The sequence below is a fragment of the Dermacentor silvarum genome, chromosome 6 (assembly GCF_013339745.2).
Source record: "Dermacentor silvarum isolate Dsil-2018 chromosome 6, BIME_Dsil_1.4, whole genome shotgun sequence".
Taxonomy (NCBI): Eukaryota; Metazoa; Arthropoda; class Arachnida; order Ixodida; family Ixodidae; genus Dermacentor; species Dermacentor silvarum.
The window spans coordinates 161,625,658-161,685,375 of NC_051159.1; the positions used below are offsets into that span (position 1 = coordinate 161,625,658).

Genomic DNA, 59,718 nt, shown 5'->3' on the forward strand with positions numbered 1-59,718 from the left:
TGGACACTGAGTACGGTCGACTGCACTAAAGCCCGCACGACACAGGTAACTCAGCAGCAAATATACACAGCGTTTCAAGCGGCCAGTGTTGGCTCACTGTACTAGGCTTCAAGCCAGAACCATAATTTGTGAACACGGATACCGAACAACGCAGCTAACAGAGATGACAAGTACACATAACCTGCAATGTAACATGTTACTTATACAAGCCTTAGTATTTTTATTTGTTGCTGCTTATTGAAGGCGGGCTTTATTTGTAAGCAATAAAAAATTAGGTAGCCAAATAGAAAGCTATCAGAGCAAAGACTGAAAGAACCATCATACTGCAGTTTTCTTCGTTACTACATTTTACAACACGTGAAGAAGACCGTCACTACTACATTTTTTGGAAGAAGCACCGAGTGGTCACATGACCACCCATCATTAATATGGGATGAAAGATGGTGAGTGTTATTAGGAAAGATACAATTCCTGATTTGAAAGGACAATGCAATTCTGGGCATCGTAAACACATTGCAAACCTGCACGCTTAATTAAAGAACTTGGTAGCACTGGGGTAAAAACTACGTGGTGGTATGGAGCACCGAAAGCAATAACTAACTTCCTCATAGACCTCTTCTTTTACTAAATTTCCTCGTGGCACCATCTGATCAAACAAAGCAATATTAGCAATACTTAAGTCTTCTATCTCTTATCTGTGTACATTTCCGCTGCGCGTCTCATAATGTGTGTACAAACATAGAAGACATGGTTGGGGGTGGTGTACAGTTCATGTGAAGATAGCTGGGAGCGTAATTTATTGTAGGGACACAATTGCGCCTACAGGATAGGGGCAAATCTTACCCGCCACACACAGGGATAAAAGGAGCACAATTCTTTAAAGAGACCATAGCGAAAATTGAGAAGCAATAAAATTATTCTTGAACGTTTGGTATACAGGGTGAACAGGGCAGTTACGAACGCAAGAAATGTATATCGGTCAGAGAAGCGAGCACTGTCCCAGGAAAAGGAGGGAATTCTCGGGTTCACTCAAATAGAAGACACCCGCCCACACCCGCCACACACACACACACACACACACACACACACACACACACACACACACACACACACACACACACACACACACACACACACACACACACCTGTCCCGACGGAGACAGCAATCATTGCCATATGTGCCAAACAGTTCCGTCATTAGTAAGTCGACAAGAGGCTATCTGAGGACAGAGAAAGGGCGAGGAAAGCCAGCTCTGCAAGACTAACCCCTTCTGTAGGACCCTCACCACCATCCTAACCTTTTTCGCGTGTACATAGTTTGAATCAAGCGCCCTGGTCGCAGCTTGCGTTCTAGGGTCGAGAGCATAGTCGAGAATGTGGGCAAGCCACCTCGGCGCGAGCGCCGGCTAGCGTCGTTTAATGGAAGTACGCATCGACGAGGTATGTAGGCGAAAGGAGCGCTGGCGACTACGACGACTGTGTGGGGAGCCTTTACGCAACGACTGCGTACGACTGCGGTCGTCGCAGCGACCTCTCGGGGCTTATCGGAAAACGAAGTAGGCAGTTTTTTGAAGAGGACGCTAGAGGCGGCACTTTTGATAACTCTAAATGCGAGGCAAGCGTCGCTTTTCCACGGTGCTTCCTTGAAGAAAGCCATGGACGCTTGGCGCTAATCAATTTTGGGAAGCATCATCTCATAGGAAGAACTGGAAGGCAACGCCACTGCCAGCGCACTCCTCTGTCCCTGTATAGGGCTGTGGCACCTAACGTAGCTTACTTCAGGTAGCATTCTTAAAGCTGTATGCACTCCGCGCTTACTTCTGTGCTCAGAAAACTCGTGCGTGTAATTAGGTGTCTCTGCCGCTGTTTACTTGTCTCTGTCTTCTGTCATGTACTATACTCAAAAGAATGAAAATTGGAGAAATATATTTCGGTAAATTACCTCTTAAAGAGCGAGAAGAGTCCGTACTGGGTACCGACCATGAATTTGTGGGTCAGGAAGTCCCACAGAGTAAAATATTTTTTGGCGGCTACGAGACTAAGACCCCGATTCTTTGGGTTTGCTTTGCGGAAGACTACTCCACAGCGCCATTGAAATGCGTGTGCGTCTGCAAATTTTATTCCTTTCCATGTCGTACCATGCAAAGGGGTAGCACCGCCTCGTTAAGTTCGATGCTGGTTGCAACAGGAATTTTTAAAATAAAAATGAACCGAATGTTTTCTCATCCTGGAAATTGGCAATATTATTCTGAACGACACCCAGCAGCGGTCAGACAGCGCGCTGCGGGTCCGGTCTCCTCGTTGTCGCAATGCGCTGGCTCCTCGCTTCTGGGTGACGTAAGCAGGACGTCGCCTCGAGGGGCGCGACTTTGCGCTCGCTGCCACCTTCCAGTTTCGGTTTCGAGCGCTCCTATAGCCGAATTTCGTTTTGCCACAGTTCCGCGGGTAATCGAACTTTTCCATATCCAAAAGTTGATATCGCTTTTACGGCGAGCTCGCTTCAATTTGCAAATTACAATGACCCTGCTGAAACTAGAGGTATAAAAGTTAATTATTGTATTTTTGTTAATTAGCGACTAACTGCCCTTATCACCCGTCACCCCGTGGTCGCCACCACTGACGGCATGTCTCCGAAGGAACTGCCCTTTTATTTCAAGACGGCTATTTTTAAATATTACTTAAGGTCTTCGTAGAAATACCCGGTATAAGGCTGTTATCTGGTACTTACGATCTGGTATCTAGGGCTCTTTTCCAATATCTACGATAACCTTCGTATATCTATCCACAAATATACCTGCCGAGACACCAACCAACCGACCAGCAGCAGCCACGACCAACCCGAACGGGTGAAGAATGCTTTCCTTTGAAACACACAGATAACGTTTGCTCCTAGAAGAGCGGTGGCCTTCTCAATGCGGTGCGATTACTCATAACATGTGCTATGGCCTTGGCAGGCAACCACCATAATTCGGCGTCGCCCAATCTAAGATCGTCAGCCAAGATGAAAATGGCTTGCAAAAATGGCTAAATGGTCCATCGTATCGCGCGGTCCTCTCGCATACGGCAAGTCAATTTAGACTCCCTGATATGAGACGTGCAATACTTTGCCTCATCTCCTCATAAGCCTCGAGGTTATCTCTGTAAATTAAAGATGTTTTCACCACCGCCACTTACTGTCCCAAACGTGCTTACCAGGCGATTAGAAAACGCATAGGTTTTGGCGGTAAGCGATATTCACGAAGCGTTAGGCTGCATTGTGACACTATACGACAAGACTCCCAGCTTTAGTGCAGAAAGTTGATCTGCATGCAGTACTGATTTTCACGTCAGTTATTAATGAACCAATCAATCAAAATTAATGAAAACACGCTACGCGTAATCTAAAATAGATCTTGAGTACGACATGACGTAGTTGTGGGACCTATCGCATGACATGCAATATTTAGCCATATATCTTCCACCCAGCCTGAGTCTGGTTATTAATACGAAAGTATTATATGGCTCATGAGGCGGAAAATCCGGCGCAATCGTCATTGGCGTGACCACACGATTCTCCAGGAAGTCAAGGCAGCACAAGTGAGCCAATCGAGGCAGTTGATGACGTCAATTAAGGCAAGGTTAGTTAAGGCAAAGTTAGTTTAGGCAGACTGAATTAAAGCAGAGTGAATTAAGGCGAAGTTAATTAAGCCGATGTTAATTAGGGCAGGCTTAATTAAGATAGAGTTCATTAAAGCACTCGAACCCACGACCATTGGTGGGAGTCGTACCAACGATATTATTTGTTAATTAAGGCGAAGTTAATTAAGACATAGTTAATTAAAGCAGAGTTAATTAAGGCACTCGAACCCACGACCTTTGGGGAGAGTAGAACCCACGACCAGGGGTGTTAATTAAGGCGAAGTTAATTAGGTACATGTTTAATTAAGGATATAGTTCATTACGCCATTCGAACCCACGACCTCCGGTGTCAATTATGGCGAAGTTAATTGAGGCACAGGTAATTAAGTAAAGTTAATTAAGGCACTCTAACCCACGACCTTTGGTGGGAGTCGAATCCTCGAACTATGGTGGTCGCAATGCTTTCACATTCATCCACGTAGGAATAACTAAGTGTCCCTCGAATTATTTTTTTTTCACGCATTGGAAAACGTGTAATCGCAAAGGCACAAACTATTTTATCTGGATTGGCTCGAGCTTGTGCAGTCCGTAAGTACAATGACACTGAACAGCTAGAAGACATGATGTTCGTGAGGTTACCTTGGCAATGCCATGATGTCCTCTATTCATGAACTGTATGGTTTGTGGTAATTTTGCCTTGTTGATTTATTTAACGAGTAGTTTGACTATAAACGATAAAAGCTTGTCTCTGCGCAATATGATAACGACTACATACCCACTCGTGAGCATTGTCTCTCAGCTGACTGTGTTTGCTTTGGCTCTTCAGCATCAGCTTCTTTCGGTTTACTTTGGCTAGATTTTACCACGGCGATAGTGCCTTTTCTTCAGCACAAGGTCTGCCAATAAGGTCTCGGTGATACCAAGTTATCCTCAACAGAGGCTGTCAGCAGTTGCGCTCTGGTATCGCCTGTTCGACACCAAGCCATGGAGGTCGCGCTAAAAATGAGATGCACACACACACACACACACACACACACACACACACACACACACACACACACACACACACACACACACACACACACACACACACATATATATATATATATATATATATATATATATATATATATATATATATATATATATATATATTCGGCTGCCACCGGTGGTACGTTAGCTTTTCGTCCACTTTCATTTCACTTTTTCTTCTTCATTAGTTTTCGTATTTCAATTTTAACCAGGGCTAAGTTCCCCGGTACTTTCATCGGCTTCATTGTCTCTTGGTTATATATATACAGTGAAATCTCGTTGATACGATTATGCATACTACGTTTCTTGGGATAATACGTTTCTTTTTCTTTTCCTGATACTTCGATTTGGCTGGATAATACATTGGACATTACGATTTTCGGATGATCCGCTTTATTTTCCGGTTCACGTGAAGATTGTATCTACAAGATTCCATTGTATATACCGTAATGCATCTATAGCGCGGCCTGGATTTTCTGGATTTCACTTGCAACCGCAGCTCATTTCCCAGTGCTTTCCTTGGGTTCATTGTCCGTTGGCTTTATATGATCATGATTAACAAAAAACCAAGCCCCTCGGTTTCCCTTGTTTTTTTTTTATATATATATATAATCAGCCTATTTTTTTATTTCCACTGCAGGACAAAGGCCTCTCTCAGCGATCTTCAATGACCCATGTCTCGCGCTAGCTGATTCCAACGCAATATATATATTATAGGGTTATATGTGCCAATACCACGATATATGATTATCAGGCATGCCGCAGTGGGGGACCAGGCATTAATTTTGACCCCCTGGGCTTATTTAACGTGCATCCAATGCAATGTACACGGGCGTTCTTGCATTTCGCCTCCAGAGGAATGCGGCTGGAGACGAGGGCGCGGAATTCGATCCCGCGCCCTCGGACTTCACAGCCCAACGCCAAAGCCACTACGTCACCACGGCGGTTAGGCCGCACTTAGACGGTAGAAAAATGCCCAATTGTTCGGGGAGAAAGATATCTGTGTTCCTAAAGTTAATGAACAGGGCCGGCTTCTCATAGCCAGAACTGTGACGTAAAGCCCTATTAGCAATCAGCAGCAACCTTGATATAGAATCGTCATACCCTGCGAAAGTCCGGTGCGGCATTTCATTGTCGTAAGTACAGCTCGCGAAGTTCGTTCGTCGCAGTTCAATCTGACGAAAGCTCCTCAGTCGAGCGACCGTGACAATGACCGTCGAAGCAATCTCTCTCGCCGTGCAAGGGCGCTGTGCGCACCTGGCCGATAGCAGACAGCGTTTAAAAACAGGCTATGTGCGTGCCCTCTGTATTATTATTTTTTCCCCTCTCGTTTTCACGATGCACGCCAGGAGACTTTCACTGGCTCCTCTGGATTCAGGTCATGCGTACTGACTAGGGAACGCGAGAGCCAATCTCTGAGTGGAGCGTGTATATATAGGAACTAACCTAGATAGCGACCTTTTCTTTTTTTCGGCCAGTCGCCGCTCGCACTGACGGCCGAAACGCGCGCGGCGCCCTTGAATGGAGCGGGTGGAATGCACCTTTCTGTCTAGAAGACCACAGGTGAGCATCGATGTATTCGTTGTATACGATGCGTATCTAGCTTAAACGGAACATTGCTTTACCGTCAACAATGCAGTGACGTAGCAGACCGACGATGAAGTCCGAGTTTCCCGCGCGAAACGGAGTTGGGATCACGGCGCAAGCGCAGAGATCTTGACAACAGCTCCGCGCATCTGTACGCCGTGGCACCGAGCCCACGCACGACACTGCAACAGTTTACAATAGCTATCCTTCCAAAGCATAAGGATAACTGCGTAGGATTAGATTCACGCGCGCAAAGAAAGGAGGCGTGGGCCTGATTCTCGAAGCACTTCACGAGCTAGCTACTCAGAGACAGTACATTGTTTGCTACTATTACTGACCTGCACTGATGCTCGCGTTCTGCAGTCATAAATTCACAACAAGCTGTAAAAGTTTTTTTTTAGAGATTTGTTAGCACTGACCTTGAACAATCGCTATTTGAACCTGTACAATATTTTGTTGCCTGTAATTCTTGTTTTCACTTTACCAACAATGCAGACGCATACGAAAAAAATGTTTGCCCAGCTATTGTACGTGGAAGCCGCGCACAGTTTTCGAGAAATCAGCCATTTTATATATCACATAAATGATACACTAAATTTGACTGTTTTTTAAGTTGTATTTTTTTTTACTTCAGGGTTGCCAGGCGAAATGGGCAAATCAGTTCTCATCTGTCTCCTCCTATGCCCACTCTCCGTGCTCTGCGTGCGACGGGAGCAGCCATCGAGCGACGCGTTGGCCTACACAAAGTCGGGCGTTCTACGCGGCAGCACGCAGATGGTCATGGGAAAACCCGTAGACACCTTCTTCGGCATACCATTCGCACAGCCACCAGTAGGGGACCTGCGTTTCAAGAAACCCGTCCCGGTCAAACCTTGGGGCGGAATTCGAAACGCAACCCGGCTTCCGCCGCCGTGCGTGCAAATAGAGCTCGAGCTTCCCATGACCTGGACCAAGAGCAAACAGCCCGCGTCCGAGGATTGTCTATACCTGAACGTGTGGGCGCCGCCATGCTCCCAGGAGGACTGCAACTGCTCGCTCAAGAACATCCTCGTCAACGTGTACGGAGGCGGCTACAGCGTGGGCTCGAGCGACTGGGACATCTACGACGGCGCTGCACTGGCGTCCATCGGAGACGTCGTCTACGCCAACATGAACTACAGAGTCGGTGCTTTCGGCTTCCTCAACGGCAAGGTTCCAGAGGCTCCTGGGAATCAGGGGCTTTTCGACACCCTTCTGGCCATAAAGTGGATCAAGGAGAACGCCGTGGCGTTCGGCGGCAATCCCGACAAGATCACGCTGTTCGGCGAAAGCGCCGGAGCGGTGACCGTTGGCTACTTCCTGGTGTCTCCCCTGGCCAGGGGCATCGTCAACCGGGTCATCATGCAGAGCGGCAGCCCGTACTGGAGAATTGGCGACAACACTGACAGCGGACCTCAGAAGCTCCTCGACGTGGCGAAGAAAGTCGGTTGCGCCGACGCCGCCGTGGACTTCCGCCGGAATCACGAGAGCGTCATGCACTGCATGCGAACCAAAGTTTCCGCAGAGGCGATCCTCGAAGCCGGTCGTCAGATGTACGGCAAGAAGCACTCGAGCGCTTTCTTCCCGAGCTACGGTGACGAGTTCCTACCCCAGGACCCCGTGAAGAGCTTCGAAAGCGGCGACTTCGATCATAAGACACCCGTGTTGTTGGGCACCAACCAGGACGAAGGTTCTGTCTTCCTCACCACGATCCTTCCAGAGATCTTCCCCCCCGACGGCGTCGTCGAGTTGTCGAAGGACGAAGCCGGATTCTACCTCATCTTGATGTTTCAGTATCTCATGGGCAAGACGACCACTGAAGTGAGAGATTTCTACTTCAAACACATGCACAATCCCAACACCTCCGCCGTACTCACGGCAGCGTCGGACGCCGTGGGTGACTACGCCTTCACGTGCCCTGTGAACTACTTCGCCAAGGCCGTGTCTCGTAGAGGCGGCGATGTCTATTACTACTATTATACGCACCGTTCAGCCCGCACCAACAGGTCGGAGTGGATGGGAGTGGCCCACTTCGAGGAGTTTCCGTTTGTCGTCGGCCTCCCGTTTTGGTGCGACCTCCACTACCCCGAGGAAGAGATACGGTTCAGCCGGCGTGTGATGGACATCTGGGTAACATTCGCCAAAAACGGGTGAGGACTTCAATGCTTTTCAATGACAAACTAAAGCTTGATTCGTGAGAGCTTGTCTCACATGGAGTAGGCGTTGCATTGTGGTTCGTTTTAGTGGTTTTCAAGCAATCTTACTCATATATAGCATGGCAGACTTCCCGGCCTGGGAAAAAATTTTGCTACGTTCGAATGCCTTGCACAAAATTTAGCAAGTGAGTATATTACTCCTGTACGACTGTTCTCAATACGAAACGCTTCCATAGTCAGCATTAGCCTGCCAAGTTTTTATGAGGCCTCGTAGTACATCTATACTTTGTAGTTAATCACGAAAAGTCGTCGTTCACTCTATTCAGACGAGAAACGGCTCCTAGACCCTTGCTTGGCAGCAAAGCTTACCGTCAAACATTCAATTTAGAGACTAGCACTTCAGCAAGTTATTCATGCGTCGACGTTTTATTTTATTGAATAGAAACAGCACAGATGAATAGCTGAAAGGTAACAATATGTGCTCCAAATCGGGTCACAGTCACATCAGTATAGACAAATTCGCAGCGACAAAAAAAAATAATTGAAAAAATAAAACGAAAGAAAACAGACAAGGAAAACTCAGAGCTCGGACAAAAAAGCACAAAGCTTCATTTTCATTCACCGGGACCCCCCCGCCCCCCCTTTCTTATCGTTTCCCAGAATGCTTTCCTTGAAGGACAAAGGTCGTCCACAGGTAAAAATATCATTTCTGTGCCAATACGCCTCCTCCGCACTGGCGAACCATCCTTCTTTTCCACCACAGTGCAACCTCTCATTCGGTGTTTTGCATGCTGCCCTGTTGTTCCTTGTGTGTCCTTGCCTTCAACGCTAAATATTTCAAGCTATCAATCCTGAACAACTCACCCAGCTTTATGTCGTTCTAAATGAAAACCGATTAACACATATGTAACAAAAACGACCTTCGTGATCTCTTCGAATGCGAAACACCATGCGCCTTTTGAGATGGTTATAAGTTCTTGATTTAATGCTTTATTACGGTGCAGCACAGAAATGTGCTGCAGTAATATATATATATATATATATATATATATATATATATATATATATATATATATATAGCACTGCGCTCAAAGGCGTCATCTTGGCGACGCACTTGAGAGGTTGCTACGCATGTTTTCACTGTTTAGCGTTCACGAACACAACATAAGATGATCAATCCAGCTTGCCCAGTACTTTGCCTTAGCAGGAGGCACACCCGTATTGCTGGCGTATGTATGACCACATCACCACCAGAACGTTATAATTACGGTGACTTATTCAGCGGTACATGGAAAATGAGGCTATTAGCTGGTGCAGCTGTAAGGGCTTTGTAGCCAACAGTAAAGAAGCCTTTATATCAATGTTGTTCCCGCCGTTGGTATCATGCACATGTTACAATTGCAGGAGCTAATGCTACTGGCGCCTGAGAGAATGCGTGAGGAATGTCTGGATTTTTGTGGACGACGCAAGACGCGTCCTGTGTGCACCATGCCTGTCTCCGCTATGTATCGGAGGATGATGAATTTGTTGTTTTTTGTGCCAATACAGTGTCACGGACAGGTAGCGGGGGTTCATGACGTATTAAAGGTACTCCGGCGATGAAGAGAAAAGAGACAGAAAGAAGTAAAGGAAAGGCAGGCAGTTCAACCAGACGCACGTCCGGTTTTCTACACTATATGCAAAGGAAAGATGACTAGGCAATGAAAAGAAAGAAAGAAAGAAAGAAAGAAAGAAAGAAGAAAGAAAGAAAGAAAGAAAGAAAGAAAGAAAGAAAGAAAGAAAGAAAGAAAGAAAGAAAGAAAGAAAGAAAGAAAGAAAAACACTGCGGGTGGCGCTCCGTCCGGAGGTGCACATCAAATCTACAGCAATTCACTGAGGTCCATATAATAATTGCTGTCTTTTTTTACGCCATGTTATTAAGTATTGCCTGTGGCAGATAGCACAATTGCAAACATTGAGCTAAATTACTCGATGAAGCGGTCATTACTTCTACGAGAAATGGAAATGCCTAATTGAATAATTAACACAGTTACATTAATTAACTTCTTAATTACTTTACGGCACTTATCTTAAGCTACGAACTTTAGCTGTTGAGTTCGCAGGGTGTATCAACTTAAGACGACTTCTCGGGACTACGCCAGTTTCGAGATACTAATTTTCGAAGTGTCCGACGAAATGAATTGGCGTTTCAGTTACTTTTCTGCTTCAGTGAAACAGCGTTTTCTTTAAAAAAAGTAAGACGCACAACCGTGCATTTTTACCACAAGTTTGACGGCGCATATCTCGCATCTTTCCAAGTCGAATGCCTTGCAAGCTCACCAGTTACAATTCGTAAATTGAGATATGTGCCGCAAATTAATTAATTAAAATGTAATTATTGTGATTACGTTAATTCTTCGATTACACATTTTGATTTTTCTAGCAGTAATTTAGCTCAAGAGTTAGAATTTGCCATCTGCCACAGGCAGCCTTTAAAAATCTGGTGCAGCTAAAAAAAGTACCCTACAAATGGTAAAAACTCGCGCATCACCAACAAAACTGAAAGCGCCATCCCCTGCCCCCCCCCCCCTTTTTTTTGTTTTCCAAAGAAAAAATGAACAAATAATACAAATACAAATCTGTAGAACACGATAAAGTGCCACGACCGACATTTATACGTAATTTATTAGCAAATAAGTTCCAGTCATGAGGCAGCACTCGTGTCCTGTCGTCCTCCCTCTGTGTCCAGTTTCTTTTGTTTGCGCTGTAGATAAATATGCATGCAATTGTACGGACTCGCCCAGTCAGCTGCGGTTCGTCTGTCTTCTTTCCAATCCAGATGATTTAACGCGTTGTGGAGTAGAGGGCGCTGGTTGGGGTTAGCGTAAACAGACCATGCAGAGGAAATTCTCGATAGGTTCCTCATACTCGCAGCTGTCGCAGACTAATAACTCTTCGTGAATGCTACACACAGCCACAACCGATGCAATAACGTTGCATCACAGCGGAGGAGGAAGCCTCGTGGTATCTGGGGCGTCATGAAAGCGCTGAAAGTTCGTATACGCGACAGTTGGCGAGTCGGATAGAGTTCCAGTCAGCTATAGCTTACGGGCCAATGACCCGAGTTTTCTTGCAGCGTACGTTCTAGAGACCTACAGATTGTCCGAGTATAGCGTTGTGAAGGTGAGCAAAGTGTGAAGTGATTGAAAACAACAAGCACTTTTATTCTGATTAGGTTAAGTTACTGTTAATCTCCATTGATTCTATATCACTCATTTAGCTTTTAGCCTTTTCTTTCCTTCCACTTAGGCCCACATTTTCATCAATCTCATACAGCGAGTCGGGGCCATGGCTTGGAAGCAGACAAACAAACAATGATTGGCTTTTTTTGTTTATTTATATTTTAGAGGATACAGTGCGATGGTGGAGTTGTTGTGGCGTTGCGCTGTTGAGCACAAGGCTGCGGATGCGACCTCGGCCGCGGCGACCGCATTCCGGTGGGGGTCTTGCACAACAATTATCGGGTACCGTGCATTAACTGAACGTTAAAGAGTCCCGGGTGGTCAGCAGCAATCCGAAGCCCTCCACTGCGGAGTCCATCGAAACCCACTGCATGGTTTCGAGACGTTAAACCCCATAATTTAATATTCCTTGACGCTCGAGCGCCTTCGTATTGCTCGTGGAAAGAACACCCACAGGGGCGTTGCATTAAAGAACAACGCAACTCTTACGTACTCATTCGATTCTGGTAATACACAAATGGTTGCAATAGGCTTTGCCACTGTAAAACAATGCTCCACAACACAGCGCGCCTTTATAAACTCAGAGAACGCGTAGGGCGAAGATGCGCGCACCAATCGAACTCGCGCATCGCTTTCCGTTGGGTTAGTTGCCTGCGTGAGGTCTGCATGCTCCAACCCCGCAAAGCACTTTCGACCTTGTGACGGACTCTTCTTTATCTCTACGTTCAGCAGCAGTGGAAACGGTCAGAATATTGACTAGATATAGAAAAGCAGGAATGTCAAGGAGGTTAACGAGATGATAATTTCCGGTTCGCTACCCTGGACTCAGGTGGGGAACAATATGGAAATTAGAGTAAAATGCATGGCGTCAGGGTTGACGTCACTGGCGTTGCAGTTTGTGCGTGAAATTCAAAATGCGAAGTTTCGCCGTCACTATCTCTTTAATTTTAATCCCTTTTCACTGAAATAAATGCAAATACCGATTTTAAAGAATATTCTATTAATCACAAATCACTCATTTTCATATTTAATGGGACGCCCTTATAAGGATTTCATGGCAGGGATGAAAAACACTAAAGGTGGGTAGTGTTGACGGCGTTGTGCGAGTTCGCTGAGTTCGTGACGGTTTCCCAGTGACGGCGATGCGCCATAGTTCACAAGGAATTAATGAAGGAGCTCCGACGCTGCATATTTAATGCCGCCTTGACGCCGCAACAAAGGGCTCCACGCGTGTGTGTGGTAGGTGGCGGACATCGTTAAAAAATTTTAGTAGGGCAAACAACTGAATGCAGTCTTTGGCTCACATAACTGCCGCAGCAGTAATCACTATACTTCGATCATTATTTATATTTGGATTGAACGCTATGTTTCGCTTGTAAACGTGTATATGCGAACCTATAGTGAAAGTGTAGGTTGTTGCTGTTATAATATTGCTGACACACTTCTTCAACAGAAAAAGGAAGCGATTTTCCGGGTTGAAGATGTACACCTTTTACGCCAGCCATCAAAAATGCATATACACATATCCAGCCAGCATTGACGTATAAGCGCATCGCTTCTATAGCAAGCGACGATGATGATGAAAATGACTGATACATTTCTTTACTCTCAAGCCTCTTTGTGGTAACGCGTTCCTGCTAAATTAATAAGCTGTTTTTTTTTTTGTGGGTGTGTGTTCTGCTATGTGTATAAGTATGAGACCGAACAGTAATATTCTCTTTCCCTAAATTGGTGCTTCGAGTCAAGCTCATTGCTCGACAAAGAACCCCAGTTACTTGTGTCTTGCGCTAGCAGCGTCCACCACGTGTCTGCGAATTCCCTCATCTCATCGCTCGATCTAATCAGCGGCAAGCCACCACTGTGTTTATCTTTTATCTTGTTCACGTCTATACTCGATCCCCTTGATTTCAGTTATATTACCAACAGCTCGCCTACGCTCTCTAAACCGTCGGTTGTTAAAGGGCCCACAGGTTTCTTCAAGCTCGTTTCCTGTACTCTGCAGCCTTTGGTACCCCAGGGCGTAAGCTCAGATTGCCTAGCTGATTGCGGCTTTCAGGTAATTATATAGGCACACGAGTAGGTTCTAAGCAGTTGCCCATGTTACAAGTATCGCAAATGAGGAAAAAGCTAACACCGCCTTCTAACGATTGCGCAAGTACGGCAGGTCAAAGTGAACGCAAGCGCCAATGTGGGGTCCTCGAGTACGCGTGTTTTGTAAACCTTCCTGGAGGAGATTATGACATGGGCTAGAGGCCATCCGCGTGAACGCTACGCGTGCCTAGGCGTCGATGACACGTGCAGTATATGCGACCGATCGCCTCCCATCTCCGGGCCTCCACTCTTACAACGCCTCGCCCGATACTTTTCCGTTCGATGTGTCGCATTGCCAGGTGACGCAAACAGAAAGCGTGTACGTCGTCTCGTGAGCGAGAGTTTCGACACGTAGCGAATTTGTAAGACCCGCTTGGCCGAGTGGGCGATCTCATTTTTTCCCCGTTTCCGACGCTTCGTGAAATCCTTGCAAGGCGTATCTCTACACGGATATAACGCAATGTTTGTTTTTTCAACGATTGCGGTATTGGCCAGGCAGCGAAAAGAGCAAGAACTGGATATCTTAAGAGATAATCAACTGAAGTACTGCGTCTGTTGTCCTATAGTATTTTTAATTATTATTTTATTGATTTATTTGTGTGTGTTTATGTGTGCGCGCGTGCGTGTGTTCTAGGAGACCAGCGCTGAAGCTTCGCGTGTGGCTTAACGGCTATGATGTTGTGCTGCTAAGCACGATGTCGCGGCATCAAATCCCGGCCGCGGCGGCCGCATTTCTACGGGGGCGAAATGCAACAACGCCCTTGTCCCGTGCATGGGGGGCACGTTAAAGATCCTCTGGTGGTCAAAAGTAATCCGGAGTCCCCCACTACGGCCTGACTCATAATCAAATCGCGGTTTTGGCACGTAAAACCCCGGAATTCAATTCAATTGAACCTTCGCCTACCCAGAGAAGCGCCGTAACACGTAGCGCAGCAAGCAAAGGAGGCAGTTTTCAGTAGCACGTGCTTCAACTTGGCGTACGCACATTCACTGCTCATTTTGAGGCACTTTTGAGTCCAGCTTCTGAACATGATTGGGCACAGTCGCGCTAGAACGTAGGAGCGCTTGCGCTCCTCAGAACGCTCATGACCTTGGACGGAGCATGGCTGGACGCATCGAGCGCGCATGTAAGCAAACGTTGATGCAGGCACGCGCCTTTTATCGCTCAAAATGTCGCGGTATTTTCGCAGACTCCCTACCAGTAGTGCGGCGTTAGCATATTTTAATCGCGCACTCAGACTGTCTTAGCGCCTTCTAGCAAACGCTGGGTCCCCACGTAAGGTTCGAAGTGGGCCCAATGCGACACTTTACTTCAATACGGCCGGTGTTGAGGACCATAGACAACCAGCCATTGAAATGTTACGGGTTACACGACCCCATCCTACAGGAAGCGAAGCAGCAGATAATGCTGTCTCGGATGATTGACATTAACCTTAAAGATATCAAGATCTTTAAAAAAAAAGACGAGAAAAGGGGGGAGGAAGACACCCCAACACATCACACAGTCACACGCAGAGTACGTCTCGTCCCGTGGTTGACAAGCATTCGAACGCAGTTTTGTGAGCCTCATATCGAGTTGAAGGACGAACAAACAAGATATTGTTACATTAAGCTCAGTTCGAGCAAGATTCAGTTGATGGAACTTTCTCAGCAGCACACATCGAAAACTTTGGAATCTTGGACATCCTAACAGCAAGGGCTCAATCATTTCGCTGTAGTCTACACAAGCAAGGCAAGAATGGCTCGGTACACGTCCTTGTCGGTGACGGCGATTTGCGACATTAACACACCCAATGCATAACTCGAGCCGTAGAGACCTGCTGCGGTGAGTTAAAGCGCGGTCATAGATTGGTGTGAGGTACAATCCCTTGGCTACACGTTCATCCGGGTGTGAGCGCTATAGGCTGGGGCGTATAAACACTCTAGCGTCGTCTAATTTGCATTGAATTTATTCGAGTCAACTGAAGAAGTCATGTCATACTTGTCATAGAAGAAAGGTAAATGATGAAGGTAGGTGAACAAAAAAAATTCCTGGTGATTTGTTTTTTTTTTTTTTTTTTTTTTTGCTAGAAGCTTGTGGTAATTGGTGTGCCAGCCTAATGAGAGGTGCAGAGCGATTCATTAATGGGGGGCTGGAGATGTTTGTCTCACCATAAACCTGGCACGCTAATTCAGATGATGAGTTCCATGGGTGAAATGAGCCACTCATGCATACATAGTATACACGCACCATAGTTCACATATCACCAAATTCCAACACATTCGTTTGATCTGCATAATTTCATGCATGTGTCATCGAATCTTTCAGATGTGCTCGTGGCGACGAGGTAAATTTGAGAACGTGTTTTGTGCGCGCGTCGTAACAAGCAACTAAAGCACCCACCACGGTAGCCCAGTGGCTACGGCGTTGTGATGCTGAGTTCGATGTCGTGAGTTCGATTCCCATGCCGTAGCGGCCGCATTTCGATGGGGGATAAATGCAATAACAGTCGTGTACGTAGATTTAACTGCACGTTAAGGAACCCCGGGTGTTCAAAGTTAATCCGGATCCACTCTCCACGGCGTGCCTTATAATCAGATCACGTTTTTTTTTTTTTTTTTTTTTTTTTCACGTAAAGTTCCAGAATTATCTTTCTTATTTTTCCCCAAAGCAACAAGGGCGTCTAGTTTAGTCCAGTTCAGTCTCCTGGAGGAAGACTATAGAAGAGCACCTTCATTGGCGCCCGAAGCACTAGCCGGGCTATTTCAACGTCCAAGAACACGGTGCAACTCAGAAGGGCTGCCAGGTAAATTGGATTTTGAAATAGGACTGGTGGCCAAAAAAAAAAAAAAACCGGTGGAGGATCACATGATATGTTATAGCACACATTGCACATGACACAGTATACATCGATCGCGTCAATCGCCAACCTAAGGAGCACGACGACTAAAACATGTGCTAACGGTGACGTGAGCTATATCACGAATAGCGTAAATAAATAGGACATGGAACCATGCAAAAATTATTCTAGGTTAAAAATATAAACAAGACGAGAGCAGTCACTAAGGAACTTCGGAGTGAATGATATTACCGGGCAACTATTACATTGTCTTTGAATATCACAGGTTGTATATCACGCTGTATGTGTGTAGCTCTCATCTGGCGTTGTTATAGGTTGTCATACGTCTTGTTGTGTACATATGTACTTAATTTATGCGCGTGCTGTCCGACTCTTTTGTACACATTCACTTATTTACAGAATGTGTATGTGTCATAGATACTCTTTTTTTTTACTTTCTTCTGTAAGTAGAACCTTGCAAATGTTCGTGCTATTTGACGGTCGCCTGTGTTTATGCCTTTTTGGTGCTTTTAGATTTGCTTGCCCTGAGAAAAGGAGTAGCTGGTGCCAATAATGGTGCTAGTCTCTTCTTTAATTTGATATTAATTATAAATACATTAATGCAAAGAAGAGAAATAAACACAAGGGACACGCAATTGCCAAATTTGTGCCTGACTTTATTGCAAGCGAAAGTAGCAAAGCTGGCACACTGTTTAGAAAGAGGTATAGATGGTGATCGGTCATCTAAATCTCTTCTTGTAACTGACCATGTTTGCGCTGTGGGCTTGCTGGTTCATTATTTCAAAACGAGTTATAAAGGGAAAAAAATTAAAAGCACCTTGAGAACACAAGAAGACACAGTGGACACTTCCAAATGTGACAAATTTTACATTGTGTATCCAGTCTGTCATTCTTGTGTGTGTGTCCTGTCTCGTGGTTTATTGCGCTGTAATTCGTATTGACATGGTTTTGTGATTGAACTGCGATAGAATTGTAAGTCGCGTTGGCTTACGAATTTTACCAAGAGGTATAAGCGGGAAAACCAGGCAAGAACGCTTCTACTTTATTATACATATTCGCTGACGTTCAGTTAGTACATGCCCCTCGAAGTGTTTTTTTTTTTTTTTTTTACGCATCATTGATGGTGGACAGCAACCAAATTCTTTATTGTGATTTCAACTTTAGAAGACAAAACGAAGCGAAAAAGAAGAAACTGTATGACTGTCTAACGTGATTCTTTTTCTTTTCTCTCCCTCTTTGTAATTTTTCTGCAGGAGTCCCCCAAGAGTGAACGGTACTGATTGGCCGAAGTACACAGAGGAGGCCCCGTACTACATGGAACTCAACCCGAAGCACTTCCACGTGGGCCGCGGGGTGCACGAGCACAGCTGCCGGTACTGGAGAAAGCACATCGTTCGAGACGCTTTATGAAAACGAAGGAAACGAGAGCCGCTTTTCATGCTCTCTATATGCAGAGTGTTAATTAGTTTCTATATAAAGTTTCTATATAAAGCACGTTTTGCACTTGTATGAACCATCTTGCAATATGTACACGTATATATAGGGCTCTATCGCAGGAAGCGGGGTGTTCTACGAATTAATCCAAAAGAACTAAACTGCAGAAGCTGAGGAACAAGGTTATTCAAGGGTGTACTTAACACCCCTAACCACCATACATACCACGCTAAGGTATGTATATGCTTTAGAGGTCTACAAGAGCCTAGACGTCTCTATAACTCTAGATCAGATCCACCCATTTGACGACAGCGCCACTAAACGCCCTGGCGCCCGGTCCGGTCTCGAGAGCTTTAAGCTGACGTTTTCGGCACAGAGTATCTACCGCCTGATTCTACGGACATGTTCTGCCGACAGTTGAGGCATTGCGAAACTATGTGGTTCATACAGGGTTAGTCTCACTCTGTCTCGCAAACGCCAGCATCCAATAATAAACAACTTGACGGCAGGGGTAGACTATACGACATATACAAATGTGCAAACATACCATGGCTTAAGTGCCCGGGCACATCGCTCAAGTTGAGAAAGACAGCTGCAAACGAAACCTGGAAATGAAAATCCTCTATGTCTACCCACCGTTCCGAATCGCTCAACCTTGTACTTGATTCTTTTTTTCACTTACGCATGCAACGCTCATTCTATTTCCCCATAGGTTTTTAAGTAATGTTCATCTTTCTATAAGGGCCTTCTTTACGACCGCAACCGAATTCACTCGTGTCATTCTTTGTAAAAGCAGCAGCAGCTAGCACTTTCATATCCGCCTCTCCAGAGTCATTACCGCCTCCTTGGCGCACGTTTCACTTGGTCATATATAAGGCACACTCCCCCCGAGGACAGCTTCAATATTCAAGCAAAACCCTTCATGTCGCTTCGTTTACTTTTTGATATTTCCACTCAGCACGCGATGCTTGCGCAACACAGGTTATAAAGCTGCCTGTTGGCGTTCGTCTCGAAGAAGCAACAAGGATGTAACTGCCTATATATAGCACCACAACAACGTATAGGACAAGTACATTTTTACGCTAATATAGCAAGCGCGGCATGGGTGTCTTACTCTTCTAACTTGATGGCCTCGCTGCACAAAAGGATATCAAGAAAGTAACAGTGTCATCAAGTTTGTACCGTATTTTCTCGTGGAATACTCCTATTTCTTTTTTCGGTGTCTTGGCAGGAAATGGGTTGTATACATCAGTCAAGCTTGTGGCAATATCCTGATACACGGGATGTCCCAGTAAACATGGACCGATTATTTTAAAAAGATGACACTTTTTATGCAAACAAAGCCAACTTTTGTGCTTCAATGCATAAACCGATGTTCTGTTAAAAAAAAAGCAACTCAATCGCCAATGCATTTCTCCGCGAAGTTCTGGAATCTCTCTAAACTGGTGTGATCCCGAGAATTCGTTCCAAGTGAATCCGCCTTGCGAACTCCACGGCTAGAATTTGTAAACTGCAGTATGGGCCATAAGGTAATTAGTTAAAAACTGAATTAGTGATTTTTTGTTAATCAGTCGATTATGCATTTCATTTTTTTGTGCAAGTAATGTCCGCATCTTTGAGTAGACCAGCTCGTGAAATAGAATTGTGCTATCTGCCACAGCAAACATTAAAAATGTTTGAAAGTGTTCGCTGCAGCACCCTGTATGTACTTAGTTGGTGCAAAATGATTCATCTATTTAAATATATATATCCATATTATCTGGGACACCCTGCATGGTGTCCAGTGGCTTTTAGACGGAATATACAACCACTATACCGTACAGCATGAAAACTGATATTAAATATCTTTCGTCACTATCGCCGGACACTATCTTCCAAGTAGGTGCAATGTCCTTTACGCAAAACTTTACGACGGTAACTGTCTTGGACTATTCTGCGCCCTGACGTATTCATTCACACATCTTGCCATTAAACTATGACCAACATTCCGCGAAGGTGGTGTTAACATAAAATAATACACAGAAGAGAGAAAGCGCAGTGTAGATTTACAGGGATGCCTTCCTCTCACTAAATCGTCGCTGCCGTGGTAACCGTCGTTGGGTCAGCTGTTTTTAAATTAACTTGATGGGCTAGTCGCTGCTCAGGCGGACTAGTTGAGTTAGCTTATGGGTAGTTGGTTATCTCTCTAAAATAAGCTCATATTATTTTGGGGTATCTCAAAAATTACCTTCACTGACAGGCTCGTAAACCTTTCTTCTCAGTTTAGAGCTCCAGTGTACCGGCTGGGGGGCTTGCGTATGGGAGGCCCTTAGGCGAGCAAATGCGGTATCTTGGCCTCTCACATTTCCTTTTTCGCTCTCGCCCTTTCACACGCCCAGTGTCTCTATCTAGTCTCGCCAGAGACGCAACGCTCATCGCGGCGCAGGAAGGGCCTTGCATGCGAGCGCGAGCTAGACAATGAGAACCAACCATCGCGTCTGATAGTAGACATAGCGAGATGCTTGGTCGTAGCGAAAACTCTGAACGCAAACAGAGGCTCATTCAGGCTGCGTCCGTTGTTTGCGAGAAGGCTGCGAACGGAACGACCTCCAACTTCTCCTTTCTTTCGGCGTGGATGTTTGTCGGCGTGCGAACACTATCTCTCTGCTTTGAGTTCTCTCGTTCTTGGCGTTTGGTTGTGCAAACGCCAAGTAAAGCTTTCCCCCACGGTCAGTTCCAAGACGATCAAGCCTCCAAGGTGGATAACTCTAAGCACCATGGTCAGAAGTTGGAAACTTAGACGGCTACGTTGTTTGCTGGTTAGACGTAACTATTATTTACATAATTAAGACCACACCTTTTGACCAATGTCGCCTGAGGTGGAAATGGCAAGAGCAGGTTGGAAGGTTACCTGTGCGCCAGAGAGCGTCAGTTCTTGAGAGAAAAAAAAACTTAGTCGAGTAAGTTTCGCATCAGGGCGAAGGAATGAATGCGATAGCAACATGTTACAATATTACACGTAGTGCAAGACTTGTAGCTTTAGTCGCAGCATGAATTGCAGTAAACGTAAGCAAAGTAAAAACGAGCTGTTGTGCTAGGGGTCCTCTGTTTGATTCCTGCCATAGGACAATTTTATTTATGTTTATTAATTAAAGCCAACGTCTTTATTAGCGACTTTACCACCACTCTTCCGTATCGGGTATGTTTCGAACTTCATTCCTGGGCCGATCCCGGAGGTAGTGCACAGCCGCGCCAATAAAATTACATCATTTTAAGGTTTAAACTTCTGTTATTGTTTCGCACTTTTAATATTTAATTCTGAGAAGATTTAACATAAAAGGCTGGCGCTGTCGATGTTCTGTTTCATGACATTTGTTTGTGGGCTGCCATTCTCAAAATTCTGAGGAATAATTTTGTCAAGTATTTTTAAGACCTGGTATCAGCAACTTTAGTGATAGAATGGTATTGCAATATAAGCCGCATATACTGCATGTAATATAGCATGGCGTGGCATATAGCATACATATACCTAAATATATTCGGAACCTCACGGCGACACGGACGGCAAAAATTGGCTTCGAGTGTCCATATGATTGCTTTCGCAATAAAATGAAAAGCGTTTGCTTGGAATAAGCGTGTTAACTTGCCGAATTACGCGCATGAATGGACATCAAAGGCATCTAATGATGAAACACCGGTTTATAATTGCATATCTTTATACAGTGGCAGATGTACGCTGTTCTCAAACTGTACGCAGAAATATGCATCACGAAAAAAAAAAAAACGTGGTTGAGGACCACTTCAAGAAAATACGCAAAGTGGCCCCGATTACGCCAGTAGTTGCCTGGAGACGATAAGTACAGTGCTAATGGCGCGATGATGACGATGGCATCATGAAGATTATCGCAGCAAGTACTGGTGATCGAATTGTGTATTGTAAAGGAAAACATTTATCCGTTTGGCGACTTCTTTCAGCTATAGACGTAGTCCCCTCAATAGGTAACAACAACAACACACACACAAACAAACAACGATGATGACGACGACAGCAAACGATTCATAGGTGCAGCGTGAGAAATATGAAGCAGACAAACTACGCGGGAACCCAAACCGTGCCGCATACTCATTACGGTAGAAGTGGTTAGCATTCAAAGGTAAGACGAATGTTCTCCTTACTCGAGTCGCTTTGCAGTCAGCAAGCTGGTCAAGCGCCTGTTGGAAAATTACCCCGTGCCTTTTCTTTGCCGTGGATTCCGCCTATTTCAGCCACCTACCTGAGACCTTGCACGTGGACCATAGACGAGCAAAATAAACGAGGTTACGACGTCCTTCCTTGCGGTGCGCACTACATTTCCCAGGCATTATACGCTGCAAGACAAACAGCGCAATTCACGTCGGCGGTTCCCAATTGCGAGCGCGCCACCTCCTGCTTGGTAGCGGTTTACTCAAGCTGTGGTTGTAGCCGTCTTTGCTATAAGCCGTTGTCGTGGTCAGTAATGCCCAGCTGTTCGTGATGACAAGAAATCTCATTGTATATCCATAAACGGCACTAGCAAAATTAACAGCACAGAATGAGACTTTCCCAATGTTCTCCTCGATAATAAATCGGAAATTCAGACACAAAATTAAAACATCTACCGCCTGAACTTTCTTTCAATTCAAGAGTTACAAAATACCATTTTATGCTGAACCTTCCAAACTGTCGTTCTAGCTTACTGTCAGCAACTGAGGAAAGATTACTGTTAATTACCTCACCTTTCCCACTTCTCCTGTATCGTAGCTGCCCCATACACTACGCTTTGTGGTGAACTTCAAGTTTCAATGTATTTCTTACAAATAAAAGCTGACGTAGCGAGAGAGCATGGTTATAGTCGTTTCAGAAGGAATGCCAGCCATTACCAGGTGATACGAGCACAACCCTTCTCCTAGAGATTTGTGAAGCAACAACCAATCGAATTAAATAAAGTAGACGCAATAGTAATCGCCACATGAAATCACCTTTGGTCTATGGATGTAAATCCTTCACCATTACAGCATAAAGAAAATAAAACTACTGATCCGACAAAATTTAGCAATGCATAGTGGTCCTAAAGTGAAGAAACAGCAGGGGAACACAAACACATTTCGCTCGCAGCTGTTTTCCCTGAATAATATTTGCGCTGCAATCTGTTTCGCTATTACAATTGGCCAACGTTTTGTTCGAATAGCTCTTCCGTATGCATAGACCAGGGTTCGTTATACAGCTCATGTTGCTTTTCTTTTTTTTTTTCTGAAGGAGTACGGGGGGGGGGGGGGGGGGGGGGTGATAGAGTCAATAAGTTGGCGAGGTTTCACATGTCGAACGAACACTGGGGCTATGCGACAATATTAGGAAGGGGACAGATGGTTAATTTGTAGCATCCCGGATTCTTCAACGTGAAGAAGGGTAAAAAGAAGGACACCGACCAATAAAAATACAAGAAAAGACGTGTCGGCTCCCCTGACGGGAGCCTTGTTCACAATTGTTGTGAACAAGAATCCCATCAGGGGGAGCTGAAACGTCTTTTGTTGTATTTTTATTGGTTGATGTCCTTCTTTTTACCATTCTTCATGATGCCTCCCGACCAAACGGGCTTCCGTCAAAACCTCGACTTCATTCTTCAGCGTGCACGTAAATCACAGTACACGACCGTTTTTACGTCGTGCCCTAATCGGCATGCGGTGGCAAACGCCGGGCACTGAACCCGCAACCTTGTGCTTAGTAGCAGGATGCCACAGGCACGGAGCCAGCGCCGCTCGTAACGGTTTCTCTAAGCACCTGACACTCATCACAAAAAGCAAATGTGACACCTTGGTTCAGGTGTGAAGCATGAAGGGAGTGTAGAAAATAAAAAAAAATAAAAACGAAACGTCACAAGGTAGATTTTTCTGGCCCATGGTTGCGTCTACGCCGTGCTTATTCTCTGAAGGGGCGGTACTTTCTTTTTTGTTACGGCCTGATCGACGCGTCACGCCCCTCTGCACCCTTACACTCTCTTTAAAAGCAGAGTGCATGTCTGTGCGGACACCGCCAAGTCAAGAAGCTGTTAACCCTGCCCCAATTAACTACTTTCTTTCTTCATTTTTTTTTTCTGTAAGAGAACCTTGCCGGTAGCGTGCTGTCGATTCCATCGTACCGGTCGATACAGCACAATGCTCAGATAGAACACCGTCAAGGGCAACCGGCTCCCTGGTACCGATAGGCAAGATGAAAATGCGCGGAGGGTCTCCGTCGTCAGACAAGAAGCGCTTGTTTTATTCAGACCCTTCTCTTTGCTCTCTCTCTCTCTTCTCGCATCCACCGACAGAACTGCAGAGGCAAATACCAGGCGGTTCGTCAAAAACACTCACCGCTTCAGCTCTCCTCTCGATTGGATCAACAAGGACGAAACGAGAACTATCTGCACGAGATTTCTGATGCGCATACAAACACAAAAAAAGTATGTATGTCGACAAAGAAGTGTTGCCGCTATGAATACCCAAATCTCACAACTGTCTATGAAAAAAGTGGGTCGCTCTGATACTCACTGGCAGTTTTATTTCACTGAAGCTGTGAGCAGTTATTTACACAATAATGTAAGAGGCAGTATCAAGCATCGCTTTCAGGTGAAGTGTTTCAACAGACGCACTCGCTCTTTAGAAGTTAACAACGAGCCGTTGCACTGCTGACGAATGTGGCACCCCAGATGGATAAACAGCGTCTGTCATTTATGCGCCTTTTTGCTTCGCCTGCGGAAAGTGCTGCATATCTCTGGTTGGGGAGCTTTGAGTGCTGCTAGCTTGACGGGTATTCCTTCCAATACATTCGATGTTTGATCTTTGCAGCTTGCAATTGTTAAAATTAAACTACTAGAGATGTGTCTCCGTTGTTCGGAGTAAGTCTCGGGGTTCGGGGTAACAGTGCATTGAGGCTGCATGGACGGGGCGTTTAGTCTCGTCGTAGTATAGCATTTACTCTATCGGTCTTTCCTGTTTGTTTTTTAGGGGCGAAGCTCCTTATAGCGGCACCCGTTCCGTCCCCGTCGTCGTAGTAGTAGTGTGTAACCAGTAGTGTGTAACCAGTCTGAGAAAAATGAGAAAAAAAAATTCCGAAGTTGTGTCCGTAGCGCGGAATCGAACCAAGGACCCCTCGCTTCCGAGCGCGCGGCGTTAGCCCACTACGCCACGAACCGGACATGGACACACGCACCACGATGGCAATAAATACCCAACATTAACGAAAGGCCGCGTTTCTAGCGCGTTTCTAACGCATTTGTGCTAGCGCGTTACGGCCCGTGTAAGAAGCTGGTGTAAGACGCTGTGGCCTCTCCGCCTTACCTTGAACGCGTTTCGAACGCGCTGCCCAAAGCGGTGGCAAGTCAAGTTCAAGTCGAGGAGCGTTTATGAATACGGGGGGTATACTCTCTCAGCAGTCATGTGATGGCGTCGGCAAACGCGGTGCACGTTCCGGCATGTGTAAATGGCTGCGTAAGACTACAGTGTACTAGTACACTGTAGTAAGACGCTGTGGCCGCTCCCCCTTACTAGAGAGTACTGCACGTTTCTAACGCGTTCGTGCTAGCGTCCCCTTAAGCGGGAGATCCGATGATTCCCTCCGGAGCTTCGCCCACTCATCATCATTCACCCCGTGGATATGCTGTGAATTTTTTTCACTTGCATATTACTTCTAGGTACTTTCTTAAAACCCCACATTTCAAGCGTTCTTGCTTTTTACGCGCTTCATATATATACTTCTAGGAGAAACTCATAGTTCGGTTGTTTATAAGCTGACAGTGAGGGCGCAGCCTTAAGTGAAGTTGCATTATATTTTCATTTTAATACGTGTCCTTGCACAGGAAGCCCACCACGTCGACCTAATGTGCCAACGTGCACTCCTTTTATATGTACGCGGCGGTAGAAAGAAAAAAAAAGCGCGTACAAATTACTAAGTATCTGAAAATACGCGGAAATGATCCTTACTACATTACTTGCGCAAGCTAATAATTCTCATCACCATGCTCCAGCTGGAAAAACGCGAGCTATTGCCTCGTTTTCCCTTGTGTGACGACATCACTTTCACCGCCGACACGTCATCTTTTGCTACCGCTCTCTTGAGTGAGTGAGTGAGTGAGTGAGTGAGTGAGTGAGTGAGTGAGTGAGTGAGTGAGTGAGTGAGTGAGTGAGTGAGTGAGTGAGTGAGTGAGTGAGTGAGTGAGTGAGTGAGTGAGTGAGTGAGTGAGTGAGTGAGTGAGTGAGTGAGTGAGTGAAATAACTTTATTGAGGTCCAGAGAAGCAGTCCCCTGCGTCTCTTGAGTGACGAATAAATCGTCACTCAAGAGTATAGAGGAAGTATAGAAGGGGAGAGCTCGCGTCGTCGCAGACATAGTTGAGGCCGCAGTATGGATGGTGAGAAGTCCGCCAGCCTGAAGGAGGCTAGGGATCGCCGTAGAAATGAAGTGAGGAGGAGACAGCGCGCTGTCTGTAGCTATCGCTACTCGACTAGGTTTAACCAGAGCTAAATCACAGCCAATTTTTTTTTCCTTCCGTGCGAGTGCGGGTGGGGAGAGGGGGAGGTCATAAATTATTGCAGATTCTCTGAATGGTGTCGAAAGACGTTAACGGATTGCAGAACCAGGAAGTCAGCCTCTTCAGTCACAATGCACGACGCAGATATAGAGCCAAGGCCACACCTGTCGCTCTTCAAAGTGAAATACGAAGTGTGAATGAAGCTTCCGTGTACATGACCTTGTCGTCTGTAGTTCTTGGCACGAAAGGTTTACGTTTTACGTTCAGAGCGCGGTGTCCGCATTGGCGTTCCGCGGTGTGAGGCTGTCGCGTTACACGCCGCGGCATCTATAAAAACTGCGTGACACGTGGTCTGGAAATGTCCCGAACATGTCGAGGTCACTTCCAATACTTTCGCTGCTAGGATCAGTCACTACCAGCCCTACATAGGAATTCCCGAAATCTGTCGCTTCTTAAGTTACATAATTAATTAAGCTTCTAAAACATAAAACGCCAGGTCACGATCCCTTTTCCCATCTTTTGGTTTCTCGAGTATCACAGAGTTTTCGATTTCAGAAAATACGCAATAATGCACAAATGTCACGATTGGAATTAACAATTTCATAACGCAGCTAAAATAGTCGGAGGACGCTGTATGATCTAGTAGCCAGTGATGTGGAAAGTATACCGACCTCGATCGCCGCGCAAGTGAAATCGGCGTGAAAACATGATGAGAAATGCTTTGTTAAGGATTTGTCACGATTCCCAGTCATCTATAGGCCAGGCAGTTCAAAGGCTGTTGGCCAGGCGCAAGAAAGAAACCTCATGGGTTGTTACTATAGGGGCTAGTTAGCGAAGCAACATATAGAAGTGAAAGCATGGCATGACGAAGCATTTTCCTCTCGCTTTCGTCAGTTCACAAACCTGCAGGGTTTGTCACGGCTACCCTTATCAGGGCCGCGACCCACAGTTTGAGGAATGCCTCCTTGTTGCAAGCAGACACTTGTAGTGCGATTTATGCTGAACAAGCTATGCATCCGTTTGCACTTGTTTGAAATTGAAGTTGCACGCGTTTGAACGCTATCTCCGTCAGCCCGCTACTCATTCCTCCTTCCTGTAATAGTACGAATGCAGATCAGTTTTGTTGTAGCCCCAAGGAAAGTGTTCTTAAACTCATCTAATCAAAAAATCAGGCAAGTTTGCACTCGGTTGCGCAAAGCTTAGGCACAGCGAAGCTTGCTGGCTCCTACTGCTAGGTATGAACTTGGTTGCTGCTAGGTCCTAACTTAGTCTAAGTTAACTACGCATGTAGGAAGGTATTCTCGAGCGATCATTTTCGGAGGTACCTTCCCTTTCGCGACATTTCGCGTGACTAGCGCTGGACGCGTCGGCGCCCTACGAGCGACAGCGTTTTTGGCATGCTACAAACGCAGGCAGGCTAACCATGGTTGGCACAGTGCCAAGAACGCTGCTGCTTGCCGACTCCGAACGCGTTGGAGGCTAGCCGCTTCGATATCAATCGACCAGCTTCGCTGTGTCTTGAGCTTTGCGGGGCCTAGTGCAAGCTTTCTCCTTTTTCTCTCTCTCTCTCTCTCTCTCTCTCCTGGCTCAGTGCGCCGCGGAGAGAAGAGAGGCAGGGGTCGGGAAGGCCGGGAGCTGGCGAGGAGGAGACTACGTGCGCATGCACGCGGTCTCCTCCTCCTCCTCCTCCTCCGGGTTGCCATGGCTACCACGGCTACGCACCACAAATTACGGCTGGCTTAAACAGCTTCGCTGTTAAAAGCACGCAGAGCACTGCTCCCGTCAAAACTTTTGCAGCAAAAATAGACGACCCCGGGCACGTACAGCCGCGTTCAATATTATCTGCAAGACGGTGTCCACGCCCGTGGTCGATGGTGCCCCCAAGATTGCATGGCGGTGCCGACATGATAAATATCATAGAAATAAGCAGCATTTCAATGACGTGTCAAAACAATGTCAACAGCGTGTCAACAGCGTCTACCAATCAGGTGTAAAACCAATTTTTCGCATGTCGGGACCGTCGTGCGGCCTTGGAGCTCATTTGATCACGGGCACCTTGTTGAAGGTCAAATTGACGATGACTGTGAGCGTTTTATCGCTGACTTGAGGTATACTGCAAGTTCTATATAAATCTACCGTGCCCAGGGTCCTATTACTTGTCTAGTTGACACGTATAACGCCAAGCAAAACGGTATATATGACAAGACGCAAGCTTATAGCGTTGGCTGCTCACCAAAGCAGCCCGCCATTCCGCACTGCATGTATCTTCTTTTTATTTCTACTTCCGGTCTTAGCCAAGACGACCCTTGCAGGAAGAATCATGGCGCTATAGAAACGCAGCAGTTTCTCATTTGCTAGGTCAACAAGGTGTGGGGAGATATTTTGCGTAGACAGAAGTTGGCGCAAAAAAAGCAGACTATGCTTGTACGCCATTCTGACTATACACGAGGTTGGGAGAAGAGATGCGTGGCACTGCGGTGCTGAGAAATATGTCACTTTTTTTTTCTCTCTCTCTTTACTTCAGAATTACTCCCTTTTCAAAACAGCGTCCCGCCTTACTTCAAGGCTTGAGACAGAAATAACTAGCTGCGGACATCGCATTAGACTTTGTTCTTCAAGGAGAACCTTGAATAACTAGACAAAAGGCGACATGTATGCCCGTTGTTCTTGCAGAACATATCACGTTTCTCACTTGGCGGGGGCGCCTTCAGCGTTTGTCAGCGTGACCTACACTCTAAAAACAGTTCCACCCTTTCGGGTGCATTTTTGCCACACAATAATAATCGTCATCTGTCTTGCTTGCGTTTCCTATCTTGAAAACTGTGCACTTGCTACTTTCCTGTCGTGAACGCTGTGTCACGCTGATAACGCTCTTGTCGTTCGTGACCTAGAAGTGCCGGGCGCACAGCGTTAAAGAAAGGAAAGCCACGCAAGTCAGATGACAATTATTGTTCTGTGGCAAAAATACGCCCCAAAGGGTGCAACTGTTTTTACAGTGTAGGCAGAGCAAATCCTCGCAACACCTCTCAATGCTACCGCAATCTGAATAGTTAACACTAACAATGAGATGACATACTCGGCACATGCTGCCTCGCGTCTTTCAATGTTACATTTTCACTTATGCACAGTGTTTCTACACTGCTTGAATGGCGTCGCCATTTTCGTATACGCACAGCTAGGGGTCACTCTTAGCACGCGCTTAAGCGCTCCGGTAACGTCACGGCCATAACAAATGAGGGCCACTGACTCAATTACCGTGATGGTATTCTTTTTCTCCATTCTCTACACGTTTCCTGCTTACAATCGCTGATGACGTCACTTCCCAGATTGCGTTGCGCTAGGAACGCCCATGCGCGTTCCCTTAGTAATTCACCGCAGTAGGAAACAAATTTGAAGACAATGTCATCCTTGGCGAGTTGCCTCCGCTTTTCCGTACCGCGTATGTCGGTTTCTAGCCTCTTCCATGGGCCGATCCCGAAGATAACGCAGCTTAGACATGTAGGTCGATCACGAAGATAAAGCAGTGTAATAATGTGGGCTGCTTCCGTTGGTATGTGCAGTCTAAATATGTAGACCGACCCCGAAGATAGCGCAGTAAAAAAAAAAATTCAAGCAGAAACTCCTCCGGGAGTTGTCTATGTATGCATAAGCATTGTGGCGCTTGCTCATCACCATGCAGCCCGGTGTCATTATCAGTGTCATGACACTTTATCCGGCCAGTACAAACGACAGCGTTGCGGCGACGCGAACTGGTGCGGACGGTGGCGCAAGGTGCCTTGATAACGCCAGCAAAGTACTGCAGGTGGCGGCGCCAGGTGCGCTGATGAAGTTCCGATCGTCAGCCGTTATAGTTCTTTAGCGTCTTGTCTATCCGTGTCGAACCATTATGAACCGTGATCAAAGGTACTCTGGCACTGCCGCGGGGACCGTATCTTCAAAGCGATCTGCGAAGCGGTCAGAGAGTGCAGACTGCTGATAGATCCGCGCGCTGTGTTTTTGCCGCTTCGTTCGCGTTGAAGCGACAGGCAGCACGGTCGCTCGCCGCTGCGGGCTCTATCTTGAAAAGGCTCATTCGCACCAGGCCGACACGACACCGATTTGGGTCTGCCGACTGTTGACAACAGCGTTTTCCTTCCTTTATAAACAGTTGGCCACCGCGTTTTCCATCCTGCAAAGTGCTGTCGCCAACAGTCGGCAGACCAAAATCGGTGTCGTGTCGGCTTAGTGTGAATGAGCCTAAAGCCATCGTCTTATACTGGTCGGACGGACGGACCGACGGACCGACCGACCGACCGACCGACGGACCGACCGACCGACCGACCGACCGACCGACCGACTGACCGACCGACCGACCGACCGATTGAATGACTGACTGGCTGACAGACCGTTTTCTCGTTGGGTAAGCATAGAAATGCTTACACATTTAAAAAACTAACAGCGCGACGTTCCTCCTACTCAACTCACGCGGGGAGTGACGCGGTGAAGTGCCGTGCACAGTGACTTCCCCTAATTCTCACTACCAACGCGCGCAGGAAGACTGTCTTTCATCGATTATAACTAGGGGCTGAATCTCTTCCAACGTTTATATATATATATATTGTAAGCACATTTAACGTACTTCATCGTTCTCATTTGTATATAGCCATCATCATCCCTGTTCTCGGATAATAGTGCGGATAAGGGCACGTAAATCACAATGAGGTGGCAGGGGAAGGTCGCTGTCATGGTGAAGGCGGAAGGCCTGAAGCTCGTCCAAGCGCTGGCACGTCGATGTAATATCTTCAACAGAGGTAGGATTTTGAACAGCTAAGGCGTTGAATGCGATGGAACCAATGCATTTAAGGATGTGGCGAATGCATTCGGCTTCCGTCATTCCAATCTTGGCGCGGCGGCATGGAGCCAGGACATTTCCGATGTACGATGTAAATGACTCTTGTGGAAGTTGAACACGCGCAGCGAGCTTCTGTTTGGCGACTTCTGAACGGCCAGATGAAGACGCGAAGATTTGCCGCAAGCTGGTAGTAAACGCTGACCATGTCGGCGAAGTCAGTTTCGTGGTTAAAATACCACGTCTTCGCAACGTGAGGCAGATATAACGCGACGTTAGTCAAGTTCTGTGTGTCGGTCCACCTATTGGCCGAACTCACGCGGTTGTAATTGTCGAGCCAGTCGTCGACGTCATCCCCGCGGAGACCCGCAAAGACTGGTGGATCACGTTGAGGGCTGGTAATGATGCACGACGTCAGTGCAGCCGATGTCGTGGGTGTGGGAGCGTTAGGGGTAGCGATAGTGCCAGCGGCCGACGCAGGGGTGGCCATAGCTGTAGGGGTGGCCGGGCGCAGGCGGCGACCGGAACGTAGCTCCAGGTAGGGTAGGAACGCAGGAGGACGTCGGGATCTTGACGCGCCTCCACCACTTTGAAAGACGGAAGACGACCAGGACAGGCAGCACTGGCAGACCCGTTCATTCCGCCGGCACGACCGAAACTCAAACACGAAGAAGAACAGGGATGATGATGGTTATATACAAATGAGAACGATGAAGTACGTTAAATGTGCTTACAATATATATATATATATATATATATATATATATATATATATATATATATATATATATATATATATATATATATATATATATATGTGTGTGTGTGTGTGTGTGTGTGTGTGTGTGTGTGTGTGTGTGTGTGTGTGTGTGTGTGTGTGTGTGTGTGTGTGTGTGTGTGTGTGTGTGTGTGTGTGTGTGTGTGTGTGTGTGTGTGTGTGTGTGTGTGTGTGTAACCCTGTTGCAGCGCGTGCTGGGCGGACAGAATGCATTGCGAACAAACAATTCATTTGGATTCCAACTACCGCTTTGCTGTGTGAATATACGTACTGCTCACAACAGCAATCTCGACAATAAAGAGTTCCACTGGTTCGACAAAAGCTTCTTCTACTTAAAATATAGGATTGTATATATCAGACCTACTTAATAACGAAATGATAAAATGTACGTTGCTTAATGGGTAAGAAAACATCGCTGAACGCATTGTACCTTGAAGATCCTTAATCTTCAAGCTAGCCCTATCGTATTCATTCTCAAGAATAACATACATGGAATCCTAAATAGACAGTATTAGTTGAGCGATCGCAAGCGAACTGAAAAGCAGGAACTTCAGGTTACGCGAAACAATATAAAGAGGAAGTAAGAGTGCTATTCTATACATTTTTTTTTCTTTTTATCGGAATGAAGCGGAAGCGATACCTTAAAGCTAAATGTTTGAAGGCACGTGTTCACAGCGGGCCTGAAAAATAAATGTAATCGGACGGACTCACACTTTGTGTAACCAGCCATCTAAACCGCGATTAACAACTTTTCTCAGCACTTCGTCTACCAACGCTAGCACGAATGGTATATTTACGTCGCCGACTGGCTTCAACGGAAACATTACGCTGTCTCCATCAGATACACATTACATATTTGAGCCGTTTCGTCGAACATCGCTGCGTTTATTATCTAACCATCCTTTTTCTTTCTTTTTTAATATTTCCTTGTTATTTTCTAATTAATTTTTTATGAAACAAGTCGAGGAAGTGCATTTTCGGGCGCTTTAATGCATAAGTGGTTCTTCATGGAAAGCATTGACCATCTCAGTGACGTGCACGAACGCCCCAGCTCTCAGCCAAGCCTAATACAAACTCTACTAAATCACTACATTATATGTCTAAGTGACAACGCCTCAATTGAAAGTCAGCACAGTTCACCGACTTCTCCAGCTCTGAACATATTTGCATCATGCAGGCTCACACAGAGGACAGCATCACCTCCCCAGGAGTTGGTTTGGTTTGTTTTAGTGCCTGGTGGTTATGGCTCAGCCCACTACGGAGGATAGGCCATGATTGTTGTTGTTTTTGTTGCTGTTCCTCAGTGACCTGGCGCAACCCACTCTGGGGGATCGGCCATGAATCAAGCGGTGGAAGAGCTAAAAAAATATAAATCGCGCGGTTCTTCGCAATTCATGTAACGTCTTCTTCGTCCGCTACATCATTGCCTGTTCTGGCCTCGAAAATATGTGCACAGTCTCACCATGTTAGGATTCTATGAGGCGCCCCAATAACGTCGCACAAAATCACGAAACTGCAAAGCTGCGCGAGGACGTGGTGCTTAGCGCATCGAGCCCTCAACTGCACTTTGCTCGCAGGGATGCGAGTTCGAATCCCAATGGCGGTGGTAGGCAAAGATCTGACTTTTTCTTCTTTTTTTTTCGCCGAAAGTGAAGCTGCGTTTAAGGAGGTGACTTGTATGAAGACTACTTCATGATGGCATTGACGTCGGCATAACGGAGTGGACGGACACAAGAAACTCATTTGTGAGCTGCTAACTGCTACCGCTGTACAACTTCAAAAGGGACTTCCACCTCAGCGCTCGCAGCCGGTGCTAAGTGATGGACTGATATGAAATAAACAAATAAAGATGTCGTATTCAAACAGTTATTGGTTAATTACCACCAGTTTACCTGCCGGGCTATACGCGATGAGCTTTCGCGCTTAACTGTATAGAAATAAAGAACGTCTGTTAATTTCATGTAAGAGGAAAACGCCATTAGACAAGAATTTGGCGCTCAATATACACTGGTTGGGGCAGAAACTTGGAGCTTAACAAAACTCGAGAACAAGTTAAGGACCGCGGAAAGAGCGATGGAACGAAAGAAAAAATCAGAGCCCTTCCACTACTGTGAAGATGGAAGCCAGCGAAGCTGTGACTATGGTAGGTCTGCAATAGGAATATTTATAGTGAATTTATATATTATCATTATTGACTATATTTAGCGCCTTCGGCATGTTCGTCAAAGAGCAAGGACACCGGTGTCTTGCTTTCGCCCGGCGCGATGGTCAAGTAGCGCGTTTGCTGTGCCAAGTCCGCCCCTTCGTCATAGACTAGCGTATGAGCCACAGCGTTCATAGCCGCGGCACACTACACGACATCATCAGTATCCTGACATCAGGATCCTGGAAGATGTGGTTAAACGATCGTCCGTCTCATAGTGAGTCCAAGGGGCAACTGCTGATAACAGCGCCAGCGCGATCTATACGTCACGAGACACAGGGGCACAACGATTGGTGGGACGTACCGCCGCCGAGTATGAACTTGTGAAAGAGGCATCGACTTGTGAAAGAGGCATCGGCGGTGGCGAGGGGTATAACAATTGGCCATCCATCATCTGTTTTGACACCTGTGCTAAGGCACAACTGGCGGGAAACCGCCACGCACCTGGAGCCAAAGCAAATGCCCATGATAGTTTTTTTCTACACGTGGACACGATCCTGGGTAACTTAGTCCTTAACTAAAATGGTAGGCGTAACGTTAGAAGAAAGAAAGAGAGCAGTGTGGATGAGAGCGCAAACGGGCATAGCAGACAGTGGCGCACCGATCGGGGGGGGGGGGGGGGGGGGGGGGTTCGGGTGTTGTAACCTACCCCCCCCCCCCCCCCTGAGGCCGAGTTATCTCCCCTCCCATGCATCCAGCCCCACCAGTCGAACGTGTACCTTCAGTGCTCTGTTCAAATTGTCATTACAATTCAGGAGGTGGCTTGAAGTCGAATTTTCCGGATTAACAAACCCACTCTTAAATTACTTTGAGTAAAACGCTGAAGAAAGAAACATCGTCATCATCCTTGGTGTCATTATTATAATCATTAGGCATTTTATTTGCTGTTGGATTCCCCTGGCTAAAGCAAGGAAATTGCATATTATGCAAAGTGCTTGTTCCCCCCCCCCCTACCCCAAAAATGCACCCCCCCCCCCCCCCCCTTGGCAGAGATCCTGGGTGCGCTACTGATAGCAGATATTCTAGTTGACATGAAGAGAAAGAAATGGAGCTGGGCAGTCCATGTAATGAGTAAGGTGGACCATTAGAGTTACAGAATGACTGCCAAGGGAAGCGCAGTCGAGGACGGCAGAAAACTAGGTGGGGTGATGAAATTAGGAAATTTGCAGGTGGAAATTGGAATTGGCTAGCGCAAGACAGAGGCAATTGGAGATCGCAGGGAGAGGCCTTCGTCCTGCAGTGGACATAAAAATAGGCTGATGATGATGATACACTGGTTATGATACATAGAGAGATAGATCGAGAGAGAGAGAGGCACCGTATTCGAGCAAATAACACGGAAGCAAAACACTTATGGCACACCTCACTAAAGTTTCCACAAGAGCTCCTCTCGAGGTCGTATATTCTCCCAACGTCCGGATAAGCCTTTCTGTAGTGTATCACACGATGGCTCTTCGCTAGGGAATAAAACAAAAAAGTTCACTTGAAGACTTTTGAGGGAATTCTGCACCCCCAATACAAACACACACACACACACACACACACACACACACACACACACACACACACACACACACACACACACACACACACACACACACACAGATATATATATATATATATATATATATATATATATAATAATATAGTTATTCGAAAAGAAAATGCCATCGTGACATCCGTAACGGACACTGACGTTATCAGGAATCCACTTGGGCGCGCAATACACAAAGCTCGGCCTTCACACTCTCCAAAAATGAACTTTATTTCTTCCTGAACAGGCCGTAGAGAGCTACGAAAAATGGTGCAGACGCCTGGAAGAATTTAATGCTTTTCTTATGTATTATTTTAATGGATAAGCAAGACAGCCATATTTTCGGGGCAACATGTACAAGAGAGAGCGGCGTATTATTCTTTCCCTTCATCTTGTGCGCATCTCTGCCACCCTGTCACACGCTGGCCCTACAGCGCACGACACGCCACTCTGTAGTCGTTTTCGTGCTGTCGGCAGCAACGAAGTGGGAACCGGAGAAGACAGAGTGAGCGAGCTGGGTACTCATTCGGTGTCGCAAGCCAGTTGCGTTGCAAGGCTGCCTGTTTCAAGACACACAAGAAAGAAGCGCATCGCGGCTACCGATAGCTCGTTACCTCGCATCGGCGAGGGCGCCAGCCTGCGCGCGCTTTCCTTCGGTTCTACAACCGCATCTCATCTCCGCGCGCTTTCATCGCATCGATGTAGCTGCGACTCGGAGGCTCCCGGTCGATCGCTCGGAGTGACGCAATTGACGGCGGGCGTGCACAGCGCGCACCGCGCCCACCGCATGTCCCCTCGCCACTCGCTAATCCACCCGAGGTGATAGAGCACACGTTGAGCCAGACGCACAAGGAATGGGAGAGGTAAGGGTGAGAGGGCTGTTGGTATACTGCTTCAGTGCCGGCATCGGTTGCAGCGACTGAGAAAGCGTTACACACACTCGAGTACACACACACACACGAATTTACAAGCATGCTTACTTCTAGTAGGAGAAAGGGGGCAAGAAGGGTGGCAGGCGTTCCACTTTCACCATCACTCGCGCGCGCCGTTGCCCCGACCGCTTTCGTTTACTCGGAGAAAAAAAAAAAAGCAGCGTCGCCGGTTTGGAGAAGAGAAAAGAAAGAGAAACGACAGAATCGAGGGCCGCGCGGCAATAAGGGAGCGACCGCAAACGCTCGCGCGTGCCGCGTGCTTTTCGAGGTTGCGTCGGAACAGTGCGACTCGGAAAAAAGCGCGCGCGAATCCGGAAGCGGCTACAGCTTGGCGCCGGGGCCCTTGCCGCGAGTCGACCTCCGACGTAGGCAGCAGCACCGCACCGCCGCGAAGTGCAGCACGTGTTTTCGCCGTGGAAGAGGCCTGCCACCGTTAGAGCGGACAGCACAGGAGGAACACCATCCCGGAGCTGCTGCTGCTGCTACTGCTGCATACACTGCGGCGGTGAGCTAATCGCCGGAGGCTAAGGAAGTGCACGGCAGTGGGCCGGCCGGTCGTCCGTCACTCGGTCGCGCGCAGCGCTCGCGGACGGTAGCCAGCAGCGCAAAGGAGGAGGCCCCATCTGCGACACGACGGTCCCTCCTCGGAAGCGGCTCATCCGCATCGCATTGCTGCTTGGCGCGTGACCAGTACAGTCAACGCATACGCCAAGGCTGTCAAAGTGATCCCCTCCGGCATCTAATTTGACCTACAGGTGAGTGGCACTTCGCTGAAGCTCGTACTATCAAACATTAATCGGGAGCCCTCCACTACGGTTCCCCTTATAACACACTGTGCAATTTAGGCACGCTAAGCCACACAATATTTGTATTTTCTCAGGTGAGTTTTGTAATGTGGTGCGTTTATGTTCCCGAAGCGGTGGCGCAGTGGCTATGGCGCTCTCCAGATGAGCAGTGGTTGATTCGGTTGGAAGCGGTTGATACTGACACTGGGGTACAGTTCAACCCGATGCGCTATGCTTAACCATTTTCAACGTCGGGCGTCACGCAGATCTTTCATTTGGGAATCATTCGTGGAGTTGTTTGCGATTCTTCGCAGTGGATGGTTATGAGCAGCGAACGCGCATTTATTGAGTGCATTTTATTCCAGACTTAACACCATTAGAGCAGCGCCAGCACGATGTAAAATTTTTATGTCAGATGGTTCATCGCCGTTTAATTGAAAAACATTGATGCGAAAATTACGTAATGTAGTTATGTATAGTAACTGTTCATTAGGGCCCTTCACCGAAAGAAGGAGACAATATTTTAAACCACTCTGCGAAAGCACTCTAAAAATCATTCAAACAAGCTAAATAGAGTTCTAAAGACGGCACTATTAAAGCAGCAGGAACGTATTTAGACGAGGCGTAACACTGTTATTTCATTCCCAGGCTGTTCCCGAAAGATTTCCTTTTCAATTACTCTTTTTCAAGTACCAAATACAACAAAATTTATTTAGTTTATAGTTACGCACTTGCCTAATGAGAGTCGCGTGTGTTTGGTTAGGGACGATCCAATTTAATGCTTCCTTCTATTTTGATCCCAAAGGCTCATGGAACGCCATAAACATTACGCGACGCGATATGGACGCACGCGCCATAAGAAAATCAAGAAAAAACACGCAGTGGGCTAGTAGGTTAAACATACTAGGGTTCTTGAGTAAGAATAACGAATGGTCCATTCGTTATTCAACTTCGCGAATGACAGAAAAGAAAATAATTTTTAAAATAGAAAATAAAATAAAAACTATTCATTCTCTTCGTAATGACAAGTCACGAGAAAAGCAAGAAGCCGGAAATTTTAAAGAAAAAAGAAAAAAAGGCGCTGCTATGCAGCGAAGGGAAACTGTTGATTTTATATCGCATTTATTTTTCTGTTTTGTCACCTAGCACCAAAGGTGCTCTTTTACAAGTCGCAATTTTCCGTTTACCATATGTGGGCAGCAGGTCTAGAACAGAGCGGCGTGTTACTGGTGTTTATTAGCTGTTACGGAAACCACTGTACCGCCAAGCAGGACTCATTTCTTCCTGCAGACCTGTTATAGTCTACTGAAACATCCTTGGCTAGAATGTCTAAGCAGAAACATCCTGCAGTTTCGCATTCTTCGCCTGTAATATTTCGACAACGTATTGGTGATAGTCTTGGCGCGAATATTTCAGTACATTTCCCACTCGTTCCGCAATAAAGTGTCTCCCGTGATTGGGCCATAAAATTAGGCCGCCTTTCTGGCGTTGGTATAGTTACGGTAACCACTGACCGCAAAAAAACAGAATCATTTTGAACATGCTGTGCACCCGCTCGACATTTTTCCTTATTTTTTTTTTCTTACTTTGGGAAACTATTAACTACCTGCACGCTTTGGTTGAAAAAGGACATGGCGCTCCATGGACTGAAGATGCGGCTGGCGTCGGCCAGTTAAGCCACGATCATATAAATGTCGATTAACAACCCTGTCAGTCACGGTGTCTCTATATGGAGACGCAAAATACTTTTGAATGTTCCGACTAGTGACGACTAGTGACAAATCTTGAACATGGAGCAGAGATGTAAACGTGTACCATTCATAAACATAAACAATGTCATAGGTCGCTCTACTTCAGAGAATAATGTGAATTTTAAAACAAAAGTAACTTATGAGGTGCACTACGAAGTTTGCGAGAAGTTTGACGAATTTCTCTGCATCAGATGGTCCTGAAACCAATAATAACCGGTGCATCTAGTCCTAAAACAATTTCACTTTTTTTATCGATGCAGTTCGTTTCCTATAAAAGGCCCACATTCATAAATAGTCAATTTTTGTAAATCTGAAGACTCAACTGAATTCAAATAAATATTCATGCTGCAGGTCGAAACTTTTTCTGCAAACTTTAGATCTTATTTCCATAAAACTATTTAAATTTGCAGGCTTTGACAACACTACATTACAATTCGTGACTTTAGGGGGTATGGTGAATTCCTAAAGCAAACAACTAACTCGTAATAAAGCCAATATAACTGCAACATTTCTTCCATAACGAAAAATAATTTAGAAAGTCCGATCTGATGCACTAGGCAGACATCTATACATAAGAGGAATCGAACAGCGTGAGTTACATGCAAATGCACACATTCTTGGTAATGCGCGTGAAAGTGCAAAAAGAAAAAAAAAACAGTCAGGCGAAGCGTACGTTTTTTTCTTGCGCAGGAACTATGAGCGCCACACGGTTCGCCATTTTCCTAACCGTGGCCGCAGCCGCAGCTGCCTTCGCCTCTGCCGCGAAGATATACCGACCCGCCGTGTACACGACCTCCGGCAAGCTGGTTGGGCTCAAGAAAGAAGCGTTCGGTCGGCCCATCGACGTGTTTTACGGAATACCGTACGCACAACCGCCGCTGGATGAACTCAGGTTCCAGAAGCCCGTGCCAGTGACGCCCTGGAAAGGCTTGCGCGACGCGTCGACGCCGCCGTTCCCGTGCAAGCAGCCAGACTTCTTCGTGCACCAAAACTATACGATACAGACGCGAAACTCCACGGAGGACTGTCTCTACCTCAACGTGTGGACGCCCGCGAGATACTGCCGCGACATCAAGACGTGCGGCCCCAAGGCCGTCATGGTTTTCATCCACGGAGGGGCCTTCACGTACGGCAGCAGCAGCTGGTCCTTCTACGACGGCATCCACTTCGCGTCGACTGGAGACGTGGTTGTCGTCACGCTGAACTACCGGGTCGGGCCTTTCGGCTTCTTCAGCTCGGGACTCGACGGTCTGAACGGTAACCAGGGCATGTACGACCAGATCCTCGCGCTCACGTGGGTCAAGTCCAACATCAAGCACTTCGGAGGCGACCCAGAGCTCATCACTGTGTTCGGGCAGAGTGCGGGAGCCATCTCCGTCGGCTACCTGCTCGTGTCGCCACTCAGCCGCGGACTGTTCCGGCGGGCCATCATGGAGAGCGGAAGTCCCTTCTGGATGTTGCACGACAATCGCGACACTGCGCTCCAGAAGAGCTTCTCGCTGGCCAACGCGCTCGGCTGCACGACGGGCTTCGAGAAGATCATCGAAGACCCCCGAGTGATGGCCTGTCTCCGCTCGAAGGATGCCAGCGAGATCGTGAGCGTGGCCACGGAGGTCCTGGGACCCCAGGCCGAGACGTTCTTCCCGAGTCGCGACGGCGAGCTCTTCCCGGACGACGCCAATGTTCTGATGGACGCCATGAAGACTTCCGGAGTGGAACTGCTCATTGGAAACAACAAGAACGAAGGCACCTACTTCGTCTACAACTTCCTCGCCAAGGGACTCAAGTTCCACAATCTGGCGCACATCACCAAAGACGAGCTCGGCTTCTACATGGTGCTCTTCTTCCGGACTATGCTGCAGTCAGGCGTGAACGAAATCCGCGAGTTCTACCTGGATAAGTTGAACAGCACCGATCCCGAAGTGATATTGCAGCGCGGATCCGACGCTGTGGGTGACTTCCTTATCACGTGCCCCAGCCGCTACTTTGCGGAGAAGTACCAGCGCAAAGGTCAGCCGGTGTACTACTACCAGTTCTCGCACAAGCCCAGCTTCAGCGTGTGGCCGCAGTGGATGGGCGCGACGCACTTCGACGAGTTCCCGTTCGTGTTCGCGCATGTCATGGCCTTCCCAGAGCTGGTGACGCCCGAGGAGGTCGCGCTCAGCCGGCAGCTGGTCGAGATCTGGACGACTTTTGCTAAAATCGGGTAAGTGACCCTGGTTGCAGAGAGAGCAAAGTCGACTGCGGCGCTAGTTTGTAAAGAAACTGCGGAGTGGGTAGCGCAGAATGACGCGCCTTTCTATAACTTTTGTTCTTTTTTTCTCGCTTTTATTTGTTTTGTTTTTTTTTTTTTTCAAATAAAGCCTTGCGGAACATTCGTCGGTATAAAAACATGGACGAGTGCTAGCTTTCAACTGTTCAGCACATCAAAACATCTGTCCTGGTCTCGACGCGGTGCTATCCGATGCACTTTAGCATAGCACAGTATTGATGTCGCAATATCGTGTCTCCTACAAAAATAAAAATAAACAAAGGTGTCGAGTGGTCAACTTTCGACGGAGGGTACTTTTACACCAGATTCGTCGCAAAGGCTTTACACGTTAGGCTTCTTAAACTCCTTAAGCTTACTCCTGTTCTTTCAACAGCTTTCCTCCCATCGTACCCTCATATTTACTTGTATAGTATATTTAGGCCCTCCAAGCTGACGTACATTTAGGCGTGCAGTTAACGTTGCGCACGATTTTCTCTGACTTTTGTTGCGGTCAACAATGCCGCATTTCTCTCCCTCATCTTCACGCACACGTGATTCGAATTCGAGTCGGTTCACTGAGCGCGCGGAAAGGGCAAAAAAGATAAACGAAAACAAACGGGGTTTGCACAGCATAAAGGTGAACATCATTTCACCTGACATACTTATACCGAGGAGTGTAAGTGATCTCCGTGATCACGATTGGTGTCTGTCGTGTGCTTGTTGTCAGGATGCTGTTCGACTTGCTACCCTGCTTACATAAGCAAGGAACCTTATCCATTTGCTCTCATTTTCAGCTAGCGCGTCGGCGATATAGACGAACGAACAAAAACGAAGGCGAACTTGTTTCACCTAATATTGCGACCGCGCGGCGGCTTCTTTCGTTTTTCGCGCGACGCTTCAATTAAAGCGGAGGCTGTCTGAGTGCCTGCTTGTGCCTTTTACGCAAGCCGTCATGCGCGCCGGGCCCTTACGGCGTCTTTTTATTGTTCCCCGATAAGTAGGAACAGGCTGTTGCTCTAGAAAATTATCTAGTGGTTCTTTCATTTCATTTTCTCTATCTTAAATTGTCGTATCTCAAAATTTCTTATAGTATTTCTTTTCATCTTTACTCTTCTTTTTTTTCTCTTACCAGCACTCTAATATTTAATGCTTTGTTTTGATTAATCTTACAAAAAATACTTAGTAAAATCGCCTGCTTCTTAACTATCGCCCGTGGTAGGTATGAGTCATTGCTGGAAGAAAGCAAAAAAAAAAAAAGCAATACCAAAACCAAAACCAAAATACTATGTGACAAAGTGATTTTTCGGGCACAGCTTCGTTGTTATCACCCAATTCGAGCAATTGTATGTTTCAGGAAACACGCCGAGGATGTATCAGTGAGTTTACATAATTTTTCTGCTTTCACGCAGCTATAGGCTTTCCGCCTTTGATCTTCCATTGAGCTAAGACCGCAACTTGGAGGACTGAACTAGTTGCTACTCAGTAGTACGAACCTTGCTTCAGAAAATGAGACACTGACGAAGCACAAATAAGGAGGCGCGGTGACTTCCACCTGCCTGATTTTGCTACAACGCCAAGGAACCAAAGAAGTAGTGGTAAGCAAAAAACAAACAGCCACTTCAGATACATTAACAAACACTTTTAAAAAGTCGCTGGCGCTGGTTAGTACTTGTCTACGTCCGCTCTTCGTTCGTGGCTTGTTTCACGCACTCAAATTACCATCTCGCTATGGGATATTTGCTGTTATAAAGCACAATCGCCTAGGCGGTGGCCAGTATGTTACAAGGCTCGATCTCACTACATAGCTTGAAGCGTTCTTCACTGTTACATGTTAATGAGTAACAGCTTTGAAATCAATGAGCGGGTGGTATGTTAGTCTCCAAGATTCGCAGCGACATCATAGCTTATACCATGGGACTCAGCTGCTTTTAGCGAGTTCTGTTGTGACGTTCCTGGCAAAATAGGAACATGCGGCAGTTCAGTGACAGTGGAATTCATATGCTGAGCGTCGTATCGCAGATTGGTCACCCGGCTCTTTCAAACAGGTATGGAGATGTATTAAGACAAAGCTTTAGCTCGCAGGCAACTTCGATTTCCCCATTCCAATACATCTAGAATGCAACGCTCTCATGAAACAACTGATCGACCGAATTGAACTAAATTTGTTGGTTCGAGAGATAAAGTTAAATTCTAGAACTGTATCAAACAAAATTTAGGTTATGACATTAATCGTTTTTGCGAACATTGCCGTAAATCGGTAAGTCATAAAACAACAACATTGAAGCATGAAATTTACAAATCCGTAACTCTGCCCCAAAGACGGATACTGCAGTTCTGTAAACCGCATCCATTACAGCATCTAAAGCTGACGAATTTAATGCACGAGTTTGCCATTTCCGTCAAATCGGTATAATGCTGACGAGGGTTTCTCAAAAGTGCTACACACAAATTAGTGGTATAGGCGTATTTGAGAGCGGTGTATAATGCACATATCTTGTGTGCTTTATAGATGTTTCAAGAGATGAAGTTGACATAAGTTTGATAACGTGATTTATTACTGAGTTATACAGTTGAAATTTTGGTATATGAATTTCATCTCTCTTGTTTACATTTTCGCAGTTTAAACAAGTCTTGTTAGGAAGGTGACGGCCTAAAATAAAGCTTAAAAGGGTAGCCGTTTGGGCTAATTGGGATGTCATAATTATCGAGAGCTATAGAGTTTAGCAAAAGACGGGTACACAACGTGATAAAGGACGACAAGCGCCAAATAACCCATGCTTGTTATACTCACTAGATTTTTACTTTTTTGTTTAAATGCTGCAAACTTCATTAAAATGGATGCAGTGGATGAGGCGACAAATGAATTCTCTGTTCCCAAGTATTTATATATGAGTTCCCTATAAAGCTTCCTCTTGCACAAAAGCAAATACATCGAGTGTTTCTGGAAGCAGATCTCACGGTAGGCGTTCGACAGGTGCAGCTTTCGATACAGGAGTTCGCGTCGCATATATCTAACGGTACTACTCCGACAAGAAGAGAAAGAAATATACATGTTAATTGCACAGTTTACACGAACCAATGTCGTTCATTTTAGGCGCAAGAGATGAAGACCATGCCCCATATTCGCAAAAAAGCTGTTACGCTTCAATTGCTCGTAAGAAAAAAAAACTTCCAGTCAATCCTGACACTGGACGTATTATTAGTGAAAGCAAGCTGCCAATGACAAAGACGCCATACGAAAGAAAACCTTTGTGACATCAGCCCCATTTTAGCAATGGCATTTATCGCTAGAACACGCAAGAACTGCGACCAGCAAAGCCTGCGTGAAACCACTTTATCAGGGGACACATCCAGGCGCGCACCGCCATGCCCGTCAGCGATTTGCAAAGTATACACAAGGAAGACTAACATTTGCTCTTGCGCGATGCATCAGACGTGTATGAAAGATATGCACTGACTGCATGAAACTCCTTCGGTATATCCCACGCAGAGTTGACTCTTAAGTTTACAATGCTCGATTAGCGTTATGTGGCTGCCTCTGCCACCCGTACAGTGCTGCTTAAGTCTCGGGTTAGCGCTTCAATCTTAAAGCGCGTCTGCTTGCTGTGTAGGACAAGGCCAGCGAGGGTTCCCGCATAGTGCACAAAGATAAAAAAGAGTACAGCACACTCATATAGCCGGCAGTTAAAAACACCGTTTGTGCACTCGAGTGAAGGGCTTACGTGTCACTATCGCATGCATAGGCACAACGTTTACGACAAGGTCGCAAATGTCACGCTTGAGGGGACATGTGCTCAAGCATCCTTCGTTTTAATGCACCGTTCGAAAAGCGCGTTACCTTCACCCCAATTAGATCGAAGTGTGTGCGGGCGAGTTGTTTAGAGATAGCTTTCCCTTTTTTTTTATTTTTCTATTCCTTTCACTGAGACATTGCACCCATCGATATCGGAAGCAAAATAAAGAAAAACAACATGAATATGCCTCTGGTAAACTGGTATCTAAGACAGTCCGGATCAGTCATTTCAGAGGTCACGAACCACGCCTTTTTCTCGATACAAGTATAGACGCCTGAGTCTGACAGACATGATGGTTCGCGGCCTGCGTTTTCCGAGACATATGAAGCCGCAATTATCGCTGCGCGGCAAACGCGCAACGGCCATTTTCGGACGGCTGTTTACGGCGAAATTCAAGGCTGCTCGCATCGCAGTCGCCGCCACACTGTCGCTACTTTAATGCAGTGCCGAGACCGTGACTATAGCTGTGAACGTATACATATATGGAAACGGCGCCTCGGGCAACTCATTCCAGCACGGTTTTTCGAGCGCCGAGATGCGCACGCTGTTTTGGTCACGGGGTAACAGCGTTCTACGAAACGACGACGCCCGACTGGCTGCATCAGGTGACCGGACGTTCTCGCGCGCAGGCATAAATGGAGAGAGAAGAATTTCAGGGCGAAATTCAACCCTTCTATCTGAATACAATGCACTGTACAAAGGCGCATGAAAGGAGTGTCCGCGTATACGCCTTCGAGCCAACCGCCCGCTTTGTTACAGCGCCGCTTCGACGAATGCCCGGGCAAAGTACTGGATCATATTTACCTTTCAGAGAACACAGTAGATTATCCCCTCAAAGAGTTATGGATGTTGTCAGACCGGCATGGAGCTCGAACAATTTGTACAAGGCAGAGCACTTTCGCGGGCCTACCTGAACCCCACGTGACCACCTATACCGTGATTCACGTTCAGGTGCGAGGACAGATGCGTGATGCACACGGAGAAATCAACTAAGCGCGATATTATGTCACGAATTTGAGTGATAACGAATAGGAACAACGCTTCGGTGTCTGCTTTGAGACGTGCAGTAATGAGACCTATATGACAACTGTGAATGGCAACATCGAGAAGCACACTCATTGCACGTACAAAAAAAAAAAAGACATTTTGGGCCGCAGTAAAGACGAAGTGAGATGTCAGGCTACAAACGTGGTCGCTTGCTGCGTTCGTGATCAGTAAGTCACCCACTAACAAAGCTCTCACTAAGGCTCTCACTAAGAAAGGCCACATGTGTCTGCTGTGCAATAGTTTCTGTTCTTGAGCGCTGGAAATTAGCGTAAATTGTGCCACTATACAGAGCCGAATTGAAAAAGCTTTTTGTTCTCAAGTTTTCTTTGCTATTGAGCGGCTCTTCAGGATGTCCCGCATCAGGATTAGCTTGTCTTTCCTCACGCGAACAATTAAAGTGTAACAGCTTTTCGTGACTCCGAGCCTGGAAGTCCCTTGGCTCACTAAGAGTCTATAAGAACTTTAGGATAAGTTCATTCTGGTAGCTTGAAAACGACGGATCTGGACAGACACCGCACACGTGTAACGACTCTTTTTATGCCTGAAGCACCGTGTTACTGACCAGAGCCGCGGATTGTAAGAGGTGTCGCAACTTTAGACCATGACAAACGCGGTTTATGCTTTCCCAGAGAAGCGTTTTAGCAGGCCGTTAGGAGGTGCCGGCGAACGTGTCATTAGCCATACAAAGCAAAGCCGGGAAGCTGAAATTCAGCTAGTTCTTTCCTTATATACAGACACATCTGAAGCGCACAAATGCTCTCATCCGGGGCCGATGCAATGCCTTTGGTGGCTAAAGAATTGTAGAACGCCCTCTATGCTACTTCCCGCCTTTCGAAAATGAAAGGCTTGCATCCCGTGCCGCTCTAAACCGGCTAGCGACAGCTTTCTCGTTGTACGAGATGTTGAGAACATGGTCTCGCATATCACATTCGCAGAAGACCACGAAAGCGCTGCTGTAATTCCAGAAGGCAACCGGACTGGTCGATTGTTTGCGAATCTGCGCAGAGAATTTCCATTACGTCGGCGATTTCAGAGCACATCAGCTCTTGACTTTCTCTTTTTCTCTCAATATTTTGCGTCCTCTACCCTTTCCGCCGGTGCAGGGTAGTCAGCGGGGCTCAGTTATGGTGTCTCTGCCCTTCGTTTATCCTTCACTCGCACTCTCTCTCTCTCTCTCTCTCTCTCTTAAACTGCAACGACTGAACCAATTTGAATAAACCTTGTCGGATGAAAAGAAGTCAAATTATGGTAACTTTTGGCGGCAGACTCTCTTTTCTTTATTTATGTTATTAAATACATTTCCCTAAATTAGCAAATATTCAAAACGTTTAAATATAGGACATCAAGTTTACCAATTAAGTAATATTATTTGGAGAATCTGAAGAAGTCGAAAAGGCTTGCTTCCTGCTACTCCATATAACTTCTGAATGGACACTAGAATCCAACGCCTAATGAATGAAACATTTGCTACACGTTAATAATGTGATCATTATGCCTTATATTCTTCAGCAAAAAGAGGTTTAAGATTTTGCAAAGCGATTGTGTTAAGGCATCTGAAGCGGACAAGTTTCGCATATGATACACGACTGCCGAACACACTTCTGTATGAATAATATTAGTTTTGTTAAACTCCCGTAACATATAGGTTACTATTCAACGTAACTTCTAAACAGACAAGGTCCAATTTGTCCTCTAGCAACTTACTATCCCATGTAGTTTAAGGAATAGGGACATGTACTGTTGTCTCGTATAGTTACAAAGCTCTAAACTTCATGCCTCGATTTTATTACAATTCATCTATTCTTTCGTTTTTATTTTTTGAAAGACGTAAATAAAAGACATCGGCTGCAAACTGACTGGACTTAGCTCTTCCTTTTTAAGCAACAAATTCAATTCAAATTGGTTCGGCGACTGCATAATGAAAGCATAACGAGTTTCACATTTACAAATAGCGTCAAAAGTTCGATCTGGGAAAACGTTGATCTGGAAAACGTATACAGCCTAGCGCAGGTTGGAAATCGGGGACAGGGCCGGTATTTTGTAGCGATGCCTTTCCGGTATTAATGCCTTTTCGCGCTTATCGCGCTTTGTCAGTGGTCAGAGCGACGGTCCGCTCGCGTTATCAACGGGATCAGCCGGCCGTGAGCGGTGGATGATAAGACTAGTATAGAATAAGTCATAAGGCAACGCTACAAAATCGTGGCCCAGAATTCCCAATGCTTTTGTCCCTAAATGCTGTTTGCCATTGGCCGGCCACCTTTACTAATAATATGTATGACAGCAGAGGTGGCCGCAGCATCTGCTCTTACGAACAGCGCTAACGTAAAAACGTTTTTTTGTGAATAGGGTCCTCGAATACCAGGCTGCGTTCCCAGGATGAGGAAATAATGAGGTGCCGAATTCACTAAAGTTTTCGTTCGCAATTATTTCTTTGTCATTGGCCAGCCGCTTTCGCTAATGATATGTTCAGCATCAATATAGGTTGCAATTTTCTCCTTACTAAGAATTATAGCGTAACAGCTTTTTGTGAATATGGGCACTGCTTTTCCTCGGATGCTGCGGTCCGTAAGCTTTTGACGTCGACCACACTTCAATACGAATAAGGGCTAAAGAATCACAGCAAGAATGCGTAAGCAATAGAAAAAAAGAAAATAACAAAACACGCGTGGCTCCGTCTTCGATCATTTTGTCTTATAGCTGAGCGCAATGATCGGGTGGCGTAGTGTGACCTTGGCGGAAGCTACTCGATTGCGGCGTCACCGGCATGTCGACACGAGATCTAAACATTGCCGCTGTGTAACGACGACGCAAATTATTCGAAGAGGCTTGGCGTTGCTCAATTTCTGTGCTACCCGGAACAGCGGAAATTCCACATGAGGAAATGTTAATAAGCGGCGATGGTGAAAGGTTCCACTGTACGAGCGGTTGCAAATGCGTTGAACTGTCCTTAGCTCACTGCCAAGGTATTATACACTATGCACTGACCTTAATGACAGGGATGAGGAAACCCACACAAGAAGGAAGGCGCCCTTAACGAAGAACGCATATGTGTCAAGCTGGAATGATTTTAGAGCATACAGCGTTATGCGCAGAGATGTTCCCAAGAGAATGCTAATCGCTAATACCGATTGCACTATAGTGGAATCGGTATTAGCGTATAAGTACAAAAGATCCGCAACAACGATGATAAACATTATGCATAACCTACGCCCATGTTGGAATCTCTGTGACGCCAAGCTTTCGCGAAGCGGTTACTTAAATGCTATAAAACTAAGTGCGATGCGTACAATTGTATTTATTGTCATTTATGCAACGTGTAGTATCACGCAACGTTTATGTCTTTGCATTGCACCGGTTGCAGCGTTAATGTGATACAATTCTAAGGCTTATGCGCTTCATCGTTCATAATCCAAGCCAGAATGAAAACAGCAGTTCATGTGACTGCACACTGTGAGACATCGACGCAGTAATGTCAAGAGGACAAAAGTGGTGTTTGTCGAGAGAAGAAGGGTGAGGACGGAGATGTATGCCAAGGCGAAGTGCGACGCGAAAGACAGGGGCAAGGTTGACCATTACTTTACCCGTTTAATTCCGGCGTCCGTGGCCTAAAGGAAGGTGGCGCGCACGCACATATTCTCGTGCAAACGTGCTAGGATACACCGTAATTTACTCCCTTTTTCACTTGTATGGGTGTAAATTACTTTACGGTGTAGCTGAGGCAACGCACCCATTCGACAAGACAGCAGCAGCCACAGTCAGGAAAGTCTGGGAGGATTCGCTAAGAAAGCTTCTCTTCAAAGCCAGCCTGAACTGAGCGAAATGGTGGCTGCGCGAACGGTTCACGTTAGGACAAAAGAGGATAGGAGAATCTACGTATATGTGAAACGCCACACTGATTTGCAGTGGATTGCCTGTCATGTCAGCTATACACCGCTGGCGTTGTGCTGAGTATGTTATCCTCGGAATGAAGAGTTTCAGTCGGCTGCTTTTCATTGTTAAATCGTCGCCCAAGTGATTTTCTTAGAATACCTGTCACATTTGTACTTGATGGTTTACCTATATATTACTTTTTAAATCAAATAGTATTACAATATTTTAAATTTTTCTTCGGTATCTTGCTCAGCATCTTAACTTATCCTAACGTTCTCTATCCCGCTTCATTTTCCAGGCGCATGCCAACGCTGGGCAAGATCGCGTGGCCCCGGTACTCGGCTGCGGGCCCCTACATGGTGGACATCAACCTCAAGGTCCTCACCATCAAGAAAGGACCGCAGGAGGAGAACTGTAACTTCTGGAGGCGCTACTTCAAGTTAGACGGCTGAGAGTGCGACCCACTGTTCAAGTCTGCCGAAGTGCCAAATCAGGGGGCGCAAGAGAATGTGCCTCACTTTGATTGGCTGCCTAAAGGTCAGCCTATCTTCCAGTACTGCCGAGCCTCTGCATCGACGTGAAGCTTCGAAGACGCTGATCACATTGATGTCACCATCGAAGATCCTCGGAACATGACTTCTTCTCCGAGAGTGACATGTTACAAGACCTCAGTGAACGACATTTGTTTGTGTTGCCATTTTCGTCATTTCGTATTGTTTAGTTATCATCAGTCGCACAACACCTAACCCAGATGCTCGTATCACTTCGTTTGGTGTTCAAACTGAGGACGTAATCTCTTGTACAACAGCGGTGAGCCGAAACTGCTTTTTCTTTCTCGTATGGTACTTCGTGGCACTAGAAATTACATCAGAGAGCTCAGTGCAACTTCAGATGCAGGAGGAGGAGATAAAAAAAGGGAGAAGGAAGGGATGTTAACGGGAAATTTGTCTCGTTGGCTACCATACGCTAGATATACCAACGACATAGTGTTGCACGTCTTTCCTTGTGGAAAAATCTGTGGGAATCACTTTTTTTTCATGGAAGGCCAAAGTTCTTCCAGATGTTACCCTTGTGGACGAATTAACGCAGACACGTAAAAGCGATTGGTGGATATAAGTTTCGTTGCATCTAAACGGCGCGCATCGACATAACAAGAACGAAGAAATTAGTTCTGTTATCAAGCAGAATTGAACATTTTTGCAGGTAAATAAACATACAGAATATTGTTACAAACTTGTAACAGTACTCTGTTTGTAAAAGTTGCACTGTAGTGGTTGTTAGACTAGTGTACTATAACTGTAATGTCACATTCTTCTGCTAACCTACATGTCTAAGACAGGTAAGGCTGCATTATTTCAACCTGCAGAGGGCAAAAAATACTGCCTTTTTTTCTTCATTTATAACGTAATGCCTTCCTGCTCAAAATGGTCATTTCTAACGTAATGCCTTTCTGCTCAGAATGGCAGCGTGTGCAGTGATTCTCCTTAAGATTTGTTAAAGCTGTGTCAGCGATGTCAGTGTTACACCAAAGCACTCGTTGTTTAGGTTTCATCTTCAGTCGTTGTCTCCATCGTGTTTTAAAATATGTGTTTCGCTAACAGCTTCCCTTCTGAAGGGCAGCTTTCAAAAAGAGACATATTGTAATCACTATCGAGCCGATGGCGGAGCACATCTCCTTAATTTCCTGGGCAATTGGCTTCTCGAACATACTGCAAGGAATCTTATCATTGTCCCGAGGACAGAGAATGGTCGCCAATCTGTAACCTTCAGAATACGTGACCACGCGAATGTACAGTAACTTTGTATCTTGCACTGTCGTGGTGTAGATTTATGTGTTTACGTTTGAGTAGGAGTTCATGAGCGTTTTTGTTTCGCTATGTCCTTGTTAACATTGCGTGCGTGCCCAATAGGCACTTTCTTTTTTTTTTTTTTTACGGTTTCATCAGTGTCACTTGGCAGCCCAAGTTATGGTCTTACACCATATGTTGTCTTAATGTTGATTATTTGTGAACCATCTTGTCTGTTCATTATTTGCTAACAGTGCTGCCACCACGCTGTAGGTACCACTTCCTGTTCTGCGAGCCGTAATGACAATGCAACTTTCCACTATTAGCGGCGCTATTGGCGCACAAGAACGATGCCACACGATTACAGCATGCGTGTGAAATCTTTTCTTTTCAGTTTTATTTGCGCAGCTGCCATTCTGGGCTCATATTCACGAAACTTCTCTTAATCAGATGCCGTCTACGACTGGCCGTAACCGTGGTGGTTGTCCCCTTATCACGCCGATTGGTATCTCGAGTGGCGGGCTCCCAAGCGCTGGCTAATGAGGAAACGCTCTTACGTAAGAGATGTCTTGTGAATATGGACTCTGAATCCTAGTCGTCAGTGGCGCGAAAAGCGTGCCAGCGTTACGTGGATATATTGCTCGTCTTTTTCGTTGTATAATTATTTGAATCTTATATTGACTGCCGAATGCAGTGTCCCTCGAATAAAACACTAAGCCTTGTTATACCTATATCACATCCTGAACACTGACTGGTAACTTCATTTGTGGTTTATAGTGGTTTATACAGCCTGCACGCTGCTCCACTTGCTCCGCACCTTCAGGAAAACAAACGCGCGCTCACCGTGTTTGAAGCGGAATGGTGACATGTGGCGTTACACTGTAGCATTATTACTCCAGACATTCACATATTCTTCGCCGCAGTTAGAATAAAGGGAAGGTGAACTTTCCTGAAATCCCGTTACGGCCGGACCCACACAGTTTTTCCAATTTCGATGAAAGATGGCTGAGTGAAACCTCTCGCGTAAGAGCGTCCGCTGCAAAACAATTTGTATCTTGGGTCTACAAGAAGACCTATGTCGACCAGAAGCCTCTATAAGCCCGCTGCCGTTTCGTTAGGGTCGCCACGCCACGTGCCCATATCCCTGGCCCATAGAGGTGTACTGTCAAGAACGAGAATACGATGATATGCTACATATCCTGCAACAGAGTGGACGAAGAAGAAACAGGAGAAGGGCTCCCGTTCATGGCATTCACGTTGGACGCGACTACAACAATCGGCGAGGCTTCCCTGATGATGCTTTACGCGTCCGTGCTGGTCATCGCCATTCGCGCCAAGAACAAGTCGAAGAGCTCACGAGCGCTGAACGAGGCCGAAGGCGCCGATGACGACGACGCTGAAGTCGATCCGACACGGTTTATGACTAATACCATCTAAATCTTGGCCAATACCCCGCAGTGGATGTGCGCCATCATATATAGAAGGCAAATCATACCAAACCAAACGGTTTATGATCGCCGACCGCGATGTAGGAGTGTACACGTACAGTTCATCCATGACAGGTCGGTGCATGCTGTGAGCGCCCCAGTAGTAAACAGAGGACCACTTCTATCGCTGCTAAAGTGTACAAGATCGTGATTAATTGATTTAATTATTATTCAAGGAAAACTTAATTCAATGAATAATTGACTGAATTAGCCTCCCATGTCATAGTGGTATTAGTTTTGACAATCGGGAGTTTCCTTAAGTGCTCCACCACTCGGTCTCGCTACCACCGCCATCGGAGTGCGTCGGCTGCTGCCAGGAGTCGAACCCGTGTTCTGTTCCTCAGCACCAGAATTCCACGAACGGGTCACAAAACTCCTGCTACTTGGAACTTCTCAGTTGATAACATATAGTGGGTAGCAGGTTACATGTATATGGCCCGTCAGGGTCGATTCTGCAAACTTAGCACTAACTTGAAGACTACATGCGTAGTCTGCGTAGGGTGTAGTGAGATGAACAGCGTCGAAGTCGCTATTTTATTGCTACTGTAAAATAATATATCAATTTAGGTTAACATGCACATTGCCACTACCGTATTACCTTACTACATTAGTACCGTAGAACGAACAAAGCAGCGCTGGCCGAATCAAATCATCACACGCGGCCGTTCGCCAACACCCGGCATATCCAGTTTGAACATCACAAACGTTCACTATCACTATCACTTCGCATTAACTTCGCACGCTTGCGACAGGTGCTCATTTAGGGAGTATCTGCGACAAAAATGCATAGTCAGTCAGGAGCATGGTCGACCACAATAGTTCACATCCTTGCAGAATACTTCTGTCAATCAAGAGTATATTTACAGATTGCACCGACGCAGAACTTTAATGACTGTCGTTTGTGAATGCAGCGATGTGGGTCGCGACTGTTACATGAACCGCGCGGCAGAAGCTGTCTTCAAGTACAGGCTTTTCTGGGTGTCAGGCGCCGCCGCTAGGTTACACCTACAGACTCCTCGTCGGTAAGTACTGCACGCTGCACTAACGCAGGACTGTAAAATGGCATCTGGTAGTGGTACTGGCTTTTGAGACATTTCTGGGGATTCCAGTGAGCATTTTTATCGTGTAGTAACTATTCCAACTATTACAAACAATACACTTATTCTTCAGCGATTAATTCAGTCGTTGAAAGAAATCACGTGGTGTCACATTCTAATATAGTCGTCCCCTCCCCTACTCGCCTACTCGACCTCCTTTGCCTAGGTTCAATTTTGTTATGTAAAGAGTGTGATGCGCCCAATGATGTGCCTTTTGACTCCCTTTTCGTGTTGCCGTCTGTTCGGGATATTCGTTCGCAAGATGAACCCCCAACTCAGTTAACAGCTCAGCTGATCTGTGGTGTGACGATGGTGGCTTGCGAAACAGAGGCAACATCAGCATAGGATAAAAAATCACGGTGCAATAGATATACGTATATATACACTCTTTAGGCGTGGACACGTCGCGACGAATGCCGTCGCCAGTGCGTCTAGTCCCTTCGGGCTGCCCTTAATCAGGCCGGTGATCGCACAGTCACCCGGTGAAAAAGTTGGCGCAACATACAAGCGAACAGTAGGACTAAAGGAAGTGGTCTCGTCGCCATGGCAACGCGCAAACAGTACGCTCGCTTATCGCGAGCCGGGGGGGGGGGGGGGGGGGGGGGTATTTTGTCAGTGTCCACCTAGTGGTTGTGTGCATTTCATCTGCTGGTGAAGTGCTGATTGGCTGGAGTGCCTGTCTCCTTCTGACGCGTAGCCCAGCCAAGTCAATCAGAACTTCAGCAGCAGACGAAATGGACATGTCCACTAGGTGGACACTTACAAAATACCCATCCCCCCTCCAGGACCGGCACGAATGTTTCTGCCTCGTCAGTGGCCGGGACGTCGTTGTCTTTTTGCGCGTGCTGCTAGCATGCTGTGACAGCTTCGGGAGTGGCAAGATGGGACGGTGCTCATGATTATTCGCGGAATACGTTTAAATAGCGCACGAAAAGTATGCATCTTTGTAGCTCCTGAATTGGACTTCCTTCGCTGGTTTCGCAGGAAATCAAGCGCTGACGACGATTTGGCGAAAGAATATAGTCACATCATTTTATTTGTTGCGCAGAAAAAGAAACGACCAACCAGAGGCTGACAGCTTAACTGTGAAAATTCACCGACGATTACGACACTCCCTAATGCGAAATTTGAGCACAGCTCTATGCGTGTTTTCCTTTCGCGATATATTGGATGGTGCGGACAATCTGTCTCTTGCGGCATGTTACAAACGCAGCGAAGTATGGCGCGACTGCTTCGCTAATCGGGAGATCGCGAGAGGCAGCGCATGCGTGACGCATCGGCGCGATTCACAGCAGCCGCCGCAGACAGACCTCCACTCATGTAGCGATTTGTTTCCATATATGGTATCGGTGGACGCGCTCGCCGCATGCCCATAAATATTATAGTAGACGTACAGAGGGGACACTTCCGTATGCCCCTGCGGCCGACTTTGGCTCTCAGCGCGCCTAACGGAATCGGCGAAAAGCACCAGTCTCCAAGATGGCCGCCGCACGCCGCCGTTTCTCGGTCGCCACCATTTCATTTTCGTTTTTTTTTTTCTTCTTCTTTTTGTGACCAGTAACGTTGCATGCATCATCGAGTGATTTCATGCAGGCGCTTGCGCCGCTGTCTATATGTTGCGACGACGAGCGCACAAAGGTGTTGTTTCGCTTTATGTTAGTTAATAATTCACACCAAAAGCAGTATCGTAAATAAATGTGTTATGTACCTTCAATATCAATCAGCTTGCTGGACAGCCAAGACCACGAAAATAGCAGAGAAGAATTTATTGCAGCAAGAGTGTGAGAAAAGTGACAGACACATGAAAACGGGAAGAGAGAGAATAAAACATTTATTATTGAAAATTGAAAACGGGAAGAAAATGCAAAATGCAAGTAATGGAGAATACTCGAAAATGAATGGCGTGGTGGTAATAAACTTTACACAAGCATAACAACACACAGAAGACGTGTTGCAAGTATACAGATAATTAAAACAAAAACTACACAAACAAGCCAGCAATTAATTTACGCAAAATGGGATTGCTTTACAAGGAATAAATACGACGCTGTTTCTTGTGCTTCTACGAAGGAGGGTGAATTAAGGTAGGACAATTATGTAAATGGTTGCATGCCTAAATAAAATGGCTGCATAAGCAATTGGGCAAGCACCAACATCATCGGCTCTTATGTGCAATCCAGTGAGTCCCGCATTAAACAGCTGCAAGATATTGGTACCTCAGCCAATTGAGCACTTCGGCTGTGCTGGGGGTCTATACCTGCTGTCTTCGAAACCTTGCAATCGTCTTTTGATACTTTGAATTTTGCCCTTGAATATGCATGACGTACTTTGGCTGTATAGAGTGTATTTTGAGGAATGAATAGTGGAGATTCTTGCAATATGCAGAATGGCAGAGGCAGAACGTAAGCAATGCCGGAGCTTTCAAACATTTTGAATGTAGACGCTACATTCCCTTCGTGTAATGCATATTTGTCTGATCTAACACAGCGACTGTCTCTGGTATTAATGTATATCAGCAAAAAGAACGGCTGTCAAGGAAGCACTGTTATAAATGCTAATTGCTAAGATACAAGAAACTTTCTACGGTAAGGACTCCATACACAATTAAAACATGAAAACACACATCTTCAGCTCAATGTAAAACAGCTAACAATTCTCACGCGCACATAGCATGGTACAGAGGTTGAGAAAGCGCGCATTATTGCCATAGTAAAAATATTCCACCTGCATGGCTTTAGAAATAGCCATATTTCTTTTGCAAAACTGGCGCACCATACTTTTTTCAGAAGCCACTGCGCGCAATCTTCTTGAATAAAGCCCTCTGCACCAAACGGCATAAGTTCATAGGCCGCATTTCTTAACGAACCATTTCATTTTCCTTTCTTTTCGAACTTCGTCATTGTTTCGAACGTGCCTCGCATCTCGAACGCTGCCGCGTCGCTGTTATCGCTGGCATCATCCCTCTTTGCTGCGCATGATGAAGAATTCAAACTGAAATTCAATGTTACAAATGGGCAGCAGCTTTTTATGGCTTTCAAGGCCGCCATGACCCCCCTCCATCACTCGTTCATGCGGCTAACAGTGACACAAAGAAATACGAAGAGAATAAGCCTTTAACAACGTGCACAAAAACTTCCTGTGGCCTTACCATGAAACTGGCGAATCGGTAGTCTCAGACGCGGGCAGAAGAACCCAACGACGATTCTGGAGCGCATTTTACAGAATAACGACGCCGCGAGCCCGGCACGGGGCTACCGGGCCCTGACCACCTCCTTCCGTCTGACCAAGGAGGTTGGGTCTGACTGCGCTTCGCACGTGCTGGGTCGTGCCGCCTGTCAAGCTGCTAGCCATGACCGCAGCCGTAGCCATGGCCGCCTCATCGGGAAACACGTAGAGCCACCTGCCGGAATCGGCGAATTTATAGCTCGGCCGCGAAACGGCGCAAGTGCCCACTCTTATCGTTTACTCATGGCACACCTTATCGATGGCGTCATCGATGGACAGACGACGCGCGCTACTCAGGCGCCAGCTCGTAGAGATCGTCGCGGCAGAATACGTCTTGAGCGGCACGACGGTTTTCTTCTCACGCTTTCGCAATACCCCCCTCCTCCGTTTCCGCCTCACGCTCTCTTCGCTATCGCCGTCTTTCATCCGCCGCTGCATTCCGCGTTCACTATTTCATCCTTCGATGTTCTAGTTCACTCGGTTACGCCGAGGGACACCGACACCGACGCTCAACGCAGGAACGGGCGCCTAAGAGCTGCGCTCCAAAAGAATGGCGAGAAAATAACGCCAGAACAGCGGACATTTCTCATAGGAAAGCATTACCACCTCTCACGCGATAGAGCTATGATCGGAGAGTCATCTCGTGGCGCCTTTCCGAAATATGGGACATTATCGGGCCTTCCTGCAAATCACGCTGTCCACACGCGTCTAAAGAGTATATCTTTCACCGTGATTGAAACGCATGTTAATAAAGCGACCTTCTTCGTTGTGCGTGGTGCATTTCCTCAAAGCTCTGCAGACTTGTAGAACCCAAACGGGCGATTGAAAACGCCGACGACCATGTGTATACGTCTTTCCATTCAAAACTCCAGCTGCAGTGCGCATATCTTCGCCAAGGCCGCGAGTGGAGCTGACTACTCCCAGGGCTGCTCTACGGGTACAATACATACACAAATATTTTTGAAAGTGTGCCCAAAAATGGCAGCAGCGGTAGCTTAATCGGTGAAGCGCCGTACGTGTAATGCGGAAGATGCATGCTCTGCTCCCGCCTGCGGCAAGTTGTCTTTTCATCCACTTTATCTTTTCCTTACTATTTCTGCACTTCAACTAAACATAACAAATTATTCCCCTAAGCTTGTCTGTTGACTTCATAGGTTGTCACTAATAACTGTACCTTAATTGTTTTGGAAGCAAGTTCCAGGTGCAGCCAGCTGACACAGAAAAGCAGACTACAGTCTATCCTCAGGCCGACAACAACGTTCTTGAGGCAAATAAGAGGATGCCAGACACGCGGGTTGTTAACTTTTTCTGCTTCGTTCAAGAGCCACGCGAGTGCACTAACATTTTCAGGCTAAATATGCGACGAGAATGCTGCAGAGCAATTAAGTTTGCAGTTTCCTCAGTATATGATACAATCTCGTGTTTCTATGATGCACTGACGTAACAATTTTTAAGGAGACGTAATTCAGCGGAGGATCGCCAGCATTCCGAATGCGCACACGCCTTCGGATCAACCGCCTTACTAAAATAATGCATGTTTACATAATTTGAAGGCATAAGCTAGAAGAATAATGAACTTCTAGTAAATTAATGAAAGCGTAGAAATTCGCAAGCTCAAAGCCGCGAGAAAATGATGAACTTTTCGCCCAGTCACTCTCTTTTTATCCTGCTGCGCCGTTACACGACCCAAGCCACCGTGAATGAAACGAAATTATTTCAAAAAGCCCTTGTCAGAGCCAGCCTACTTTCACATCTGCTGCTGCAATGTTTTACTCACCAGATGTTTCTTTACTAGCGAGAGGTCCGCACCAGGAGGACGCTATGTTAAGATCCCTTGTGAAAGCTTCGCC

General features: G+C 46.3%; 1 protein-coding gene across 1 annotated transcript; it reads left to right on the top strand.

Moving 5' to 3' along the window:
- Positions 1-6,129: 6,129 nt before the first annotated feature.
- LOC119456998 (uncharacterized) lies at positions 6,130-52,790 on the top strand. The gene is made up of 6 exons (XM_037718819.2): positions 6,130-6,213; positions 6,872-8,405; positions 17,817-17,970; positions 30,179-30,314; positions 40,001-41,516; positions 50,571-52,790. The coding sequence occupies exons 2-6, from the start codon at positions 6,886-6,888 to the stop codon at positions 50,722-50,724; spliced, it is 3,480 nt and encodes a 1,159-aa protein (XP_037574747.1). The 5' UTR covers positions 6,130-6,213; positions 6,872-6,885; the 3' UTR covers positions 50,725-52,790.
- Positions 52,791-59,718: the final 6,928 nt, after the last annotated feature.

Coding starts and splice junctions, on each gene's coding strand:
- LOC119456998 (XM_037718819.2), top strand. CDS start 6,886: ATGGGCAAATCAGTTCTCATCTGTCTCCTCCTATGCCCACTCTCCGTG. Junction 17,971..30,178: donor ACATCGTTCGAGACGCTTTA/TGAAAACGAAGG, acceptor ATCACCATGCAG/CCCGGTGTCATTATCAGTGT. Junction 41,517..50,570: donor ACGACTTTTGCTAAAATCGG/GTAAGTGACCCT, acceptor TTCATTTTCCAG/GCGCATGCCAACGCTGGGCA.